This window comes from Grampus griseus (assembly GCF_964374135.1).
Source record: "Grampus griseus genome assembly, chromosome: 12".
Taxonomy (NCBI): domain Eukaryota; kingdom Metazoa; phylum Chordata; class Mammalia; order Artiodactyla; family Delphinidae; genus Grampus; species Grampus griseus.
Genome location: NC_139006.1, coordinates 66,831,765 through 66,903,853, shown reverse-complemented (window position 1 = coordinate 66,903,853; position 72,089 = coordinate 66,831,765). Strand labels below are relative to the sequence as shown.

General features: G+C 42.4%; 1 pseudogene across 1 annotated transcript; it reads right to left on the bottom strand.

Annotated features, from left to right (window-relative positions):
- Positions 1 to 46,938: 46,938 nt before the first annotated feature.
- LOC309830532 (protein NipSnap homolog 3A-like) lies at positions 46,939 to 50,624 on the bottom strand (annotated as a pseudogene). The gene is made up of 2 exons: positions 50,480 to 50,624; positions 46,939 to 47,719 (listed from the first exon to the last, which is right to left on the bottom strand). The product of its transcript is annotated as a protein NipSnap homolog 3A-like (transcript).
- Between the last annotated feature and the right edge of the window lie 21,465 nt (positions 50,625 to 72,089).

The following is a 72,089-nucleotide window of genomic DNA, read 5'->3' as shown; positions in this document are numbered from 1 at the left end:
TTCCACTTCACGTTACTGAGTATTCATATATATTCTTTCAGTATGTTATTTTTATTGAAGTATAATTAAATATAGCATTATGTTAGTTTCAGGTATACAATGTAATGATTAGATATTTGTATATATTGTGAAGTAATCACCACAATAAGTCTAGTTAACATTCGTCACCATGTATAGGTACAAAAACTTCTTTTTGTGATGAGAACTTTTAAGATCTACTCTCTTAGCAGCTTTCAAATACAAAATACAGTATTATTAACTACAGTCACCATGCTGTACCTTACATTCCCATGACTTATTTATTTTCTAACTGGAAATTTGTATCTTTTGACCCCCTTCACCCATTTTTCCCACTCTCCCACCTCTGGCAACCATCAATCTGTCCTCTATATCCATGAGTTCAAGGGGTTTTTTGTTTGTTTTTTTAGATCCCACATATAAATTATATCATACAATATTTCTCTTTGTCTGCCCTAGTTTAGAAATATTTCTAATATAGAAATATTTTATGCAAAATGGTTGATTTTTTTTTAAGTTGGTTCTTAACAGACGATCATTAATCCTCGGGACACACTGTCTCCCTTCCTGGTAGTGTGAGGTATACTTGTTGGAGTGTAGTGTGATCTTTTAAAATACAGCTTCTCTAAGTCTCTTTATAAATTCCCTGAGGGAAGCTGACTGGCCTCCTCCTCTCAGACAGCGCAGTTTGAGAACTCAGAACTTGCAGCCAGGGTTCCATGAAGTGTGGCAATGAGTCCTCAAAAGCCTGTCTTGCTCAAAGCACTGGTCCAGACTGAAAGCAGACATTCAAATGAAATGAGACCTAAAAAGAGATACCACACGATAGAGCGCCTCTAAGTACCGGAAGAAAATAGAGAGGCCATGAGGCGCTGAACGCCCCCAACTTCTTTCCTCACCTTTCCCAGCAATGTTGTCTCCTTTTGTTCCAACTTTTCTCCTCCCTCCTCTCAGAGGAGGACAAGATTCTTGGCCCAAGGAGATTCTAGGCTCTGCATTCCTTCCTGTCTTGACCCCCGCTAAAACCTTATTCCACAGGTCATTCTTTATTCTACTACTGGTCCCCAGTACTGAAAACCCCCATGGGGCAGGCACAAGCACCCCAAATTGCAATTTCATAAGGAGAGCCCCAAGAGAGGAAGAAGAAAAGGCAGTGGGCAGGAAAGCAGATTTGAGGAATTCTGGGAGAGGCCAGGACAGCTTAAGGAACTAGAAGGCAACTGGGAAGGTGAAAAGACATCACGGAACCAGGCAACAACCCAAGGCAGCCTAGCACAGGGGCAGCAGCAAATGGCCTGTGGTCTTATAGGACCTCAAGTCCAGGTTCTGCAGCTCAGTAGCTCTGATCCTGAGTAAATTACTCAAGCTCTCTAAGCTTCTGCTTCTTCTGCTGGAAGGTGGAGCTAATAAAACTTTCCTTGATGTTGTTTCAAAGATTGAATAAGTTTTGGATGCACAGAGCCTCACAGAGTGCCTGTGGAATAGTTGGGCCCTTATGCACTGATTCGTGTCCCTGCATGTACAAAGGACCAAGAATACTTATGGAAGCAGACGCCTGCTCCTCCATGTATAGTACTTGAATTGTAGTGATGGCTGCAGATATGTAAATCAGCCCAGCATCACCCAGCTCTTTACCTCTCTTTCATCTTGGAATTTTATGGGACACTGGTCCAACTCTCCAATTCCACACGGGAAAGGCAAAGGATACGCCCTTCAGTCATTTATTTCGTTTTAATTTCAGGTTGTCTGCTTTGAATCGCGTCTGAAAGGCAGAGCATCCTTGGTGATAAACCACACATTAGGAATTCTACGATGAGTGAGGGTGCAGATTTTCCATTCTGCCTCTCCCATTTGAAGCTAGATGCTTCGGGCCTCCTGCCTGCTTTCAAAGTCCACTGACATATGTTTTTTTGTGTATAGTACAGTGTAGGGAACAAAAACAGTATGATTCTTAACTAGCAGCTGCCTGAGTGAGTGTCACTATAGATGCTTGGTGCTGAAATCCAAGCACGTGTCTTTTCCAGGCGGGGAGACTGAGGTAAGAAGGCAGGAGGAGAAAAGCAGCACAGAATAAATAAAGTTGCTTCTGACTTTATTTTTGTAAGCCGGGTCACTATTTTGGTCTCATTTACATACTTGCCTGGGGGAACTCTGAGATGCTCCCGGCAGGCTGCGGGGCCTCATTTGCATAATCCCTCTGAATTTCAGGGGGCGGGACTGTGACTAAACCCCAGTCCCTACATTCAGGATAAAATTCCCCTAGGCAAGAGGTGCTGGTTCCTGGGCTGTGACTCTCTGAGCTGGTGATAGCCAGCAATCCAGTGGCTCTCAGGAGGGACGAAGAGCCTGTGATGCAGAGTCATCCTGTACGTTTTAGAGAATGGAAAGAGTTTCGGTAAAATAAAGCAGCATTTTTACTGGCAAGACTCCTAATGCACAGGGTGACTTGGAGACCTGTGAGTTCAGGGCTGGGGTAACAAGCAGGGGGGCTGGCTGATGACAGAGAGTAAGAGACAGACAACCCCCCTAGCAAAGTCAGAAGAGGAGTAGAAGCAGGATTGAACTAGAGAGGATTTTTCCAAAGTTTATCTCATGGTAGATGGCTCATCTCCACCCCACCCCACAGGGACATCTCCAGCTTGATGGCTCCCTTGCCAGTCTGGGCATCACCAGGGAGCTTATTGGAAATGCAAAATCTCTGGCTCTACCCAGACGGGTGGAATCAGAAACTCTGGGGGTGGGATGCTGTGATTTGCTGTGTAACGAGCCTTCCAGGTGATTTTGATGCTCTTGTTATCTCTCTAGGCAGAGGGGAGCTGGGGAGTTGACTTTACCGTTTCTCTGATAGGTAGTTGTCGGCAGGGAGCTCCACCTCACAGCCCAAGACTTGGTTCTTTGAAGTCATTAGACTGTGGAACCCACTGATGCCCTCACTGTTCTAGAAAATACTTCATCTGCCTCTCCCCCAGGGCACAGTTGAACCCTTTAATGAAGAAAGGTTCAGTAACTGTGCCAAATTGTTCTGACACATCCCCCTGTGTCGCTTGCGATTCTTCCCACTCCCTCTTCCTCCTGGAGTCCTCTCTCTGTCCTTACAGATTAAATATGCTGCACACTCCCTTCCCAGCTTCTCAAATTAATCAAGTCCTCCCACACCCCCTGATTCCAGGTATCTTACAGATACTTCAGCCCCAGGCAGGTGCTAAATGTCAGGGGCTTTGTTGTCCTGCCAGTGCTCTGTTTATCCCCCAGGACAAGAAGGCTGAGCTCTGGTCTCTGTGCTTGCTGGCTTCACGTGTGAGGACTGAGCCTGAGTTCTGCCCAGTGGACAGAGATGAAGACAAGCAGCTGGGTGGGGGGACGTAAGTTGGGGCTCCCCATCTGAGCTGCTACTGATGTTTTCCTAAAGTTTCTGTGACCAGTCTCATCTTGCTACCCAGAGGGTCATGGAGGACAGCATAGCTTTAGTTAGGGATTTGAGAGCGATACCATCCCAATTCCAATCCCAGCTTTCCCACTTAATTGGTGGGTGGGTTCTTCATAAAATAGCTTAAACCCCACCCCCATGCTTGAGTTTCCTCATCTAAAATGGTGATTAAAAATGTTTAACCGGGGATTCCCTGGTGGCGCACTGGTTGAGAGTCCGCCTGCCGATGCAGGGGACGCAGGTTCGTGCCCCAGTCCGGGAAGATCCCACATGCCGCAGAGCGGCTGGGCCCGTGAGCCATGGCGGCTGAGCCTGCGCGTCCGGAGCCTGTGCTCTGCAACGGGAGAGGCCACAACAGAGAGAGGCCCGCGTACCGGAAAAAAAAAAAAAAAAAAAAAGTTTAACCGTAAAGTTGTCTAGAGAATTAAATGTGATAAGTGTTTATAAGAATTCAATGTTAAAGGTGTCTGGAATGTGCGCGATGTGCCACAGAAGTTCTGCATCTAACAGTTTCCTTCTGTGGACATTTCCACTTAGTCAACATGAACATTTTACATGCTTTCTATTTCTTGTGAAATCATAAGCCTGGCCTTATTATGTAAAAGGCTAACTCGTCTGACCTTGGCAGGCTGTGGCAATGAATGTCATTGCCAAAGTGATTTCCTCTGACCCAGCGGGTCTCAGCCTTGGCCCTGCATTGGAGCCACTTGGGTGGGAAGCTTTACAAAGTACTGATGCCTGGTACCCACTCCCAGAGACGTGGATTTGATTGGTTTGGGGGCAGCTTAGGTATCTGGAGTAAAAGCTTTCCATGCAGAGCCAAGATTGAGAAAACTCCTCAGACCTCCAGTATGGGGGTAAGGTTTGAAGGTGAGATTCATTCAACACAAGTAACTGGGACTGGTGGCTGTTCCTTGAAAAAAAAAAAAAGCATTTCAATGTTAAATAGGTTTTGGGGATCCTGGGTTAAATAACAGTAAATAATAAACAGCCGCTGTTTGCTATGGGGTTTTAAGGCCTTGGCTATGTTAATGGACATTGCACATCAGTGTTTTCCAAACTAATATAAGCACAGACACTTTTTGAATGTGGACTATCTTGAAAACCTGACAATATATAAAATACGTAACTAATAAGGACCTCCTGTATAGCACAGGGAACTCTACTCAATGGGAAAAGAATCTAAAACAGAGTGGATATATGTATAACTGATTCACTTTGCTGTACAGCAGAAACTAACACAACATTGTAAATCAACTATACTCCAATAAAAATTTTGAAAAGTAAAATAAAAACTGACAATCTGAGGGATGTACTTTTTTTTTTGCGGTACGCAGGCCTCTCACTGCTGTGGCCTCTGCCGTTGCGGAGCACAGGCTCCGGACGCGCAGGCTCAGCGGCCATGGCTCACGGGCCCAGCCGCTCCGCGGCATGTGGGATCTTCCCGGACCGGGGCACGAACCCGTGTCCCCTGCATCGGCAGGCGGACTCTCAACCACTGTGCCACCAGGGAAGCCCCCAGGGATTCACTCTTAAAAACACTAAACTGATGGCAATTCCAGGAACAGCGTGGGGAGCCGGGTAAAGACAGAGCCGGGGAGGGCTTGATGCCTGTCCTGATGCTGATGTTTCCCTGGCAGAGACTCCAGCCAAAGTTACCCCCACTCACATCACTGAGAAACAAGAGAGCACCCAAAAGGGACACTCATGTCCCTGTCCAAGGGGGAAAAGACTATACGGCTCAGTGGATGGTAGTAGACTCAGTCTCAGGCTGATCTAAACAAGGTACAATTGTTCTTGAAACTTGAGTTCCTGATTTCCAGAAATGGTTATGACTTGGGAACCATTTACATGATGGTGAAGTAGACAGAGCCCTGGATTGAGCGTCCAGAAACCCGAGTGTGACATTCCGAAAACTGCCTTGACTCTCGGATTGAGTTTTCTTATTAGTAAAAATAAAACTGGGGCTAGATGTACTATACAATCTGTAATTTCCATGATTTAATAGTATATGCTTTCCACTTCAACCTTATCTTACTTTATAACAATAGTGCTTTATGATTTTCAAAACATTTTCACATACATTGTCTCACTGGATTCACAGAACAACCCTTTCTGGTGAGCTGTGCAGGTTTGGTTATGCACATTTTTCAAAGGGGGGAAACTGAGGCCGAGAGAGGTGAACAGATCTGCCTGGGATGACAGAAGGCAGTGATGGATCTAGGTTGAAAGCACATATGTGTTCTTTCCACTGCTCTGTACCTGCTTTAGAATCACAGACTCACAGACTTCTCTTGGGAGGAACCTCCTTTCCCAGGGATGCATGTTGCCATGTGAAGAGATACCACCACCACAGTAGCACCCCTGCCTCTGTCATCAGTAACTCGCTGTCCCCAACAGAAGGTGGGAAGGTGATTGAACTGATTGGAAAGTTTAGGAGCAGTGGATGCCTGCCCTGGGCTTAGTCCCTTCCGTGCTCCTTGTGGTGGGCATCTGCTGAGTCTCCAGGGAGCCCATTATTCTCTCCTCTGGCCACGTGGCAAGAGGAGGCCCATAGTTTGGGGAGGGGGTAGGGAAATTTAATTCAGAGGAGGGTTAGCAGGTCTCTTAGCTGCACACTGAGTGGTGTCCTCCAGCAGAGTTTGATCACAATAAAACCTCCATCATCTAGAATTTCAGAATGTAGCTTTGTTACAACAGGCATGGGTAGGGAAATGGTGCATTATTTATTGGTTACCCCCAAACCTTACACATTTTATAGCTGAATCAAATCTTAAGTTACTTGGTATAAGCTACTTCTATTGAAGAGAAAGCATCTGAGTAACAGGTTTTATTAGTTTCCCCGAATCACACAGAGCTGTTTAACACATAAGCCATGAGTAGCCTCACTTCCCAGGGAGGTGAAGGTGTCCACTTAAACATGATTTCTTCCAGATTTTTCACGATTACTTCAAGAGCTCATGCTTGCAGTATCCCACACAGAAGGACCATAACAAAATGAAGAAACAAATTTTGGAAATAAACTGATCTTAGATGATTCCCAATAAACCATCCAAGTAATCATGCTGGGGGAGGGAAATCACAATTTGTTGGCTCTCCCTAACCCTTTGTATAGTTCTTATTTCGAGTTACACCCGGAAGCATCAATTCAGTTTTACTGCAGTAAGAACCATAAAATTCCAATGGGTTACAATAACAAGCATTTATTTTTGGCTCACACTAATTGTTGGCAGCTATAGGTCACTTGCTCTGGTTCTACCCAGCCCTGCTCCCCATGTCTTCTCTTTCTGGGACCCAGGCTGAAGAAGTAGTCCCTACTTGGGACTTATGCCATACTTATGGAAGAAGGAAAAGATCAAGAAAACTAGTAGGATCTATAGTGCCTCTTATAGAACTTCTGTTCACCCAGGCATATGGCACCCTGCCCACACCCCATTGGCCAAAGCATGGTCACATGACCAAGCAGGGGAGGGGAGTAAACTGCTCCCACAGGAAAACTACAAGTCATGTGGCCATGGGTGGGTATGTACTTTTTTTTATAGGGAAGGAGGGAGCAAATACTTGGGGACAATAATACAATCAACCATGGAGTATGTTTTAATGTCCATGGTCTATAAAAGTTTTAATCTGGCTCTGTCCTTGAAGTGAGAGTATATCATCACGTTTGCCACACTCTGAAGAATACTCCCCTGGAGTTGGAAGGGAGTTGAGAAGTGCACAGGGAGGAGAGAGTAGGGTCAGATGGAGGAGGGCAGCCCTATAAAATGTGCTTTGCATCAGGGTCCACTAACGAGGACACCCCCGCACAGTGTTTTAGCTATCTTGCAGGTTATTCATGCAGAGGAGGGGATTGAGGTGTGCAGTACCGCAGATGATAATCCAAAATTCATTTCTATTCGGCTGCTTTATGCCTTTTATAAGTTTTGCAGCCAGCAAAGTTGCTTCCTGATTGCACTTCCCTGAGATCAATATGAAGAATTGTTAGTATTCCCTAGACACACAGCAGCTGATGGGAAGAAGGCAGTCAAAGGACCACTAGGTAGAAGCCAGCTAAATTAGTGAATTTGTGGACCAATAGACAATTGAGTAACTTCTTACTCCCAGCTGACTTCTAAGTCTTGCACAGCGACTAAGGCACAGCAAATCTCATGAGACCATCCACCTCCTTCTCCACATATGATTCTGTAGTAGCTTTATCTATGCCTCCAAGGAATCAAACTCAAGATTGACCAGGAAAGGACTCAGGCAAATTACAGCCCCACTTCATGAATTCAACTTGTTTTATTCACTCATGTATTAAGGAGTGATTGAGGACCTACTGGTTGCAAATGTGCAGATACTACCAGGGGGAGCTAAAAGTAATAAGGAGACACCATCTCTGCCCTCCACCCAAATTATCGCTAGTGATGAACATTTTACAACTTTAAAGCACTTAGAAAGTTTTAAAATGCTTCATAGAAGGTAGTCAGAACTGTAGAAGCAGAAGTCACTGTGGCCAAAAAGGTGCCCCTCCATGATCTCTGTCTGTCCTCAGGGATCTTGGTCATTCTTTTGAGCTTAGAAGGTACGGCATCCAGGCCAGAGGCAGGGCTGAGTCTGGGAGCTGGTGCTGGCTTACAAGTTTGGGAGACAGGACTTAGCTGAAATAGCTAAGCTATTAGGAATAAATCTAACAGAAAAACACTGATTCTCCTCTCCAGACATTATTTTGCATTACCCACTACCTAGAAAACACAGAAGCATATAGTTTCAGAGAGGCAGGATTGCTGGGGGTTAAGAGCTTAAATTCTTACAACAGACCATGTAGGTTTAAAACCTGGCTTCTCCACTTAGTAGCTGTGTGACACTGGAAAAGTTATCTTACCTCCTTCTGTGACTCAGTTTCCTCATTTAGAACTAGCTCATCTAGAACCTCATCTAGAATTGTTTTTACTAGAATTAAAAAGTTTTTTTTTTAAAAAAAAAAGTACAATTTATATTAGCACACACCCAAAATGTAATATTTAGATATAAATTTAAAAAAATATGTACGAGTTCAATATGATGAAAGCTACAGAACTGATGAATGAAATCAAAGAAGAACAAAATAAATGGAGAGATATTCCATGTACATGGATAGGAAGACTAGATGTTGTCAAGATGTCAGTTCTTCCCTACTTGATCTATAGATTCAATGCAATCCCAGTTAAAATCCCAACAAGTTATTTTGTGAATATTGACAAACTGATTCTAAAGTTTATGTGGAAAGGCAAAAGACCCAGAATGATAAACACAATATTGAAGGAGAAGAACAAAGTTGGTGGATTGGCACTACCCAACTTCAAGACTTACTATAAAGCTACAGTTATCAAGATACAGTAGTATTGGTGAAAGAATGGACAGATAGATTAATGGAACAGAATAGAGACCCCAGAAATAGACACACATAGAGTCAACTAATCTTTGGTAAAGATACAAAGGCAATACAGTGGAGCAAAGATAGTCTTTTGACATGTGGTGCTTGAACAACTGGACATCTACCTGCCAAAAAATTAATCTAGACACCAACTTTACACACTTCACAAAAATTAACTCAAAACACATCATAGATATAAATGTAAAATGCAAAACCTTAAAACTCCTAGTCCAAAAGGGAGAGTATATATGCATACATATAGATGATTCACTTCGTTGTACAGTAGAAACTAACACAACATTGTAAAGCAATTATACTCCAATAATAATAATAAAAAAAACTCCTAGAAGATAACAGAAAACCTAGATGGAAAAGCCTTATACAGTGTGGCCTCTTTAGATACACCAAAGGCACAATCGGTGAAAGAAATAATTGATAAGATGGACTTCATTAAAATTAAAAACTTCTGTTCTGCAAAAGACATGTCAAGGGAATGAGAGGACAAGCAGAGACTGGCAAAAAATATTTGCAAAAGACACATATGATAAAGGACCGTTACTCAAAATGTTAAAAGAATTCTTAAAACTCAACAATATGAAAACAAAGAATCCAATTAAAAAATGGTCAGAGGGCTTGCCTGGTGGCGCAGTGGTTGAGAGTCCGCCTGCCGATGCAGGGGATAGGGGTTCGTGCCCCGGTCTGGGAGGATCCCACGTGCCGCGGAGCGGCTGGCCCTGTGAGCCATGGCCGCTGAGCCTGCGCGTCCGGAGCCTGTGCTCTGCAACGGGAGAGGTCGCGGCAGTGAGAGGCCCGCGCACCGCAAAAAAAAAAAAAAAAATGGTCAGAGACCTACGGATTCCTCACCAAAGAAGAAATACAGATGGCAAATAAACATATGAAAAGATGCTTCGTATGACATGCCATCAAGGAAATTCAAATTAAAACAGCAATGAGAAACTTCTATGCACCTTTTCAAAAGGCCAAAATCCAGAAAACCGACAACATCAAATCTGACAAAGATGTGGAACAACAGGAACTTTCTTAAATTGCTTGTAGCGATAAAAATTGGTACAGCCACTTTGGAAGACAATTTGGTGATTTCTCACAAAACTAAACATCTTCTTACCATACAATCCAGCAATTATGCTCCTTGGTATTTACCCAAAGGAGTTGAAAACTTAGGTTCACAAAAAATTGCACAGACATTTATAGCAGTTTTATTCATAACTGCCAAAACTTGGAAGCAACGGAGATGTCTTTCAGTAGGTGAATGGATGAAAAACTGTGGTACATCTAGAAAGTGGAATATTATTCAGAACTAAAAAGAAATGAGCTATCAAACCACGAAAAGACATGGAGGAACTCTAAATGCATATTATTAAGTGAATGAAGCCAATCTGAACAGGCTACATACTGTATGATTCCATCTATATGACATTCTAGAAAAGGCAAAACTATGGAGATAGTAAAAAGATCAGTGGTTGCTAGGGGTTTGGGGGGGAGAGGGTAAATAGGTAGCACACAGAACATTTTTAGGGCAGTTAAAATGCTCTGTATGACGCCATAATGATAGAAACATGTCATTAAATATTTATGCAAACTCATAAAATACACAAGAGTTAACTACAATGTAAACTATAGACTTTGGGTGATTATCATGTGTCAAGGTAGGTTCATCACCTGTAACAAATGTACCACTCTGGTGGGGATGTTAATAATGGGGGAGGCTACACATGTGTGAGTCCTGGGAGTATATAGGAAATCTCTGTACCTTCCCCTCAATTTTGCTGTGAACATTAAACCATTCTAAAGAAAAAAAGGCTTAATTTTTAAAACCACATTATGTTTTATATTCTTGTTGCTTGGTTGATTGCAAAGATAATTACCCCCTTTGAACAGCACTAACAATAAGATGGCCCTAACACAATAAATACAAATCTCATATACTTGCTGGTATACTAAAGTTCAGAAAGGTGATGTAAGTTCCTCCAACCAGACCTGCCTGCAGAGCCTTTGATTTGGAAGCAAGGAAACAGGCAGGAATGGAACTTCCATCTTGCAGCCTGGAGTGGTGGCAGAAGCCACATGTTTCTGCAATTGAAAGAGGCCGCTTTCCCATCGTGGTGGGGCAGTGTGGTGCTGGGATCGGTGGCAGCAGCAGCTCATATACCAGGCCACTTCTGCAGGGTGTTTCCAAGAATTACTCTGGGAATCAGCCTAGAGTTGTCCCTCTAGCCCTTGCAATGACTAGGAGTTAGAGAAAGCAGCCTGGGCTCCAATCCCAGCTCTACCACTTACTGTGTGACTTCAAGCAAGTTGTCTAACTGCTTTATGCATCAGTTTCCTTATCTGAAAGATGAAGCAAATAGATCGTGAGGTATAAAGGAATTAAGCTTAGGGACTTCCTTCCAAAGAGTACTGTATGGAATGAAAAGAAGAGAGAGAATAACTTCATAGTGGAAAAACCTGACAGATACTATCTCAGCCACATGATCAAGGTCAACAAACAATAATAAGTCAAATTGATAGTATGAGCCTGATACGATGTGATGAGAATGTCTGTTACCTCTGTGGTCTTCCTCTGGAAAACCCATAACCCCATTCTAATCATGAGAGAAACATCACGGACAAATCCAAATTCAGGGATGTTATACAAAATATCTAACCAGTACTCCTCAAAACCGTCAAGGTCATCAAAACCAAGGAAAGCCTGAGAAGCTGTCATATAGTCTATAGGCACCTAAGGAGACATGACACTTAAATGTAACATGGTATCCTGAACAAGATCCTGGATCAGAAAAAGAACATTGGTAAAAAGCTAGGCAAATCTTAATAAAGTACAGACTTTAGTTAATTTTTTGAAAAGTGGATGAAGAAATTTTGGAAGAGGAGACAGACAATGACAAAAGCCTTATTGATATGAGCATTTTAAAGACACACACCCAGCAATTGGAGGGGACAATCCTGCCAGGCAAGAATCTTGCGGATTCTACAACAGATGCACAGAATTCTATCTGGTGGTGGACCGTGTTCTACCTCAGCTGAAAGATATGATTTGGACTGGCAGTAAGACCTGAAAAATCCATGTTGAGCAAATTCCCCAGCCAGAAAGTGGAGCTAAATCTGCTGTGAAGAAGACTCAGGAATTCGGGGGGATAAATTTCATAATAAAATTAGTAGGACCCTGAGAAAGATTAGCAGCTAAAAAAATGCATCAGAAACCAACTTGTACACCTGGTTTAAGACTATTGCACAGCCCAACCCCAGCTGAGTAAGGCAAGAGATGATGCCAAGCTGAGAAATGGAGGAGAAACTGAAAGGACCAGAATTCTTTCTAAAATCTCACAAGGGTAAATTAGAAATGGAATAAATACCAGCATTTTGAAAGGTACCACTTTGGTAAATACTAAACAGAGCTCAACTGAAAGAACAATTTAGAAGGACATTAGGAAAAAAACCCTCAAAGTTAGCAGAAGGAAAGAAATCATAAAGATCAGATCAGAAATAAATGAAAAAGAAATGAAGGAAACGATAGCAGAGATCAATAAAACTAAAAGTTGGTTCTTTGAGAAGATAAACAAATTGATAAACCATTAGCCAGATTCATCAAGAAAAAAAGGGAGAAGACTCAAATCACCAGAATTAGAAATAAAAAAGGAGAAGTAACAACTGGCATTGCAGAAATACAAAGGATCATGAGAGATTACTACAAGCAACTATATGAAAATAAAATGGACAACCTGGAAGAAATGGACACATTCTTAGAAATGCACAACCTTCCCAGACTGAACCAGGAAAAAATAGAAAATGTGAACAGACCAATCGGAAGCACTGAAATTGAAGCTGTGATTAAATATCTTCCAATAAACAAAAGCCCAGGACCAGATGGCTTCACAGGTGAATTCTACCAAACATTTAGAGAAGAGCTAACACCTATCCTTCTCAAACTCTTCCAAAATATAGCAGAGGGAGGAACACTCCCAAACTCATTCTACGAGGCCACCATCACCCTGATACCAAAACCAGACGAATAATGTCACAAAGAAAGAAAACTACAGGCGAATATCCCTGATGAACACAGATGCTAAAATCCTCAACAAAATACTAGCAAACAGAATCCAACAGAACATTAAAAGGATCATATACCATGATCAAGTGGAGATTATCCCAGGGATGCAAGGATTCTTGAATATATGCAAATCAATCAATGTAATACACCATATTAACAAATTGAAGGAGAAAAACCATATGATCATCTCAATAGATGCAGAGAAAGCTTTCGACAAAATTCAACACCAATTTATGATAAAAGCCCTCTAGGAAGCAGGCATAGAGTGAACTTACCTCAACATAATAAAGGCCATATATGACAAAACCACAGCCAATGGGTGTTCTCAATGGTGAAAAACTGAAACCATTTCTTCTAAGATCAGGAACAAGACAATGTTGTCCACTCTCACCACTATTATTCAACATAGTTTTGGAAGTTTTAGCCACAGCAATCAGAGAAGATAAAGAAATAAAAAGAATACAAATCGTAAAAGAAGAAGTAAAGCTGTCACTGTTTGCAGATGACATGACACTATACATAGAGAATCCTAAAGATGCTACCAGAAAACTACTAGAGCTAATCAATGAATCTGGTAAAGTAGCAGGATACAAAATTAATGCACAGAAATCTCTTGCATTCCTATACACTAATGATGAAAAATCTGAAAGTGAAATTAATAAAACACGCCCATTTACCATTGCAACAAAAAGAGTAAAATATCTAGGAATAAACTTACCTATGGAGACAAAATTCCTGTATGCAGAAAACTATAAGACATGATGAAAGTAATTAAAGATGATACAAACAGATGGAGAAATATACCATGTTCTTGGATTGGAAGAATTAACATTGTGAAAATGACTCTACTACCCAAAGCAATGTACAGATTCAATGCAATCCCTATCAAACTACCAATGGCATTTTTCACAGAACTAGAACAAAAAAATTCACAATTTGTATGGAAACACAAAAGACCCCGAATAGCCAAAGCAATGTTGAGAAAGAAAAAAGGAGCTAGAGTAATCAGACTCCCTGACTTCAGACTATACTTCAAAGCTACAGTAATCAAGGCAGCACAGTACTGGCACAAAAATAGAAATGTAGATCAATGGAACAGGATAGAAAGCCCAGAGATAAACCCACGCACATATAGTCAACTTATTTTTAATAAAGGAGTCAAGAATATACAATGGAGAAAAGAGAGCCTCTTCAGTAAGTGGTGCTGGGAAAACTGGACAGCTACATGTAAAAGAATGAAATTAGAACACTCCCTAACACCATACGCAAAAATAAACCCAAAATGGATTAAAGACCTAAATGTAAGGCCAGACAGTATCAAACTCTTAGAGGAAAACATAGGCAGAACGCTCTATGACATAAATCACAGCAAGATCCTTTTTGACCCACTTCCTAGAGAAATGGAAATAAAAACAAAAATAAACAAATGGGACCTAATGAAATACAAAAGCTTTTGCACAGCAAAGGAAACCACAAAGAAGACAAAAAGACAACCCTCAGAATGGGAGAAAATATTTGCAAATGAAGCAACTGACAAAGGATTCATCTACAAAATTTACAAGCAGCTCATGCAGCTCAATATCAAAGAAACAAACAACCCAATCCAAAAATGGGCAGAAGACCTAAATAGACATTTCTCCAAAGAAGATATACAGATTGCCAACAAACACATGAAAGAATGCTCAACATCATTAATCATTAGAGAAATGCAAATCAAAACTACAGTCAGGTATCACCTCACATCAGTCAGAATGGCCATCATCAAAAAATCTACAAACAATAAATGCTGGGGAGGGTTGGAGAAAAGGGATCCCTTTTGCACTGTTGATGGGAATGTAAATGGATACAGCCACTATGGAGAACAGTATGAAGGTTCCTTAAAAAACTAAAAGTAGTAATACCATAGGACCCAGCAATCTCACCACTGGGCATATACCCTGAGAAAACCATAATTCAAAGAGTCATGCACCACAATGTTCATTGCAGCTCTATTTACAGTAGCCAGGACATGGAAGCAACCTAAGTGCCCATCAACAGATGAATGGATAAAGAAGATGTGGCACATATATACAATGGAATATTACTCAGCCATAAAAAGAAACTAAATTTAGTTACTTGTAGTGAGGTGGATGGACCTAGAGTCTGCCATACAGAGTGAAGTAAGTCAGAAAGAGAAAAATAAATACTGTATGCTAACACATATATGTAATCTAAGGGGAAAAAAAATGGTTCTGAAGAACCTAGGGGCAAGATAGGAATAAAGACGCAGATGTAGAGAAAGGACTTCAGGACACAGGGAGGGGGAACGGTAAGTTGGGACGAAGTGAGATAGTGGCATGGACATATATACACTACCAAATGTAAAATAGATAGTGCGAAGCAGCCACATAGAACAGGGAGATCAACTCTGTGCTTTGTGACCACCTAGAGGGGTGGGAAAGGTAGGATGGGAGCGAGAAGCAAGAGGGAGGACACATGGGGATATATGTATATGTATAGCTGATTGACTTTGTTATAAAGCAGAAACTAACACACCACTGTAAATCAAATTTACTCCAATAAAGATGTTAAAAGAAAAAAAAATTATGAGTTGAACACTATAGTATAAATCTGGCTTTATCTTATTTAATTCTTTGTTTTTGCCTGAATTGTAGTTTCTAATATTAAGATCATGACTCTTGCTTTCTTTTTTTTAAAATAAATTTATTTATTTATTTGTTTTTATTTTTGGCTGTGTTGGGTCTTTGTTGCTATGTGCGGGCTTTCTCTAGCTGCAGCGAGTGGGGGCTACTCTTCGTTGCAGTGCACAGGCTTCTCATTGTTGTGGCTTCTCTTGTTGCAGAGCACCAGCTCTAGGTGCGCAGGCTTCTGTAGTTGTGGCTCGCAGGCTCTAGAGCGCAAGCTCAGTAGTTGTGCTGCACGGGCTTAGTTGCTCCGCAGCATGTGGTATCTTCCTGGGCCAGGGATCAAACCCATGTCCCCTGAATTGGCAGGCAGATTCTTAACCACTGTCATACAGAGTGGAGTAAGTCAGAAAGAGAAAAACAAATACCATATGCTAACACATATATATGGAATCTAAGGAAAAAAAATGGTTCTGAAGAACCTAGGGGCAGGACAGGAATAAATACTGACACCAGGGAATCCCTACTTCCTTTTTTTTGGTTTTGGATGGTTTGTTTTTTGTTATGGGGTGGGAGGGTTGCTTTTTGGGTTTTTTTGCATTTCTTTACTATACCTCTTCTCAACTCTTATTTTCAACTTTACTGAATTACTTTGTTTTTGTATGTTTCCTGTACACCATACAGTTTGTTTTTTTCTGATCCAGTCTAAAATTCTTCTGATAAGTGATTTAAGCCCACTTACATTAATATGAGAACTATGTTTTACCTTAGATCGGCCATTTTATTTTGTGTTCTCTCTCTCTCTCTCTCTCTCTCTCTCTCTCTCTCTCTCTCTGTCTCTTTAACTATGTGATATATTTTCTTTGCTTGGATTTTTGGTCTTATTTATTCTGATATATAAAAATTTTATTTATAATTGTATATAATCCCCATAGTCCTTTGTTTCTTTACAGTACATGTTAATTCCTTATTCTGAGAAATGATAAAATTAGCACATTCCCTCTTCCCTGACCATGTAATTATAGTTAATAATGTTATCTTTCTTACCTTTGTTTACCTTTGTACACTTAATTATGCCAGTTTTCTAATAGGCAGCTTTAATAATAATTGTTGACTATTATTTAGTAAAACAGTCAGCAAAACTATTCCACTGCCCACCTTCTTTCAAATTTCCTCTAAATATTTGTTAGTTGTAACACTTCTGTGTTGCCAGAACACAAGACTCACGTTATGATTCATTGTGCTAGTCTCCAAACGTGTACGAGTGTTAATTCTACAGTGAAAAATATTCGATGTGTCCTGCCTTTTGTTGTAATTTTCCTAGTTATCTCTCAACTAAGGTAAGTTTATCTCATAGAAGTTTCTTCAAAAAGGGCTCATAATTATTACGCTCCCTTAGTTTTTGCATATTTCTAATTTTGTACACAACCTTTATACTTCAAGGACAGTTTGGCTGCATAGAAAATTCTTGACTTATACTTTCTTCCTTTGAGGTTTTTTTAAGTGTTGCATCATTATACTTTGACATGGCATTTTGCTATAGTCGAATTTGAGGCCTGCCTAAATTTTATTCCCGTTTATTGCTTTGATCTTTTTGCCTGGATGCTCAGAGAATGTTTTGAAATCTTTACATCTAACAAATGTACTTGACCCTGTCTCAATATTGACCATTCTAGGTCAATGTTTCTTATTGCATGCTGTAAACTTTTGACTTAGGTGTTTGTCCTTTATTATTTAAATAAAATTTTATTAAACTATGTGCTTTAAATAATTTTTCCATTTTTTACTTTCATCTCAGAGACTCCAATTATGCAAATGTTGACTCCCTTTTGCCATTCCTCTCTACTTATAATGCTGTGCCTAAACCCGCAGCTATTTTTTCAAGTTGCATTCATTTCTGTGATTTTTCTCCTGTCTTCCTCTGTGTCCATTATCACGTTCTCCATGGGGCATGTTCTTCATCATGCTTCTTACAATGTTGTCTTTATTTCTGTGATGGCTGTTTGTCTGTTTCCTACTTCTCTCCTGGGATCTGACCCCTCATGTTTTGTCTTCTCTTACTATCTGGTCATCTCTCTCCCAAGTTCTCACACTTCTGTTGAATTTTTGTTTGTAGAGGTGATTGCTTTGCGTGGCTTCTTTTTCATTTTTTCAGTTGTAGTAAAATATTTGGTCACAATTTTCTTCTACTTTGTGGAAACATTTTTCTGGTAAATGTTTGTCATTTGTTAGTAAGTTTTGATGCTCTTTTTTTTTTTTATTCTTACAGTATCTTTGTATTGATCTAGTACTTGCTCATCTTTTCCTTAGTCATCACTGAATCCCTGGGCCAGTTATATGTAGGAAGTGCCTTTACTGGAGGGGGGAATGCCCTTTATGGTAATGGGAAGGGCTGGTGGATATTCACAATGCAATCTATGACACCACAGAGAAGACACATCCTGCAAATATGACTGTTGGTTCAGTCCTTTTTGTTTTTGTTTTTTTATGGCCGTGCCATGTGGCATGCGGGATCCCAGTTCCCCTGCAGTGGAAGCACAGAGTCCTAAGCACTGGACCGCCAGGGAATATCCGGTTCAGTTCTTTATGAAGCTCCCATCCTCTGATTCTCTCTACCAAATCCTTTTTGTGAGAGCCTCTGCTCACATCTCTGATTTACCCAGTTCCCACAGCCACTGTAGTAAACAAAGGATATAATTTCTGTGCTCAGGATGTATCCGTCCCCCTGAAGTGTTGGCGCTTTCTGACATAGCTATCATCTCACCCTTCCCCATGCCTTGTCTCTTCATTTCATGCATCATTTCTCTCTGTTCTCAGCTACTTTGGTGACCCTTAACACATATTTTGGGATCTGTAAATTATACATGTCTCCAAATTTTACCAAAAATAATCTCCAGGGCTTTGTTTCTTTAATTTTGCTTTTGTCATACTGAAAATTTCCAGAACGATAAGAGTAAATGCCAACTTATGAAGTCATATTCCTTCCATAGCTGAGAAGCCCTTCATTTCTCTCCTCTCCCCTGGCTAGTTCATCTTATATGTTGGTGTCAGGTGCTAATCTTTTGAAACGCAGGCCTTTTTAAAGATCAATTTATCCATCTGCTCAAAAATATACAGTAACTCCCTGCTGAGTTCATATTCTTTAACCTGCCATGCAAGGCTGGCTGGTGCAGCGCCCTATCCTCTATGTGTGTCTCCATTTAGTTCTTTCTTTCCAACCTCTTTATTTTGTGCATGTCATTTCCTTCAAGAAAATTACCCTTCCCCTTCTCTCATCTTTACATGAGCTTCTCCCACCACTGAACCCACAGCTGAAAATCATTTTGATTTTATTCTTAACTCCTACACCATTTTTCTATACTTACCTTTGAGACTTTGTCTTTCTGACATTATAGTTATTATATACACATTTCTTGTCTTATCTCCTAGCAGGAAGGCTCCAGAGAAAACAATCCTGCCTGTTATAACTTGGTTTCCCACAAAACATCCCGCACAATAAAAATACTCCACAAATATGTGTTGAATGAATGAGATCACCCTCAATACTTAATAAGAATAGGAATAAATGCTGCTTTAAAGACGAATAATTTTGCTACTTTGGGGACGCCATCATTCCATGTGGTAAGGAATTGGGAATTTACTGTGTTTTGGTCCTTTCACAAAATAGAATTTTTTTTTTTTTTTTTTTTTTTTTTTTTTTTGCGATACGCGGGCATCTCACTGTTGTGGTCTCTCCCGTTGCAGAGCACAGGCTCCGGACGTGCAGGCTCAGTGGCCATGGCTCACGGGCCCAGCCGCTCCGTGGCATGTGGGATCTTCCCAGACCGGGGCACGAACCTGTGTCCCCTGCATCGGCAGGCGGACTCTCAACCACTGCGCCACCAGGGAAGCCCCATAAAATAGAATTTTTAAAGGAACTATTTACCATCGAAGGCGGCAACTAATTGAGATCTAGCTCTCTGTGGCTTTACAGGTCTGCATCTGAGCATCTCTGCAAGATTCTTCGTGTTTCCCAGGTAATGCCCTCTCACGCCTCCTCTGTCACCTTAATCCTATCAAGGCCCACCTAGGCTGATCCTTCCCTGAAACTTCCCCAACCTCCCAGAACTCAGGGATGGGCTTTATGAATTCTTACAGCAAATTTGTTGACACGAAGCTCTTAGCAGAGATTATCTTACTTACTTACTTACCTTACTTACAATAATACTACTGAAATGGCTACATTTCTTATCTCCCTAGGTAGACTGGATTCTTTGAGGACAGGGACAATATCTTACATCTTTTGTCCTAAACTCTAATAACTGAATCTTGCCCAATAATATTAATAGAGGCTTCCAAGAAACTTAGTCAGCACAGTCCCAGAGACTGCTTCACCAGAGAGAATGGCCGGATGAAATCCAGTCACATCATTCAGACACATACAATTCTAATGTCCTTTCTCAAAGACAAGTCTACCATCATCTTTTTCTCTCTGGCTTTTGATCTTTAAGACTCAGGGGTGAGCATTTATTGGAGGCTTTGTATCCAAGCCTTAACCACCATGAAATGGACACGAATATTGAAAAGGTAATCTTGTGTGGCGTTCTGTAAACCAAAGAGTGCCAGCTGGTCACAGCATTCTGACCGTGGAGAGGAACACAGAGGGGCAGAGGGGCAGGAGATAAGGAAAACTGGAAAAGAAAAAAACATGGCAGGATTTATCCCTAGAGCAGTTGTGGTGTGTGTGTGTGTGTGTGTGTGTGTGTGTGTGTGTGTGATGATGATGATGATGATGATGAGATGACCCTTCCCACTCAGGTTATAATAGCTACCCCCTTACAGTGACCTTTGCCAAGGTCCCAGAGGGAAAGAATAAATTATAATTGTACAGAAAACAAAACATGACAATACATGAAATCAGTACAAGAATTGTAAAGCGTTAAGTCATGTGTCCCTCCACATTAGGGCAACGTTTTCCAGGGATAGAAACAAAAATAAAGCTAAACACTGAGTGCCACCTGGTGGAGAGATGTACCACCGCACTAGGATCCTCCAAAGTGAGAGGCCAGGTGGAATGCAGACTGGATGTGACCATCTGCTCCTGTCCCCACCCCCATCTCATGGAGATCTCATGCCACTTCCCTAGCACATGGGGAACTGGGGAAAGTCGCCCCAGGCCCCATTCTCTGAGGATTCTTGTTATGAGTAAGGCAGTGACACGAGGGAAAGGGTTCTTGAGAGGGATGGGGTGATGCCATTAGCTGGCACAGTATAAACATCCGTACACACGCACATACGATCCTGAATGACACCTTTCACCATCGCCTGCAAAGGGGGAGACTTTACACTCTCCCTTCTTATGACTTCATTGCCTTCAGGATTTCCCCTTGTCCTTGCAGTTCACTGTAAATGAACTTTGTAAATCCTGGGGTGGGTGCCTGTAATACTAAGGCAGGGGGAATCCAGTGCGCTCAGTCCTGGCAACTTCCTAAGGATCTCCCTGGAAAAGTTGTATTAGTCATGCATTTTACTTTCTACCCTAGCCTGTGACAGGGACTTAAATTTGCCGTGCGAGTTTGCCTTGTTCGGCAAGACTGCCAGAAAGGCTGGCACTGGACTCCTGGGTTCAATCTTCAAAGTGTTTCCATCTAGCAGCTGCCGTTTCGGACAAGCTCCTTGGGGAGGGAATCAGGAAGGCAGCATTGCTCCTCCTGACAGAACGGCCCCCTAAAAGGTTGTCTGTTTTGGAGCTGAGCAAGATAGGACATAGAGCCTGGCCCTGTCTCAGTGACTTTGCAAAGGGACAGTTTCCTCACCATACTGACCAAACTGAGGCCACTGATGGGTCAGGAGCATTGGGGTTCCAGGTCCCAGGGCCGGACAGAGGTCTCAGCAGAGGCCAGACTTGACAAAGCTGCTTCTGTGAGCTGCTGCCCTCAGCTGCCCTCCATCTGTACAGCTAGACGAGCAGGTGTTTACGTCAAGTGCAGCATCCAAGTCAGACAGACCCGGGTGGGATCCTGGCTCAGCCACTAACCAGCCCTATTTTCTTTGTTCACTTAACCTCTCTGGGTCTCATCGTTTTCATCTATCACATGGGGATAATACTGCTTTCCTCATGGGATTATTATAAGAACTCACGAATGTCAGTGTCTAGTACAGGTATATATATTTTGCCATTGGAATATTCCTCATTTTCTACAAAGCAGGCTTTTGTCCCCCCTTAGTAATAGAAACATTTATTAAGCAGTTAAATGTGTTTTAGTGGTCTGTTTTTCATGTATTTTCTAAATTTAGTTTCCACATATGAGCAGAATTCACTGCTTACGGATCCACCGTCACAGTCAATATGGAACAGATCCATCAACCCCCATAATTCCTTCCTGCTGTCCCTTTGTTGTAATGCCTTCCTCACTCTCACTCTTTGGCAACCACTGGTCTATTCTCCACCCCTTTAGTTGTGCCTTTTCCAGAATATCGTATTAATAGAATCATATATTATGAATCCTTTGGGGGGTGGCTTCTTTCACTTAACCGCTGTGCTCCATCCATGCTATTACATGCATTAATACTTCATTCCTCTTCACTGCCAAGTAGTCATAAGAACTATTTTAAGGGACATACCTGTCAGTTCTCCTGCACCTTCTTTCCTAGCTTCGTAGAGTAATGCAAACTAACAGAATCCTAAAGACATTTATTTACAGGCATACCATGCTGAGGGTCTTCAGGAGATAGAAACAAAAGAAAACGGTCCCCAGGGAAGTTATCATCCCATTGATTGGCTAGCATCAAACCAGCTATGTCACTCAAATGAGAATGCCAGGCTGTTTGTCATGAGTGAAGCAATGGACACAATAGTCAAAAAGTAACATTGGGGTTTGGAAAAACAGGAAGATCACTGGAGTGTCAAGGGCTTGTTCATGGAGGAAGTGAGCTTGGAGTGAGCTTTGACGTAAGGAAGGGTTGGGCAAGTGAAAAGGACTCAGGAGTGAACAGGGCAGGAACTCATGCTTGGGGCAATATGGGATTTGGAATCTAAGGAAAGAAGGTAGTTAGCGTGGCTAAAACACAATTAGTAAGGGGAGACTGGTACTAAATGAAATGAGGAAAGTGACCAGAGACCAGATTAAGAGGGACACCAGGCCACTGCAAGGACATTAGATTTACTGTGAGTGTGGTGGAAACTGCAGGAGAGGATCAGAAGAGGGACTCAGGGCTTCCCTGGTGGCTCAGTGGTTGAGAGTCCGCCTGCCAATGCAGGGGACACGGGTTCGTGCCCCGGTCCGGGAAGATCCCACATGCCGCAGAGCAACTAGGCCCGTGAGCCACGACTACTGAGCCTGCGCATCTGGAGCCTGTGCTCCGCAACAAGAGAGGCCGCGATAGTGAGAGGCCCGCACACCGCGATGAAGAGTGGTCCCCGCTTGCCACAACTAGAGAAAGCCCTCGCACAGAAACGAAGACCCAACATGGCCAAAAATAAATAAAAAAAAAGCCAAGCATTTGAAGCCCTTAAAAAAAAAAAAAAAGGAAGAGGGACTCAGTCACACTTAGATATTAATAGGATTATCCTGGCTCCTTGGCAGTGAACATTCAGTCGTGAACATTCAGTCGAGTCAGGCGTGGAAGCAGAGGACCAAGTAGGAGGCTTTTATTAACAATCCAGGTGATAAATGATAATGACTTTTGCCAGAATGGTAGGGTAGAGGTGGTGACAGGTAGTCCAGAGCTGGACATATTTTGAAGGTAGAGCTAACAGATTTGCTGAAATAGCCACCAGAAGGATGGAATTGTCATTCCTTGAGATGGGAAGGTTGCAGGAAGAGCAAGTTTGGGGTACAAAGAGCAGTAGTTTGGTTTTGGATGTGTTAGGGTGACGATGCCTCTTAGATGGCCCTTGTGGTGATGTTGATCTAATGCCAGAGCACTAAATGTATGAATCAATGGGGAGGTTGGGGGCTGGGAAGGTCAGGGTGTCTTTCATGCATAGGTGAGCAAACAGGGGTACATATAAGATGGGTCTAAGTGGACAGGGAGTGATGGGGGCAAGGCTTCGAGGAAGCTCCACCGTGATCCAGGCAAACAATGATGGAGATCTGGGAGTGGAATTGAAGGAAGAGAGACCCTTAGAGAGACTGTTTAAAGGATGACTGTCTGATCTTGGGGATGAAGACAAATATTCCCTGTTAAAATCTTGGATGACTTCAAGACTGGTATTACCTTACTAGAAATAATGCTTAATGGACCTTGTTTACGTTTTATGGCAGAAACATTTTTTACAACTAATGACGGCACGCGCTTTACATCATCAAAAAGGAACGAGTTCAATTTTTTTGGCCTCAGTAGAAAGAACTCCAAACTTTTGTTTTGTGACATCTTATCAGCAAATGGTGGTGTCCACTCAACTCCAGTGCTTAAAAAGTTCCAATTCCTCCTGCTTTCCTTGGAAACATCTATCTTGAACAGTCCAAATCTGTAAACAGTCTCAAAGTGGGCAGCATGCAGAGCTGGAATAGATTCAAATACCTGAGTTCACTCTCCTGCTTTAAGGAAAATAATTGAATCTTTCAGCTTTGATAATGACTCACAAGCTTGAAGGTCATCACCCTAAATATCACTGGTCTTTGTCTCCTGGGGAGAGAGACAATGTCTGAAACGCGCTACCCCACTGAGCCTAGAATTTGTACTCAGCGTTGTGGGCTGACTGTTCATATCTTTAAAAATTTCCTTTTCTTAATACAAGCTAATTCTGTTTTTTAATAGTTCCCTGAGGAAGGTATATTCTTTCTCCTAAAGGAAGACCCTCCTCAAGTTCCTCATCTCAGGGATGGTCCACTAACCATCCAGTCACCACATCTGAAGCCTGAGAACCATCCTCTGTCTCCCCCCAATATCTCAATCATCCCCCAGTTTTCCCTCCTCAGTGACCCTCTGGTTCATCCCTTCCTTTCCACCCCCCTTTGTCACCACTTTTGCTGAGCCTTTCCCACTTGGACGGCTGTCACCGCATCAAAAGCAGTCCCCTAACCGAGCCTCCACTACCGTCACAGTGGTCTTACAAACCCATACGGTCTTGCTTCAAATCTGCAGCAATTTCCCATCACTTTAAGGACAAGGTCACCACTCCTCAATATGGCATGCCTGGACCCTCCTGGTGTCATCCAGTTTTCTTCTCTAACCTTTTCTCCTGCCAGAATCCCTGTATGCTTCAGACCTCCCAGCCGCAGAACCCATCCCAGTTTCCCTAAGCAGGCTCATTCTCTCTTGCTTCTGTGCCTTTTTACAAATGCTTCTTCTGCTTTGACCACTCTCTTTCAACTCCCTACAGGGATCTTCATCATCCTTCAAGATCCAACTCAAGCATCAGTTCCTTTGGCTGTCTCCCCAGCCGTGCCCCTCCAGCATGGAGCTGGGTGCTTTTATTCTCCTCACCCCATAACACTCTCACCTTCCTTGCATCCTAGTCGCCCTCCCACTGAGCCATAACTGTTGGACTAATGCCCTGTTAACACGTGTGAGCATTTGTGTGTGGTGGGGGAGGAGTATACAAACACTTACACACAGTGTGCTTCATCCCTGCACCTAGAACAGTTTTGCACCGAGTAAACATTCACAATGTTTCATTCCATGAATGAATGAATGAACCAAAAGTTTTAGGTTTAGTGGGCTCTGACAATTTTGAGACGTTACCTTGAGGAGCTAAATGCATACAAAAATATATTTCGTCTTTAAATCTTTAAAGGAATCATTCATTTTCCCCCCCTACTAAAGCCCTTCAGTTAAAACTTTCCACATAAGAATAAAGCCAGAACCCATGGCAAAGGTGGTTGAACTCTGCCCATCACCAATCAATGGCATAAGCAGCTGCTTTTATGATGTCACTTTGGTCTCTAGGAATAAATCAACCTCAGTAGTCTTTAGAATCCAACCTGCTCACAAGTAAAGAAGTTTGTCTAGTATATACCTGTATGGAAGCCTCACAGAGTAAGTGTTTTCCAGAGACCCTAATTTACCCCTGGGGACTATCGATGTACATGGGCTACTAGGGCAGAGAAAATGGAACCACAGGCTCTAGTTCACTTTGGCACGGAGCCTGTTCTACCCGGAGCAGGGGTTGCCTTCTCAAAGCTTAGAAGGGATCTAAATCATATATGCAGTAGGATTTGGAGAGACTCTAGGAAAGCCATTTACCCCCCAAATGTCTTCCCATCTGAGAGCCAAAACCCTTGATCTCCATCAACAGAAATATCCCAATTGGATACATTAGCCAAGGATTCTTAGGACAGGCAGTATGGTCAACTTCTACAACCCATGGCATGGATCACTTTCTCCAAGACAAGAGGACCTTGGAGCACGAAGGGAGCTTTCAGCAGAGAGGACAGACTCAGAAAGGGAAGCAGGGCACCAAAGTTACACTTGTCTTCCCTTCGCAACCATGCCTGTCCCTTTTGCTGTTCATGGGTGTCCTCACATCGGGGACATTCTCTACAATAGCCTTTCCATGTCCTGCTAAGCAAAATGACGGAAGATTTTTTTTTGATAGCCACAACTCTCCTGTGACTTCTGAAAGGTCCTGGCCAAAGTCTGGGTCTGAATACGTTTTCAAAACCATGAGTCAAACCCGGCTGAGGACTTCACCAGCCTGGCTGAAATACATGCATCAAATGGCAAATAAAACAGCCACAAGATCTCTTTCAGAAGCATGATTGTTCTTGGCGTTTCATGAAACGTTTTCCCCCACAAGGCAGAGCAAGCCTGCTTTTCAGGAAATGATACTGTGCAATGTATAAGTAACCAGGATTCTGCTGCAGTCTCTGGGGTTCCCAATAAAGCTGATTTTCACACTGATCTCCAGTAGTGCCCATGACTAATGCATATTTCAAACATGTCCTGAATAACAATTTAAATAGAAAGAGACGGCGTTATGTCATGTCTTCCAAGGGAAGGGTTCAAAGTACACAGAAAACAAATTAAACAGATGAAGAAAGCAGGGCGGGGGGATCCCATCAAAGAAACAGGGCTTTAATAAAGGGATGTGCTCAGTGGGAACAGACTCAAGGTTGCTGAGGCAGTGGTTTTGTGAAAGGTTTTGACAAGAATAAGGTACTAAATGCATTAGTGTGAGGATTGATAAAGCCCACATTTGAAACAGGCAGTTCTAGACAAGGCAGGATCCGGGAGAGAGGGGAGACAAGGGGGAGAGTGGAAGGCATCTGCTATATCAGAAAAATAAGAGATGACCCCCAGGTGACTTTTGAATCCTATGAAAAACCTGCCAACAGCCTAGCACCATGGGATTTCTACCGACTGCTTGTAGAAGAAATGAAGCCTGCTGGGTAGCTTGGATTATCAAAATTGGTCCATTTGCTCTTTCTGGATGCACATCCCTGCTTCTGGTGCAAGAAAAGTATGTCAAATCATCAGAATCACTAATGGCAAGTACCGTTCCTTAAGTACAGGCATTTGCCCTGTCAGTCATTGCCATGGCTTCCCACAAGCCCACCTGCAGCCCCCACGAGGGTTCAGCTACCTCTGCCTCGGCACTGACTTTCTTAAATGCCCCCTAGATGCTGTGTAAGAAGAGCAAACAGAATAGGCAAAAGAAAAAAGTAATTTAAAAAATAGTAAAGCAGAGACCCAAGTAGATGACGTCACTTGCCCTTTGGTTTTCTATATTGGAGGGCCTAGCGTTAAACAGTCGCATGTGATCAGACAAAGGAGACAGGGCTGGGTGTCGAGTAGACACTAAGGGTCTACATGTAACGAGCAGCCTCAGCCAGGTGTAGGGATAGACGAGGATCTGGGGATGATGCTCACGTGATCCAGCCAGGTCTCCTTCCCAGGAATCCAGCAAAACTGAAAGGGAGGAGAACATGAGCAAGTACAAGGGTCAGGTGTTTACTTCAAGCAAGGAATAGCAGATGCTAACGTAAGCCTCCTAGGAGTCACATTCCCCCAAACCCCTAACGAAGCAGTGGGACTCCCTGCCATATACCAGAGTTTTGACACAGACCCCAAGAGAAGGCTGACGGCTCTCCTCCCTACTTGAGCTCCCTGCTTGAGGTGTTTTGGGACTCCCGGACAAAGGCAGACCCACCAGGGCTCAGAGCTGGCGCCCAGGGCCAGGCAGAGAAGCCATCCTCTGGAGAGCTCACGCTGAACCAGGTAGCAAGGGTTTCTGCCACGTGCTGTGGGCCAGCACTCTGCTCAGGGCTAGGGACGAAGCACTGTCCCCTAAGGCTTAAAAATAAGTGAAGGAGACACCAAAAAATGACCCCGAGGGCGGCACTGTCTTAGCTGGGCTACTTGTATGAGCACCTCGGTCAGCCGGTCAAGACACAAGAGTTTTATTGCACATCTACCAGCAAGAGCTGCAGTACTCACTAAACCCCCCCGAATGTGGGTCCTGAGAAAGCGTTGCCGCGATAACGGGTATCTGGACATCTCGAATGATGGCTGGCTCCCACACTGTGCCAGCCCTTATTCGCAAATGCGAGTGGGGTGGCTTCTTATGTTCTGGTCGGGAGAGAGACTGAGGAAGTGACTGATTCGTGACCAGTATTCTTCCCCTGTTCAGCTCCTTGTGATGGTGCTGACCAACTGAAAAATATTGTTTTCACTACCTCCCAATGATGTCACCCGCATTTTACGTCACTGAATTTTTACAGCTCATCTTGTTATGGCTGAGGTTTTGGTCAATTCTGCCTAAGGAGGTATTCTCGCTACTCGTAAGTAAGACAAGAATAAGAGAAATTTAATAACATTCCAATAACATATATTAAAGGTGGACACCGTTGGGCACAGCGCTAGGTATAGTCAGTCATGAGCAAGACAGGTAATCGCTGACTGCCTGGAATTCACAGTCCAGAGGGCAAGGTAAGCATGAAACAAGTCATATGAGCACAAGTGGTATGGAAGGAAAGCACAAGACGTACAGGTAGCATTTTGGATGATAAATAATATTAATCTATCTTTTGTCACCTTTTTTACCAGAAGAAAAAGAATAAAAGAAGGGAGTTGAAAGGAAGGGAAGGAGGGAAGCAGGGAGGGAGGAAGGAAGAAAGGAAGAAGGAAAGAAAGAAAAAAGAAAGGAAGGAAGAAAGGAAAGAAGGAGAAAATAGAAATAAGCATGAGGGTAAGTGGCAGCTGGGACCTGGCCTTAGGAACAGGGAGGCAATAGGGAGTGGTGAGGACTGCAGTAAACTAGAGCTCACCCAGGTCTACGGGCGATTGCCCAGATCTCCAGCTAACTGCTCCCAAGTGTAATTGCACGGCCATTGTTTCCAAAGCTTCCACTTTTTAAAGTAAAGCAACAATTCTGATTTTTTTTTAGGTGAACTGTCCTGATTTTTAAATGTTGACTCATATAAAAAGCTAATAAGTTCCAAACAGGCCAAACCAAACACTCTGGCAGTTGGGATTCAACTCTTGAGAAGCCAGTTTGCAACCTCAGCCTTAAATGGTATCATGGAAGGTTATAGATCTCAGAGCGCAGGACCAGACAGATCCCATTATACCAGACCCTGGGCTTCTTCTACAGCATGGCAGAAGCCTCACAGCGATTTCACATTCCTTATATGTTTCTGCCTTATAAACTGACATCACAGTTTTACCTCCGTTTTTTGCTAAGCTGAAGAGCTATCTTTTGAGAAGGACATTGGACTAGGTGACTTCAAAGGTCGCTTCTGAATCTAATTGACAGCCCCCATCTTGAAACTATGACACTAATAACAGTATGACAATGATGAAGGCAATGGTGCATTAAATACTTCATTTCCCGTGAGTTCATCTGTGTTATCTGGTTTAAATTACTCAAAGTATTCAATCATCTCATTTAGGTAGGAAAAGCTATCACTGAATTACACACTATGGGTAATACATAAGCCTGACCTGCTTATCTTTCCATCCATTTTTTGGGATGCTTGTGCTGGAGATTATAGACATGCCTAATAACTAGTGGCATTTTGCTTTACTGGCCATAAATGTTACCTTCAGGGCGAGCAGGTGCAGAATGAGACAGGCTGTATGAAAAGATCACCATTTCTACTCTGTTTCACCAGATTAACTCAGGATGGCTCTGAAGTGAGCATGGTTTCTCTAGAAACTGACAGTCTAGCCAGAGAGAGAAAGGATCTTTGCACATTAGCGGTAAAGAAAGAGCTAATTTAGGGACAAATTCACAGGAAAAGAGATGAGAGGTGCCAGGGAGTTTGACTCTTTTTCGAAGCAGAGATGGATGGAGTCCGGCCCCTGGGGAGGTGAGTCATATTAGAAAATGAGGGCAGGAGGACAGAGGGTGAAAGTTCAATTCCCGTCTTCGGGTTTCCAGGTTTTACCTCCATTTGGCAGCCTGGGACGTGTGTGGGGAAGACCACGAGGGGGCTGGGAGGGTAACCAGGACAACCCGGGTCTCTGCCTTGTCTTCTGTCCCCTCGTGGCTCTGGCATATCTTGCCTCCGGCCCAAACCACCGTGGACAGCGTGCCAACCGCACAGTACCAGGCTGGCACATGGCAGTGTTCGGCACACAGCACTAAGGGCCTCTGCTCTTTGTGTTGGTTTCTGCCGGATCCCATTTCTCAAGGAACAGCAGGTCGAGAGCAGGGCTTTTGAAGACTCGCGCTCAGGGCGCTGTCTGCAAGCCAGGCTGCTGGGCGCCCTTGGCCGTAGGCAGGTCCAGGCGAGGAGGGGGAGTAGGCTGGGAGGCCAGAGGAGGCCTGGAAGCCCCCTCTTCCCACGTGCCTGGAGGTCTGAAACTCTCCTTTCTAAGCCAGTTCAGGCAAAACAATTCAAGTTGCCTGCAGGCAAGGAGGCGCTGTGGGGAGCTGAGAGTCCTGATGGGGAGGCAGGCGGGGTGGGAAGGAAGGGAGAGAGGGCGGGAGGGAGACCCCATGTGGAGAGAAGGAGAAGGCTTTGAACTTGCAGATCTCTCCAGCTGAGCAAAAATCCACACTAAAGCAGCCCCAGCTGGGTGCCCAGGGGTCCATGAATAAGTGTTAGGGGGTGAGTGAGATGACAGCTCCCCGACCTTAATGCATTCACCCCAAGGTGCTGGCGGGCATCTGCTCCATAATTAACGCTAGGCTCTCCCCTCTATGCCTCCTCCTTCCCCTGTGGTTGCTGAGACATTTGCCATAATTATTCCCCACGTCTCTAGGAAGGAGTGTGCCCCTGGCTCGTTTGCTTCCTCCATCACTTCCATTCTGGGCTGGGGGACAGCTGTCCCTGGCTAGCTGGGGGTTGGGGGCACCCCATTTCCAGGGGCCACTGTAGTATCCCATTCTCCCCACTGGGGTTCATCCACACAACATCTGTTCTCCCGCCAGGAGACTCACTGCGGCATCAAGAATGGAAGAGCATCACAGGTCCCTGAAGGGACATTTTCCACCAACAGATCAACAATCTATATCATGTCTAACGGCATGATGTGATGTGCCCGTGGGTTGAAAATCACTGCAGTAATGAAAACTGATGAGGCTACGTGGCACACAGAAAAGGTTGAGAACGTCTCTCCAACGATTATACCAATATTATTAATATTAATAATAGCAATAATAATATCATTTATTCTAGATGAAAGAACAAGGGAAGGTGTCCATCTGGCTTCTTATTTATTCTCAGAATCTGTCCCCATGTGTTGCACCTACCAGGCAGACAATATATATTTTTTGAAGAGACAGATCACTGCTTTGTCACATACTTTACAAAAGTTGTCTCCAAATATCACAGCACTCATGAGATGTAAATACAATCATCTCTATTTTAAGGGGAAGAAAATTGAGGCACAGAGAGGTTGAGCAATTTGCCTAAAGCCACACAGCAAGTAAGATACAAAGTCGGGATTTGAATACAGATCTATGACACCAAGACTGTGCTCCTTCTGTTTTGCCATGTTGCCGGGTCACTCCCCTGCATGAAACGCTTTAGTAGGTCCCTGAAAGTGAGTTTCTTGTTCTTTCTGTTTATAATGTCTTATTTGACTCTCACTCATTCTTGAGCTTAAAGACTCAGTGACAATGCCCATTAATTTGTGAATCTTTTATTAGCACGAATCATATTTTCTTTAACTCTGTATCACTACTGCATTTCACAAATACCTAGCACAAGGTAGATATTCAATAAATATTTGTTGAATTTCTATTTTACAAAGAACAATCCTGAGATTCAGAGATGGAACTCTCTCACTAGAGGCTATATAGCCAGGAAATATAAGAACCGCAATTTGAATTAGAGCTCTACTGTGAGTTCAGGGACCTTTCCACTAATCCATGTACCACTGAGCTCCATGGACATCATTTCATATTATACAACAACTGATGTTCTATAATTGTGGTTATTTCCATTTTGTCTGACAGCATCTTAATATATACCACCAACTAATAATCCTAAACTTGAGTTATTTCAGTTTTTATTATAATGAGAGTAAAGCAAACTTATTATGGAAAATTAGAAGAAAACAGAGAAAAGAAATTAAATCAATAATCCCAAAACATTTAAAATGAATATTTTCTTCCAATATGCTTATGCCTTTTTACATAATTTAGATTACAGTCTTTACATAACTTGGGATTCTAATTTTTTTTAGCTTAATATTGTAATATAAACATTTCCCTGCTTACTTCAGTAATTTCAATAATTTCCCTATTTACCATTTAAGTGACTTAAAATTATCATTTAATATGCTCAATAATCATTTTTAATGACTTAAAAAATCCATTGTATGGAGTACAGACTATCAATTAAACATTCTGCCCAATCCTAGATAATTTTTCACTATTAAAAATAAGAGTACAGCGAACATCTTTTTTTTATTCTTTCTGAATTTCAGAACACTTTTTAGAGTAATTTTCTAGGAGACAAATGATCGAGTCCGTGGGTATGAGCATTTTCAAGCCTCTTGACATAGATTGCACACTGCTTTCCAAATGAGTTGTGCTAATTTTTTTTTCCCACTAACAGTGATTTGGATTTTACCATCCTTTTAAATTTGACAGTTTCTTGAAAATATGCACATACAACCATCATGTTTTGAATTGTAATAGGAAAACAATGTTAGAGATGGGAGGCCCCCTTCCCCCTCTTATACGTTAGGAAACTGAGGTCTGGCCAGTTCCAATGGCCTGCCCGAAGTCACAGCCATTTGGGGGAATGAGCTGGGCTAGAGCCAGGTCCCCTGACCTCCACTTCCCCACAATGTCTCCCAGGGATCTAAAAACAATTTTACAATCTATTTATCTGTTCAACGGCAGCGTTGCACAGTTGCCATCACTTGACATCTTAATTTTGATTATGCCTTCAAGGGAAGCAGCTTTTGAAATAAATATCTGGACCTGGCAAGTAACAAATTCCCTTCTATGATGAGAAAAGGGTATTTCCTGATAACAGTCTTCTACCTGCCAGGGTTCTGCAGGGAACCTTGTATCTACTTATCACTTCCTTCTCTTGGCTCAGGCTTCTGGAACTCCGTGAGTCCTGCTTGACACGCCGCTTGGCAACTTTCACTACATCCTTCCTGTGGGCCTCTGCTTTCCTGTCCCTGCTCAGCACAAAGGCAGCCTACCTCGTTTTCAACCTCAGGCCAAGCACAGTGTTGCTCCAGCCCATCTGCCACATTGGCCGAATTTCCCTGATTGCTAAGTGATTCCGGGCTCTTCCCAGCAGGGCTGAGTGAGCTGCAAGTTAAGCCTCCCCTCCAAGGCTCTGCCTTGTTCGCAGACGCTGTAGGATCTGCAGTGGAGTCTTCAGATGCACTCTCTCCACCAGGGCCTGGACGGCACAACACTGGGCCCATTGCTCACTCAGTGGGTGGCCTGTACTCTGCCGCAGGGCAGAAAGTACCTCCCCAACAAAGTCTCCCAGGTGACATTTCAACACCCAGCCTCTTCCCTCCAGTTCACGTTACATACCACGGCAATGCAAAGTGGTCTACAATACACCTCAACTTACCTCTCTGCTCAGAAACCTCCCTATGACCACAAGCTGAAAACAGGTTGGCTTGGCTTTCAAGCCCCTCCCTATATTATAACACCTGCCTTCCATCAGTTACTCAAGTTCATTGTATACCAGCCTAGCTAGGAGAGGCTTACAAAGGAAGGGGAGCGGGAGAAGGAGGCAAGTGAGTTAAGGGTGGAGTGAGTGATATGATTGAGATTGGGTGTAGAAAAGAAGCGTGTCTTGGATAGTAAGGGGCTTGTGCTGTCTACTCTACTAGAATGTTCTTTCCTATTTTCTCCCTGATAGACCACTCATCCTTCATAGCCCATTCATAAGCCACCGTTGAAGTTTTCCATAACCTGCCTCACCTCTAAACTTTAATCTCTTTTCTCACTACTCCTAAGACACTTGGTCCACACCCCTACAATGCCATTTTTCACACTGAACTGACATATTTTTTAAAATGTGTGACTCCCCACAACTAAATATCCATGCTATTTTTAAAAAGGGCCTGTGTCTGTTCGTCTTTTTTATCTTCATTATCTAATACTTCTCGTGTACTTAGTGCATGATCAAAATCATGCAAGATTGAATACAATGTGTAAGACAGAATTAAAGCTGGATAGGATGAGCACAGGAATGAAGGAATCATGAACACGTAAGTGGAAAAGAGTTAAGTGTCACACCCTAGATGGCACACATACACATTCGTAATACAAATTGGCACCTTTAACATAAGGATGTGGACATGAAGTCATCTGACTGATTGGGAGTTTTGCAGGACACTGAACACGGGAAATTATCAACAAATATTGATCAATAAATGAGCTTGATAGTTTTTCACAGAAGAGCCCCAGGACTAAAACTGTAAAGAGTAAGCTCCGTAGTCAGAATAATCCATGTACCCTTGGCCAGCCAGAAGCAATTCTACTCTTTTTTCCATAACGAAGCATACATCATGAGCCATAGTGGTCACCGCTAGGCACCTATGACATCCCCCTAACGGGTCTCATATCTATTAAGCAGAGGAAGGCTTGGGTGCACAGCTAATGCATTTAGCAGCCAAGAGGAAATTTGAAGCCTAAGATTCCACACATCTCTTGATCACCAAATAATACGTCAGCACTAAAACTATCCATGGAAGAATGATGTCTGGTTGGGCATTTGAAGAAGACTTTGTGCCTCTCACTTGAGGATACTGGGGGAAATGTGACCATGTCATTTACCTGCAGTTCTTAAATAGCTGGAACGTTCTTGCCAAGTAGCCTGAGAGCTGCTGGTGGAACATGTCACTTTTTCTTTACCCTCCTCTTCTTCTACATGCATGTCTATCTTTTGTAATTGAATCTCAATATGGCATTGGGGTATTTTTAAAATCTAGAGATTGGAAATACTTATTGGAAGAGGCTGGTTTAGGGGTTGGGGGCTTGGCACCGGCAGCAGCGGAGGGGCTTGGAGACAGGAGGCAGGAGGAAGGCTGCCCAGAAGCAGAGGGAGTGTGGAAAAGGCCAGGTTTGGCTTAAGAGCCTTAGCATCAGCTGCTGGAACCTGGCAAATGGAGAAGTAATTTTTTCACAGCCAGCAGTAAAATGAAACTTATGGAAACAATAATGTAAATGTTCTGCCTAGCCAGTGAGTTAAATGAGAGAAGAGGAGATGTTTCCAACCAGGTCTGAAAATCAGTGCAGTTTGGTGGTCTAAGGATAGCCAGGAAGTTAATGGTATTTCAAGTTTTGAGTCAATGATGTACATCAGAGGTCAGCAAACTATGGCCCACGGCCCAAATCCAGCCCATTGCCTGTTTTTTAGGCTCACCAGAGAAGAATGGGCTTTACATTTTTAAATGGATGGGGAGAAAAATAATCAAAAGAAGACTATATCATGACACGTGAAAATCATATGAAATGTGAATTTCAGTACCCGTAAGTAAAGTTTTATTGGAACATAGCCACAAGTATTCATTGACATAGTGTCTATGGCTGCTTTCTTGCTACAGTGACAGAACTGAGTAGTTGCAAAAGAGACCACATAGCCTGCAAAGCCCAAAATATTTATTTGCTATCTATCACTTTCCAGAAATTTGTCAACCTCTAATATACACGGTCAGAGAAGATTAGTTCAGGGTCCATCCCTTATGCAGTAAAGGCAACATGTAACACACAGTACAAGGCACAAGCTTGAAGTTCAAAGAGAATTTGGAAGACTCCTGGTCCAGCTTCCCACTCTGTAGAAAGTCCTGCAGAAGCTACCCAGGAGTGAGGACTCACAACTTCCGAAAAGCCTAACCCTTCATCAAACACTTCAACTCTACCTACTATGATTCTGATATTGACCTAAAGCCATCCTCACCCCCACCCATCTTATATAGATAAATTATAAGCTTTCTTATCTATCAACTATTTCTACATTGGGAGAGCATTAACAAAAATCCTTTTTGATCAAAGAGGGGACTCCTACCACCTTCCATGGGTTAGCACTTTGTGCGTATTAAGGGGCTTTTGCATACAATGTCCCATTTTGCCTTCATTACATCTCGCAGGGAATAGGCCCTCATGATTATTCCTGTTACAGGCGAGGAATCCAAGGGTTAAGGTTACGGACTGAATTGTGCCACCCCCCACTCCCCGCCAAAAGTATATGTTGAAGCCCTAACCCTCAGTGTGATTGTTTTTGGAGACAGGGCGTTTAGGGGGGTAATGAAGGTTAAATGAGGTCATAAGGGTGGGGTCCTAACCCAAAAGAACTGGTATCCTTATAAGAGGAGAAAAAGAGACCAGTGATCTCTCTCTATATATATTCACACAAAGAAAAGGCCATATGAGGACACAGCAAGAAGGTGGCCATCTGCATGCCAGGAAGAGAGCCCTCATCAGAAACCAACCCTGATTGCACCTTGATCTTAGACATCCAGCCTCCAGAACTGTGAGAAAATAAATGTCTGTTGTTTAAGCCCCCCAGCCAGTAGTACTTTGTTATGGCAGCCCAAGGAGACCAGTTAATATGGTTAAATGACATGGTCAAAATGAGGCAGCTCACCAGGGTCAGAGAAGGGACCCACCACTCATTGTGCAAATATTTATTTTTTAAACACCTACTAAGTGTAAGGAGTCTTACGGAGGAGACAGGTTTTAGGTCAAAAGTCACACCAAAACAAATAAAGCTATGACTATAATAAGTGCTATCACCGACAGATTATGTACTATGAGATGTAAATAAGATGAGCTAACTTACTCAAGGTGGTCAAAGGAGGCTACCTGGAGACACAATTGGACTGACAGCTAAAAGGCAAAGGAGAAGTGAAGGAGGAGAGGGAACATCCAGAGAGACGGCATGTACAAAGGCCCTGTGGTAACAGGAAGCATGTGATGATCAAGGAAATCAGAGAAGGCCAATCTGTCTGGACCAGAAAGACAGGGGGAGTAACGTGAGAGGAGGCTGCAGAGGCAAGAACTGGTCAGATTTCTCATGACCTTGTCAGCCATTTTAAGTAAGTGTGGCTTTATTAAGAGAATTTAAGAGCATTAACATGCTTTCAACATGAGAATGACTTTTAAAGATTTCTAATTAGAAAGGATTACTCTGGCTGCAGGGTGCTAAACACTGGAGGAAGTCAAGGGAGCTGCAGGAAGCCTAGCTGAGAGATTGTTGCAGAAGACAAAATGAGAGCAGCTTGTTCCTATGCCCACAGAGGTTGCTTTGAAAACGTAGAGAAGGAACTGGTTAAGAGAGCTGTTGATGAGGTAAAATCATCAGGTTTTGTGATTGATGCAGTATGAGGTTGAGAAGGGGATGTCAAGTACGTCTTCATGATTCCTGTATATTTAATAGAATGAAGGAGAGGAGGATGACATTGACTGAGATGTGAAATACTACAAGAGGATGTCGATGCTCTCCAGCCCCCAGAAACATACCTGCAATTGAACAAAGTTGGGTGTACTAACTAACAAGGGAGAATGCACGACAGGGAATTGCAGAGCACCTCAGTGAGAGGGTGTTAGAAGGGACACATTATAGAATTTGGGCTTCTCTTAGGTCATTTGGGGATTATACAAGGAAAGGGGGCTTTGCTCTGCTTTGGGTGCTGTTGGGAAGCGGGGGTGATTCTATGGTTGTGGAACTTCATCATTCTTACCTAGAAGGCCATCAGGATGGAGTGATTGATAAAGCTGTGATTGATAAAGACAGTTCAGGCTTATATTATCCGGGGTAAATGATGTTTGGTCATTTTTGTGGTAGGGACATTGTTTATCTTTTTGTCTGTGTTCAGACATGATTATGGAATGATCTTGCCTGTGTCTTGTCAGAGTAGCCTTGCCTGATGCTGGTGTTCTTTGGACTTGTTTATGTCAAGCAGGAGAACACCACAGCTTAGCTATAAAGGACAGGACGCTCCCAGCAACGCCACGGCCTCCCTGATGGTGCCAGGCGAGTTCCCGCTGTCAGAGCTGCTTTCTTTTCTCAGTCACCCCTTTTGGTCAAGGACAGATAAAGTCGGGCTGCAGGACATTCATCTAGGATATTCCCATTGTTACCACTGCTGAGCTTTTGCTGATTAGGAGGTTGAAGAGGATGTAGTCTGTAGTGGGACTAGGGTTTGTCACTGCATTTCCCTTTGTGGCAGGACAAGTCGCTTAACATCTGACAAGACAATGGCCGCACAGTAGCATTTATAACTCTGGACAGGATACATCAGCCAACTGCAACACAGACAATTACCAGAAACAGAAACAAACACGGTACTTAGTTCACACAATAGACCCCAAAGACAGGGACCTAGATTACCAAACCCAGGCAATGAAAACGTGTCCCAAGTTCCAAATAGTGTTCTCCTGAGATCCAAATGGAGCCTAATTATATATTTCTATTTAGGTGCAACAGAAAGTGTTGGCTGCAACACAAATTTGGCCAGCTAAGAAGAAATTAAGGGCGATGTGATTAGCCAACACAATGTAGCTAATGAATTTAAATTTAAACTGGTTTGTTGGGTTTCCAGAGCAGAATTTGTATTATTTATGATATCTGAGAGGGTCAGAGATAAGTTTCAGACCACCTTTCCACCTGTATTATCCCTACTCTGATTGCAGCTCGCGTAGCTATGTAAGAAGAGGCAGTCAATTCTTCCTCTTGGGAATTCTCCCAAGTAGCCTGTATTTGCCTCTTTGGGGAGGTGTCTGGGTATTCTTTTCAGGGAATCGCATAAATCCATTGCCTGGAGCCACATTTCCTCTGGCTCAGAAGAACAGAGTGAGTGCGAGAAGGCAATTATCGGTGCCAAGAAGAGCAGTGACCCTCTTGTTGAAGAAGGTCTGACTGAAGTTGTTTCAGTTTGGGGTGAATGTTGCTAAAATTATCTCCTTTGAAATTATATATTCGAGTTTAATGTTTCAAACCCCTGATTGATTACTCAAGTTAGAGCTGTGATAACAGTGGTTGGTGTGCTTCAAGAGGCTGAAAATGCCAGCTCTTGGGAAAATGACAGTTCTCTGAGAAATAATCAGGTTCACTGCACATCTGTCTTCAACGGAAAGGTTATCACTCAGCGCACAAAACTAACTATGATGGTCTTTCCACCCAGCACTGAAGGTCCTTTATTACTAACTAAAGATCCTATGAAAAAAGAGGAGACATTTCATTTTAACTTCCTGTTGATGTCCATTTTCCTTTCACTAGCTATCTCATCACACACAAAAAATATTTTGCTTGAAAATAAAGTCCTTCTGTATGGTTTGAACATTTCTTTTATGAAAAGCAGAGGATGGAGTAGATGACATCTCTGTGTCCCCTGGCGTTATTGGAATTCTATGATTCCTGGACTGGACATAGTGAAAAATATATAATGTGATACAATTTCTGCCATATAGGAAATTAATCAATATCGATGATTAATAACCATACAGCAGGACTTCCCTGGTGGTGCAGTGGTTAAGAATCCGCCTGCCAATGCAGGAGACATGGGTTTGAGCCCTGGTCCAAGAAGATCCCACATGCCACGGAGCAACTAAGCCCATGTGCCACAACTACTGAGTCTGTGCTCTAGAGCCCGCGAGCCACAACTACTGAGCCTGTGCCACAACTACTGAAGCCCACACACCTAGAGCTCATGCTCCGCAACAAGAGAAGCCACCGCAATGAGAAGCCCACGCACTGCAACGAAGAATAGCCCCCACTCGCTGCAACTAGAGAAAGCCCGCGTGCAGCAACAAAGACCCAATGCAGCCAAAAATTAATTAATTAATTTAAAAAATAACCATACAGCAGGATGGTGATGGTGATAATGAGGACTCAGTTGCTGCTAACAGTGATTGTGAAGACTTCTACTTTGATTGGGGGTGGGTAAAGGGTATAAGAATCATTTGAGTTCAATTTCCAAAGAATTTGATGAACTTTCCTCTTATTGGAAGTTGGAAATGAAACTCACAGATTCACAGAGGGAGGGAGCAGAGATGGCTTAACATAAAGGTGTTGGGTTTCAGTAGTTGTAAAATAAGGATTAGACCCAGGACCTCTAGGCCTAAGATAAGGATAATGTATTTGAAATCAATTAAAGGATTGATAATTTTCACACCCCCCCCAAAGGTTCACCTTATCCTTAAGAAAATGATTTGCAGGAGCCTAAAAGCTCAGAAACATACCATTTTCTGTAGGAGAAGGTGAGCATTCACTTCCCCCAAATACAAAGGCTACATCCACGTAACTGAGTTGACAATTACACATGGGACCATCTGGCTATATTTATAATTGGTATAATGAACAGCTCCTTGTTTCAGATATTAAAAGCAAGATGATTTAGCACATGCTAAGTGAGCATGAAGATAGACCCTATCTAGTCAAATGATGGAAATGAATTTAATAATAAAAACCCACCAGGAGAAGCAACTGCTCATGTGAATTTCAAAGAAACTCTTCCTGCCATCTGCTGTTGCTAGCATTTTATATCACCATATTTACCTGCTCTCTTCCAGAGCCCAGTGCTGCTAAGCTCTTTGTACAGAATAAGTTACTAGGCAGGAGAACAGAGTGACTGAAGGGATGGGAGTGAATACAAAAGGCCCTTCACCATCTCCAGTCTCAGCGTGCTATTTTTACCAGGAATCAATGCTGGACTTCTCCAGGAAAGTTTTCACAATGAAGGACAAAAAGGGACTAAAGAAGTGGTGACTTGGGTGGGCTCAGAGATCACCAGGGCTGCACCATCAGGTAGAGCTGCTTGGCCACACCAGTATCCCATTGCCCCCCTCCATGTCCCTCCTCCCCAGTACCCTGCAACATGAAATCCAGATGTAATCAGGTCTAAAGACTGCAACAAAGAAGATCTGTCCAGAGGAAGAACACATGCCTGCAGGCATTGTCAGCAAACTCCCTGACAGGAGCCATTTATAGATGTCCCAAAGCCTGGGACAGTGTAGAAGGTCAGTAGAAGGGAAACAGCACTCTCATAAATGGAGAATCAGGCATTGGTAGTGGTGGTGGTGGTGGTGGTGGAGGGGTGATTTTGATATTTCTCTCTCAAGAGAAGAGCTTAGGAGAACAAGGTATTTAAATAATCATGGGTCCAGGTTGGTCCCACCTCACAAGCTTACAGCAGAGAAAGGAGAATTTAGGGGACTGTGAGTACAAGCAGCAAGCAAGCTCTCCAACCATCCCCCAGGGATCTGATTTGTTTGCACTGTGTTCCCTGGTAAAGAGAAAGGGAAACCTTACCTTGATTTAAGCCCAGTGCCCGAGGGAGCTGCAGTGTGGCCAGATTCCCCAGAGAGAGAATAACCATGCCAACAGAGGGGCTCAGCCCTTCCCCAGGGTAGATGGTTTAGACTCTTTTGGAGATACTTTATGCACTTCTTGTGAAAAAGAGAACTCCTGACAGTGGACCTTGGCAACTTTCTATCCAGAGAAGACCTGATAGACCGCCATCTTTGGGCACCTTGTAGGGCCCATACAGAAACCATAGCAGGGTTTCTCCGAGACCTGAGCTCAGCAGGGACACAAACTGATTGGAGAACAGCTGAAGAGAAGCCAGATAAGCCACACCTGCATGCTCTGCTCCTATCCATGGCATGCAGCTGTGCCTGAAGAGGAAGGACCACCTGTTGGCAATAAAAACCAATTAGATTCTGGGGGTGAGATCAGTCCCTGAGGGGATAACCAGTTGTTGACACAGCTCTATCAGGTTGGTTATTGGAGAAAGACCCTGAAGACTGGAGTGGAAAATAGCCCGGAGCCTGGAGATATAGTTCTTAAGTTTTCTGTTTTGTTTTGTTTTGGTTTGGTTTGGTTTTGGTGAGAGGGGTCAGTGGGAGAAAGGGTTCAAGAACACATGTAAAATGAAAGCTATAGGTCAAACTTCTCCCCCAAAGAAATGCATATGCACATGACTTGCCTTCAAATTCAGGGAGCCCACAGGGTCACTGAAGCCCAAGTATGCACCCAAGGTTAAGAACCCCTGCTTAGGAGGTGTTTTTGAACAGAACAGGTGAGGAGATTATTTATAAGATGTAATAACCTCACTGGCAATTTCTCAGAGTATGTTTCCTGCAGCACTTACATCACAGTCACCTGGCACCATCACCCAGTTCTTGCTGAAAATGCAGACTCCTGAGCCCTTTCTCAGAATTAAATCATCAGGATTGTTCACAATAGGGCTTTGGAGTTTGCATTTTTTTAAGCACTCAGGTGTTATTTATACATTATATAGATTAAGAACTCCTGAGAGTTAAGAATGACCCTAAAAAAGGTCTTCGGGGTCCAACCAAAACCCAAGGCTGATACAGTAAGATATCAGAAACTGATCACTAACTGACTGTCAATTGATTAAGGACCAAGAGGGTGGGTGGAGCTCAGGTCGTCTGACTGATAGAGGAGGGGGTCCACCGATACTGATTATGAGCCAACATCTGTCTAGCATCTGCTTTAGTCCAGGCACTTGAGCATGTGGTTTATGCCATTTAATTCCTCTCAATCATTCTCATATTATAGATGAAATCAAGGTTCAGAGAGTTGAAAAAAATTACACTGTGTCATGGAGCAGAATAAAGAGAGGAGCCAGGCCTTAACATAGGCAACCTGACTCAATGCTCGTGCATTTTAAAAAATTACACCAAACAGTCTGCCTTTTATATGCCAAATTTGGAGGACACAAGAGAAAAATACTGAGCATACAGTGTCTCCAGTGATCAGGCAATACACTTCAGAACAAAAGATTTATTCAGATAAAACAGGAGAGAGAAATACAAAATCTGATGTCAATCCATTGGCAGCAGATGAAGTTTGAGCCACACATGCAGTGGGCAACAAGAAATGGGACTCACCCTACAATTCAGAGTCACTGGAGGGGCTGCTAGAGAAATAGTGTTTTGAATCAGCTCTAAAGAGTCCATATAATTTTGAATTCATTCCACCTTATGTAGAGTCTGAGTTTAAACAGACCAGAATCTCCCAAAAATCCACCTCATATATTACTTTAGATAAACAAGAATACTTATGGGAGACAGAGAGAGGAATTCCTGAACAAAGATAAGTTTCTCGGTTCGTAATCCCCAATTCCTCGATAGACCTCAAAGGATAAAGTGAACTTTGCTGAGTGCTTACTGTGTGCCCGTCATGGTATTAACTCATTTAATCCTTATCCAAATATTTTAGGCGAGGTATTATTATTACTGTGCCCAGTTTTAAAATGACATAAGCTGGGCCAAGATGTAACAAGTAGGAAATAGTAGAGACAGGACTTAGACCCTGACAGTCCAGTGACAGCAAGCTCTCTCTAACCATCAGCTACACCGACCAGCTAGCCTAGGTAGAGATTTAGGGAATTTGTTGAGTCCATTACAGTAGAAGAGAAAAGTTAGAAAGACCATATGTGACAAAAGACTTGGTATTCATTTAGGTGCATACATGACCATGTTTTGAAAGTAAAGGGCATTAGGTTATCAGTTTTTGAGTCAACCTCCTGAGTAACTATGAGATTGAGGGAAGACGGACAACGGTTTATCTGTCTCCCTCTGTCTGGCAAACAACCCCATTCCCTGAGGAGAGTTTCTCAAACTTGAAAACATGTTTATTCCAACTCTGAGCAATGTTTTGTTCCCTTAGAGTCTAGGGAATAGTCCTGAAGGTCACTGACATTGTTTTAAGTGCCTCTCCTCTTTGCAACTCTCCCTGATTTTAATCTCACAATATGAGGACCCATAATTTAAAAGCTGGATGGACTGACTGCCAAAAAACAAAAAGAGAAGGGTTTATAGAGATGTAAAACTGCCCACCCTTGTGTCCACTGACAGTCCATCATGGAGAATGACGCACACCTCCAGTTTCCTAAGAGGGCAGGGGGCACCTGTAGAGCCCACTAAGATGAGGGCTCCAGTGATTCAGCAAGATACACCCCAAAATTAATGGTCAAGGTTCAGCTGCCCTCACAAGCTAATCTCTTACAGCCTCATGACTCAGAAAACATTTCCTGCAAAAGTGTCCATATGTTTGCCAATGGAATGACATCAATCTCAGCTTTTTGTCCACATTTTTCAGTAACTTCCTTGTGTTCGTTTCTGTAAACTTGTTGATCTCTAAGGGTTTCTCAGTTTTGCTTCAGATACTCTGGTTGACACAGGAATGCTGGTGCTTCTGGCTCTGTGTTCATCCAATGCCATCCTCAGCATGATAATAATGAGAGCTAACGTTATTAAGTGCTGGCTATGTGCCAGGTGGTGTTCTAAGCAATTACATCTATTTACTCATTTAAATCTTTTTTAGTAAGTTCATGAATTAGAGCTGTTTTGTAGATAAAGAAATGAGAACACAGAATGTTCCAGCCATTTGCTCAAGATCACAAAGCTAATATGTGGCACAGCAGGACTCTGAGTCAGTTTGGCTTCAGAACCTGAGTGCTCAACCAGTATGCTATTTGTCACCAATATGTCCATACCTCAACCCTAATGTTACCTATTATAATTTTAACTTATTCACACCACACTACGAACTCACACGCATATATTAGCACATATGCTGGAGCAAGAAAGATTACCAGAAGATCAAAAACATTATTCAGGCAGTAATAACAATGGCAAATGGCATTGTACATTCTTTATGATTTTAAAAGCATCCTTGCAAAGCTGTATAATTGACCCAGTTTTTTAACCCTCTGAATCAGACAAGTCAGGTAGATTGTTCAAGATCACCAGCAGGTCTCTGGACTTCTGAACTCAGATCTACCAAATGCAGAGGCCCCTGCCCTTTCAACTATGACATACAACCTTCTTACTAACTGCTAGGCACAACCAGCCTAGTATAGTGAAATGAACACTTGGATAAAGTGTCTGTCATCATGGTAGAACTATTAACAGCCAAAGAAGGAAGGAAGCATTGTCCATAATTAGACATAAATTCTAGGCTTTAGGGAAAAAATCGTTTGTAAAAGTTCAGAGAAAAGGTAGGTATGACTCCTTGGTGACACTATAAAAGTTAAAATGGCTAAAAGAGGAAAGGTTCACATAAAAGAATTCTATCAGAACAATCACTAACGTCTTAGTTTGAGCCGCTATAACAAAGTACCATAGACTGGGTGGCTTATAAATGACAGAAACTTATTTCTCACAGTTCTGGAAGTCATGGTCGGGTTCTGGTGAGAACCCTCATCTGAGTTGCTGACTGCCAACTTCTCATTGTATCCTCAAATAGCACAAAAAAGGTCATCTAGCTCCCTGACCTCTTCCTATAAGGGCACGAATCCCATTCATGAGGGCTTCACCCTCGGGACTTAGTCACCCCTTAAGGGCTCCATCTCCTAATACCATCACATTAAGAATTAGATTTCAGTATATGAGTTTTAGGGGACATAAATATTCAGTCCATAACAAAAAATGACATTGATCAAGAAGAAAAAGGAAAAGTGTCTTTAAAAAAAGCAAACAAACAAAAACTATACAGAGAGCTCTTGATCTCAGATTTTAAAAGAAATGCCTGAAATATGAAAAGAAGCACTTATAACCAAGGAATACTAGCCAGTCTTAGTGATAACCAGGATAAACAGAGTTGAAATTGCCCTGAGTCTTAAAAAGACAGTGTCAGGGCACTGAAAGGGGGCTTTGAGCTGAGTTCAGAGCAGGAAGAAGAATGAGGAATGGAAGGGCCCCATGCTCAGGGGCAGATGGTGTCACGTTGAAAGCTAACAGAGAAAAACAGGACAATTCGGCTTCTTTCTTGCTTTCTCTGTCGAGGAAAGTGATCTTCAAACTGGGAAGGCTTGAACAAATATGGTTTGTAGGAAACTGAAACCTAAGGTAGGCAAGGAGACAATAAGAAAACACCAAGCCCCTCAAATGAGTTCGAGTTCACAGGCCCCGCTGCAGTGAGTGCTGGAGAGTTTGGGAGAATTTAGAGAACAGATACATGCTCCAATTTTTAAAAACAAGCAACAGATGGATTACAGGAAGATGAAAAGTATCAAGACCTGGAAATATTTTTCACGGATATATAGACTTTTATTAGGGCAAGCATTTCCACAAGCATAAAGATCTCTTTAAGACAAATAGATGGCCCAAGTATCTTTGTTAAGTAGTGATCAAAAATGAAGTAAAATTTAGCAAAATTAATTCTAAATAAAGACATTCAGCATATAAACCAAGTCTTTTGAAGTTTTTTAACACCGAGACCTAATCACATTGTTTTCCAAGTTAGAGTGTCTAACAATTAATGTTGAAACCATAATTAATACTATGACACATATGATACTGTGCTTTTCCAAAGTAAAGAAATATATTTGACGTAATATTTTTATGAATCACATTTGATATCACAAAATAAACTTTACTGGACAAAAAAAGATATTGTTAAAAAATCTCAGAAAAAAAAAAGACATAATGAAAAGATAGACATAGTGTACAGATAATGTTAAAATATTGTCACACAGGGCGAGAGAGAGTCATGGACATATACACACTAAAAAACGTAAGGTAGATAGCTAGTGGGAAGCAGCCGCATGGCACAGGGATATTGGCTCGGTGCTTTGTGACCGCCTGGAGGGGTGGGATAGGGAGGGTGGGAGGGAGGGAGACGCAAGAGGGAAGAGATATGGGAACATATGTATATGTATAACTGATTCACTTTGTTATAAAGCAGAAACTAACACACCACTGTAAAGCAATTATACCCCAATAAAGATGTTAAAAAAAAAAGATACAAAAAAAATAAATAAAATAAAATAAAATATTGTCACAGGTATGGGAATGTATCATTTGAATATAAAAAATGTTATAAAGCAAAAGGTTGTCAAAATATAGGAGAGTTGTTTCGAAACACATGCAAAACCAAGATCATGAAGTAGTGGCAACTATTTCTAATGTATAACAGATACTGAAATGCCGTGGGGGAAATGAACAGAAGTATCTCCTGAAGTGGTAGTGACCAAGGACAGAGGTGGTTTTCAGAAGTTCAAGGGACATAGCTAATTAACCTACCACCTCCTTCAAATAAAAGTGAGACTCTCTTGGGAGAATCGAAGCCCATTAGCAGACACATCTTAGAGCAGTTAATGAAATGCTTCGTATTTCAGCAGAAAGAGATTTCAACGGTAAAAATGACACAGGAATCAGAAGCACACTTTGCTGTGACACTTGGTAGTTGACGTTTTCCCAGTGACCACAAGTGTGAGATCCTCATGAGTCTGATGTCCCCCAGCTGCATGAATATCTGCACTCTCATTTCACCAAAGAACATGAACCCTGCTGGGTGCTCTGTATTCTGGGTGGAAAACTCCAACCAATTCTGTGTAGCCTAAATCAACATGGGCATCCACCACCGTTTTAAACTCATCACCCCACAGAGCTGGCCCAGCAGGCTTCATCTGGAAAATAACTGGCTCATAGACTCCTTTGGGATTTTTTTTTTCTAGTTTGCACTATGGTACCCCATAAATAATCTCAAACTCTTGCTTGTCAATGAGAGCCAAATTTGGAATAAGAAATTGTTCTTGGCATTCTTTATTCTTGGCCGAGCCTTTCTGAACTTCAGCTCAAGGAGCAAAACTATCATACTTCCAAACATGAAACGCTTTATCCATCACGCCTCCAAATTCTGCACTCCAGAATCCAACCAGATCAGAGTGAGCTGTCTAAAGATGAATGGTTTTACTAATATTTTCCAGAAAGTCATTTATCTTTGAGGGTTTAAGGCAATAACTATGAAATTCATAGAATGTTCCATCAGATTGTCAGGGGGCCCCCATAGCAAAAGATGAATGGATCTGAGGGGCAGGTGACCACGTGGTCAGAGCCCTAGTCAGGCCGCCTTGGAGGACAAGCGTGGCAGGGCTTTGGGTGCTGAGAAGGGCAGCCAGTCAGTGGTCCTCCTTTTACGGCTTTCCTAATGGAAATCAAGACCAGGCCAATTTTTAAAAGAGTAAATATCGTTTAATACTTAAAAGATCATAATTAAACATAATTGCGTGTGCCAATATCATTCTTATAAGGCAAGCTTTACCAAAGGAATCTTGTTTCTGTGTTGAGAGGCTATGAAGGTAAGTCAACACTTTACTGGGTCAAGATTTCAAGACGCCATTGTCAAACTATCCCTATGGACAATATAAATAAACTTGGACTGAATGCCGGTTAAGTAAGGAAGTTTCCTAACTAGCTGAATGACTGAATGTATACGCTGTTGATGAACTCAATTCTGTCTGAAGAAACATACTGTGTGGTAAGGGGGGCTAGGGTATGCTTTTCTTGCATAAACCATATATTTGGCACATTTTTAATGACTCATATAGATATACAGCAATCAGCTGCATATTTTGATGCAACTGTTTTGAAGATATTTTGACAGCCCAGTGAAACAATTTAAAGAATTTTCCTCAAGTGCCAACTAACATAATTACATACACACTCACTTCCTGATCTTCATCCCACTTCTGAGTGAATTTTAGAGGGGCAATAAGGTCAGATTCAGGGGTGAGATGAGGCTTTGCGACACTCATTATTCACGCTGCTAGGGCATGACAAAAGATGTGTTTATATTTTGATGCACCCATTTCGATATGACCAAATCAAAGTAGTCACATCAAAATCCTTTTCCAGATCAGATTTCCATACATTTATCTGCATCACAGATTTTGGAACTCTACAGCACTAAGGATCTATCTCTTCAATACCCCGTAAGACATTTCCTTCCAGGTTGGCAATAACTCATTGTGCTTCTAATATATCTGAGGACAGAAAGATGGAGGCTGGTTTTAGAGTCAATATTTGCTAGATCTCCACCAAGTCAGATGTCATCTTCTTGCCTTTGGGAATACAGGTGAAGATGGCATATCATTCCAGGTTCTTTGTAAGTAATAGAAATAGACCCTGGCTGACAAAGCCAGAAAGGACTTTATAGGAAGGCTACTGGGTAGGGCTTTCATAGCAGAAAAGTCAAACAACCAGGTCTTGGGGAGGCCCATGGTCAGAGTAGCTCCAGGGAGCTCAGTAGAGAACCCAGACACAGCTCCTGCAGGAAGTACCATCAACAGCTTCAGTTCCACTGGCCAACTGTCCCTCTGTGTCTCTGCCCAAGTTTCAAATCTTGTCTCCTTGCCCCCTGTCCTGTGACCAGGACTATTGGGGTCATGTGGATGGAGGAGAGCAATCTCCCCAAGGGAAAAGGAAGGGCACAGTTATCAGAAGAAAGGGGCAGTGTGCAGGAAAAGAAAGAAAAAAAATAGACCCACTAAAGACCTGAACTTCAGTCAAACACTCATTTTCAACTACAGGTTTGGCCTCACCTGCTTTATGTAAATAAGGGATTTAGTTGGCTGCAAGCACAGTAAGAGTGCTGACACAGCCTTGGTGGTCCCAGCATCAGTAAGATGGCACCCCTTCAGAGGTTCCAGCACAGCCATGGGACCTTCACCATGGCCCCCCAGGTAGCCCTCCTCTGTGATTCTGGTCTCTGGGACACATCCTCTCATTCATTCTCCACCTCTAGGAATGGTAGCTGCTTCCTGTAATTACGAATGTCTGGGTTATCTCACATTTGCCTTTTTGCCCACTTTGTCCTTCTGTAGCTATGTTAAAAAGCTCCTATGTTAATTTCCCTCTACTGGAAATGTTGAGAGTATTTCTATCTTCCTTTCCGGAGTCAGCAAATGCTGAAAACCCAGGTGATGTCCACAGTAGGATGTTTGGTGAGGGAGGCTGATACCATGCGGTACTTGGAATGCATGTCTTGTTCAAAGGAAGACTTAGGGATAGACTTCAACTATCTGAAGAGCTTTCATCTGAAAAAGGGATTATATTTATCCCCTGTAGTTCCGGAGGGCAGAACTAGGATTAGTGAGCAGAAATTTCTAGGAAGCAGGTTTCAGCTCAAAATAAGGAACTATCCTCTAAGCCCTTGAACTGCCCCCAATGGAATGCACTGGGCAACTTTTACTGGAGGTTAGTCAAGCAGAGGATTGGTTTTCATCCCTCTGAGACACCGGAGAGGTGCCCACCAGAGTGACATGCTGGGCCAGATCAACTCTTGAGGCCCCAAAATCCTGCAGAATCTGTAGGCTTTAATTAAAGATTCAGTCATTTTCTATTGGAACTCGAGAACAAAGCTGGGGTGCTTGGTGACCTGCAGAAAACAGTATCAATTATCCTCTAAGATTTATCTTGGCTCCAGCGTACTTTAAAACAATCACTCTTATTCTAAGACTGAAAAATTCAACTTCCCACCATTGTACACCCAGCTGAAAGCGGACACCCATTAGTAGGAAGATTCCCTTCATTTGCTCCCCTCTCTGCTTCTAGCTGGGTTCACTCTGTGTCCCTGTGATTTATGCCCAGAGGTCCTTTGGAGGAGACAAAGGTGACTACAGCCCACAACTAATGGAATCAAAGGATTCGAGTGTTCTGGAAAGACCTGCTCACCCTTGTGAATCTCCTCTGATGGATCCAAATCCCTGAGGCTGAGGCTTCCCGTATCAGTCCTGGATTCACAAGGATGGGCAGACAGTTAGGAGGGAACCAGACAAGTCTTCAAAACCTTTATGAGATTATCTTCCTGCCAGCTTGACAATCCCACCACCTTTCCAATTCTTGCTACAGCTGTCAATAACTTGTGCACATCTGTACAGCCCGCCCTTCTGCTGTTCGGGGCACACGAGTCTCAAAACAGCTCTTCTCCATACACCAGTTTTCCTTTCCTGGAGCAAAACACCCTTCATTCGCATTGTGGCAATTTGGGGGGTAGGTGGGGGGGAAGCTATTCCCCTTTGAGCCCTGCTAAACCAAATGTAGAAACGTAACATTCTAACCTCTAATACGCTCAGAAAATGGTAACTTCTAAGCACACTAAAAGAAGTGTTCTCTTACATTTTCCAATGGGAACACTGGAGGAGAGAGGAAACACAATGAGTCAAAACCCCAGATATAACAGGACCAGAAATTAAACTTCATTTTGCCCTAGTCCAGGGATGCTCCCCTCACTCACACAGTCTTATTGCTTCAAACGATCCTACATTATGAGAGAGAAATCCGTAGAATTAAGAGTTTTGGTGGCTCAGCCCAGCTTTCTAGCGAGCACGGGTTCAACTGACAGCAGGCCATCTGTGACCAGGAGGTTGCCCCTTTTGCCAACACAACCCTTCATGGATCATTTTACTTTCCATCTGCTTCCCCTAAATTTGTCCCAATATTTTTGTCATTTTAACATTTGTCATACGTCCTACTCTAAGGGTGTGATTGCCCAGGAAACAAAGGGAAAATGCCTAAGAAGTGATCAGCAGAGCCTGGCTTGCATGTCAGCAACTGCCCAACTCTCTGGACTCCTGCCATGGTTTACGGAGCCCAGGATGCAAAATATCTTAAAACGCAGACACCCCTGCATGCCTAAAAGTCCAACACGAGCAAAGAATAATTTTGAGTTTAACAATATCCTCTTCCCACAGCCTGTCCACAAAAGTAGGGCTGTAAAGCCATGTTCTCCTAGTGAAAAACTGTTGGTTAGAGCCTGGTGCGGAGGGCAGTAGAGGGCAGGAAGAGAGAATATCATGGTGTGGTGGGAGGTGGGATGGAGAATGGGGGGACAGGGGCTTCTCTCATGGATGGGCCCCCCTATGGGACCAGCTCTCTTGCTGCAAGTCAGGTCAGCTTGTCTTCTATCTCAAGAGATCTGAATTGCGATGCTCATCTAATGCTCTCTGTTTCTTCTCCCTCCGACCCCTCTCTGACCACTCCTCATATTGTCCCCCTCCCTGTCCCTTTATGTTCCTTGGCCCTCTCTCTGCCCATCCCCTCCAGTCTGAGGCAGCCACCTGGGGACCCTGCTATCCAGTCATTAGCCAGGGCAGCTGCTCTACCAAGCAAGCTCCAGAGACCTGCAGCTGGGAGAATGGAGTCCTGCGTGCAGGAGGGGAGCCGGGGAAGGCCCACCGAACCTTCTCAGGTGGCCAGATGATGCCTAATTAGGCCCCCTGCTCTGGAGGCCTCACCAGATGGGCAAATGCCTGGCAGCCTCAGGGAGCCAGCAAGACGCTGTGGGAAGTCCCAGCGCACAGTTTCCTTTCCAGCTGCCTCTGGGGCTGTGCGGAAGGATGGTTAAAATAGTAATTGGCGCCTGGGGTCAAGGGGCCTCGCGTTTCCCTGCCAGGAGGGGAGATGCTCTGCTTCTCAGTGATGCAAGCCCTGCCACTCCCCCGCCCCAAGGATCCCCTCCACCAGCCTGAGTTGCTCTTGCTGTTGATTGAAACTGATTTTTTTTTTTTTTTGGATTCACACCAGAAGAGTTGGCGCTGGGAACATTTTTCTAAACCTAAACAATGCACACTATGAATTCATGAAAGGTAGAAATAAACTAGAAGGGAAACATGAAGAAAATGCATGGGTTTCATTCTTTCTGTCTCCCCAGCCTACAAATGTGAGCTCAAAGGGCGTGGCAGAGGGAGGGTGAGGCAGCTGAGGACTTAATTTTGACAAATTGCTGTTTCTGGGCAAGGGAGAAGTCGGGAGCCAGTGAGGGAGGCGGGGTGTAGGGGTCCGCTCTGGAGGTGCAGATATTTTATATTTCAAGGCATGTCCCTGGCCTGCAAAAGAGAACTGCCCTGTGGTTCTCCTAACCTACCCGGCCACTGCGCCTCTCACTGGCCCTCAGCATGGCCATTGCTACAAGAAAAACATGTCATGGGGGACAGGCAGGGAAGCAGAACCTTTGACACCCTCCTCACCCCAAATTCTGCTATTCAGGTGGAGTTCGCCTTTCGGTGGAAAGGCATCAATGGAAATAATGAAGTTTACAAACATTAAAGGGAAAAAATGCAGGAAACGGAGCTAAAACTGGGCCAAACAACTTCTTTGCCCTTCTCTCTTCCTGCCTTCCCTAGCTCCTTGTGTGACGAAGAACATCTTTGCCTCTGATGAAGAAGCGATAGCAGCAGAGCTTAAGTCCTTGACTCAGATGGCCTTTTTATAGAAAAGGAAAAGTCAGGAAAATACAAGAAATCTTTTCTGCCTGCCATCACAGCCCTCGCACCCCCATTTGGGATACCCTGTAAGCGTCCATATGGATTCAGAGGAAAAACCCATGTATCTCATTTGGTGGTTTTCTTTTTTAAGCTGCTGGAAAGTGAATTCTCCTGCCCAGTGGCAACTGTTTTCTAGCTATTATATGCAGGGAAAATTTCCAAAATAAAATGTAATAAGGCTAAGAAGACAAGCATACAAATCATTTATTATAATATTCCTTATTTACCCTTGTTATTAATGTCCCTTGTTTGTGGGACAAATTTGTGGATGGGACAGGCTGTGTATGATTACATTCTTGGCCAGCAGAGAACCAGGTTGGCAGCAGCACGTCTCTGAGCAATCTCAGCTCTCTGCAGTTTCTGGAGTATAACATATTTTCTGCGGGCTCAGGCTGACACAGTGGACATTAATTGTTAATTCACCAACAGCCATCTGCTAAAGCATAGACTCCCTGGAAATCTGGGGAAACAGCGCCACCTAGCAGCCCTAGCGCTAAGTGCGTCAAAGCTGTGTTTGTTGTTGACTGGGCCGGTGGAAAAGGCTGACCGTTCTTTTGAGGTTGACCAAATTGGAAAGATGGTCTCTTCAAATCCACCTCCACTACCAATTAGCACAATGAGCTGGCGACAGCTTGGAGTCCATTTTGCTTCGGAAAAGCAGCTCAGCTTAACATTCTGGTTTGATAAGCAAGGTTTCGTAAAATTTCATCACCATAGGTCATTTCACCTGTAAGACACTTTGGAGGTACACATTTAAAAGATGGACGCCCAAGGAGAACAAGGTGCTTCTTCAAGGTCACACGGCTATTTTATGGTTGAGCCTGGCTCAAAAACTAGAACCAATCCTGCTATTCATAGAATGGGAGCCCTTTTTATAGGCTGTGCAGAGATGAAGGTAGAAACAAGACACAGAAGTGAGAGTATCCATCAGTAAGCCAAGGTCTGGGTCTCTCTCTGAATCTAGATATTGATAACAGGGATAAGGCAAGGTGCACAGTAAACACAAGGACAGATTTTGGCCCGTGTCTAGGACACAGGCAAACACCATGGACAAATCTTTGAGCCGCCCTGCAAAATGTCATTGAAATGGCTGAAACAAACATTTGGGCTATTCTCCAGCCCAACCTCTCTGTGGTCTGGTCAGTCACATGTCTCCCTAAGAGGAAAAATATTGCAGATTTTAATTTGGGAAATAGGGGTTTTCAGACTCTCCTCCTCTAAAGGCCCTTTGGATCTTTGACTCCAAATGTGTCAGATGCTCTTTCTCTCTCAGGGAGGAACATTGTGGAGACTCAACCTCTCAGAGCAGGAAGGGACCTTGGGGGTGACTCATCCCATGGGGCTCATCCTGAGTGCACAATGGAATTGCCAGAAAAGATGTTAAAAACGTCAGTGCTAGGGTCCCACCCCAGACCAATTAAATAAAATTCTCTAGTGTGGGACCTAGGTATGGTAGTCCCCCCTTATCTGCGATTTTGCTTTCTGTGGTTTCAGTTACCCACAGTTAACTACAGTTCAAAAATATTAAATGGAAAATTCCAGAAACAAACTACTCATGGGCTTTAAATTGTATGCTCTTCTCAGTAGTGTGATGAAATCTCGTACCATACAGCACAGGGCCCCCAACCATCGACATCATCCTGGCTCAATCCAGGATCACCTGCTCCAGGTGACCTGCTTCTGACATGTGGTCTGAAGGTCCACAGCCTAATGTCATGTCACAATGCCTATGTCATTCACCTCACTTCATCTCATCACGGAGATATTTTATCATCTCACATCATCACAAGAAGAAGGTTGAGTTCAGTAGTACAATAAGATATTTTGAGAGACAGATAGAAAGACTACACTCCCAAACTTGCATTATAGTATATTATTATAATTGATCTATTTTATTGTTAGTTATTGTGAATCTCTGACTGTGCCTAATTTATAAATTAAACTTTATCATAGGTATGTATGGGTGGGCCCAAAAGTGCCTTCGGTTTTTTAAGCAAAAATAAAATACATTTTTCATTTTGACCAAGAACTTTATTGAACATATTCAGCCTTTTGTTCCACTACCTTCCACCAGTTTTCAGGCAACTTCATAATTCCATCTTCCCAAAACTTTTTACCTTTTTGAGCAAAGAACAGTTCCAGGTGCCTTTTACAGTCTTCCAGGGAATTGAAATTTTTTCCATTAAGAGAATGTTGTAAAGACCAAAATAAACGGAAATCCGAAGGTACAATGTCTGGTGACAGCGGATGAATCAGAACTTCCCAGTCAAGCTGTAACAGTTTTTGCCTGGTCATCAAAGAAACATACAGTCTCGCATTATCCTGATGGAAGATTATGCATTTTCTGTTGACTCATTCTGGATGCTTTTCATCGAGTGCCACTTTCAGTTGCTCTAATTGGGAGCAGTAGTTGTTGGAACTAATCGTTTGGTTTTCCGGAAGGAGCTCATAATAGAGGACTCCCTTCCAATCCCACCATATACACAACATCACCTTCTTTACTGGCCTTTGGTGTGGTTGGCGGTGGTTCATTTCGCTTGCCCCACGATCTCTTCCATTCTGCATTGTTGTACAGTGTCCACTTTTCATCACCCATCACAATTTGTTTTAAAAAAGGAACATTTTCACTATGTTTCAGTAGAGAATAACATGTGGAAACATGGTCAAGAAGGTTTTTTTCGCTTAACTTAAGGGGAACCCAAACATCAAAGCGATTCACATAACCAAGGCGGTGCAAGTGATTTTCAATGCTTGATTTGGATATTTTGAGTATGTCGGCTATCTCCCGCGTGGTATAACGTTGATTGTTCTCAATTAATGTCTCGATTTGATCGCTATCAGCTTCAACTGGTCTACCCGACCGTGGAGCAACATCCAGCGAGAAATCTCCAGCACAAAACTTCGCAAACCACTTTTGACACGTTTGATCAGTCACAGCACCTTCTCCATACACTGCACAAATCTTTTTTTTTTTTTGCATTTCAGCTGTGTTTTTACCTTTCTTGAAATAATAAAGCATAATGGGCCAAAAACGTTGTTTGTTTTTCTTCCATCTTCAATATTAAAATGGCCACAAAAAAATTCACCGATTTCGACAACTCTTCTTTTAAATGCACGCTGGTATGACAGCTGTCACATACAATCTAACAAAATTGTTTCGAATGAAGTTAAAGACAACTAAGTGCTATTAGAGCCATCTTACAGAAAAAAACAAACGAAACTTTTGGCCCACCTAATATGTATAGGAAAAAACATAGTATATTTAGGATTCAGGACTAGCCCTGGTTTTAGGCACCCACTGAGGGTCTTGCACAGATAATGAGGCACTATTGTATTAGTATGTATGAGGGATTCCAATATGCTACCAAGGTTAAGAATCGCTGGCTTGTAGCCCAAACTTTCCTCTTAAAGATGAGAATACTGAGGTGCAGAAAGGCAGAGTGGTCTGTCCAGCAACACACAGGGAGCTAATGGCAGAACTGGGACCAGTTTTTTCTTCCTTGTCCTTAGCAGCTTGCTACAGTCCGTTACATCATGCTTGGCTTCAACCAGCCAGATAGCCAGTGGTCACAGCCTGTAGACACAGCCCCGAGACAGCCGTCTGTGAGTGGTCGTCTGTGCGAAGTGCTCTGAGCACTAGGCAAACTCAGCATTTAGGAACCTTGAAAGAAGAGATGTTGAAGGATTCTAACCAATGTGAGGGCACTTGGTCACATTTCTTTCCAACTATGATTTTTGGAACTGGAGAAATAACCACAGAATGGGTCTAGGGCCCCCCCTGGGCCCATGGTGAGATGGACCAGAGACAGACTCCATTGATCACCTGATTGGTGGTACTTTGGGTCTCCAGCGTACACTCGTCCTCGACAGTCTGATTACACCCCTTGCCCCCATGCACAATCACCCTAGTACGCAGCCACAGGTCCCTTTAGTGAAGGTCAGAGGAAGATTCACAGTGTAAACTGTCGGCTGTGCAGCAGGATTTCCAAGACTTGTTCTCGTCTTCATTCAAGAGGCTCTGTGTCTATGAAATGACTCAAGTCTGAGAATTAGTTGAGGGATTTTTTACTTTTTTTTTTTTTTTCCCGGTATGCGGGCCTCTCACCGTTGTGGTCTCTCCCGTTGTGGAGCACAGGCTCCGGACGCGCAGGCTCAGCGGCCATGGCTCATGGGCCCAGCCACTCTGTGGCATGTGGGATCTTCCTGGACCGGGGCACGAACCCGTGTCCCCTGCATTGGCAGGCAGACTCTCAACCACTGCGCCACCAGGGAAGCGAGACTTTTTTACTTTCTATTGTGATTCTATTCACCAGGTCTAGAGCTTTCCCATTATGCAAATCAAGTAAGGCTTTAATAGCCAATTCAATGTCTCTACAGGCCATTCTATTCTGATTACTACTTGGGTTCTGCAAACCCTTACAGTAAACACACCCATCTTGTCTTTAGCAATTAAATACCACCTCTTGGTGCTGGGTTTCATCATCTCCACTGAAGTCAGGGGTCCTGTTCGATGGCAGCTGTCCACACCATCACTTCTGGCCCACAGAGAAGAGCCAGCACAGAGAACACGGGGGCTCCCTCACAAATGCATCTCCCCCAGCCTTGGTAAAGGGAGTGCCCTCTGGATCCTCTGAGGGGACGCAGTTAGGAGGTAGGTGAGCTGATCTCATATAATACATCTGCTCCAGCTTCCCCATCCCCCAAAGCTCTGTTTACATTCCTCTGTCTCACTGCCCCATCCTGCCCCATATCTCTTGTCAGGAAGGTCTGGCCCAGGACCCATTACCTTACTGTCTTCATGACAATTCAAAACCCCAGAGATTCTAACTTCGGCATTATGCAACCAAACCACATCTCCCAGGCTGCTTCCCAAACTTCAAAAGAGCTCCAAAATCCCATTAAACAGAGTGCCCCAGGTTTTAAAGAAATCGCTGATCACGAGCTATGAAATGAAGAATTGCATCAATACCAAAAGTTTAGAAGAGAAGAATGATTCAGGCAATGTTAGCCTAAGATTCTCCAGGATGAGGCTGGCTGTGACCAGGAATCTGCGAGCAGGCCATCAGCATGAATGTTCCAGGCTGGGCTTCCCTGTCCCACTCCCAGCTCCACCTTTCAATCAGGGACGCAGAAAGGAGGGTGGAGGGGAGACAAATCTTGACCTTGTGAGGCCAAGATGGCTCGAGGGCTCATACCCTTTCGCCCTTGGCTTTGGCCTTTAGCATTGCTGAGAGGAAACACAGAAGCTTTATAGGATGGTAGGTATTGGCCACATGGATAGGGTTTTGCATGGGGCTCCCCACTACACCCAGGGATGATGCCCGCCTGCAAGCCCTCTATTTGCATTTGGATGTTTTAAACAAAATAACACAGGCTGTCAAAGAATTCATTTCAGGAGTCCTTTTACACTGTCAGCTTACCATGTGGCTCCAGCGTGGAACCCTGGGTTGGCCTGGTGTTTCACTCAGAATAGAGCCCCAGGATCCTTCCACGGGGCCCAGGCGCTAAGTGATCGGCCCTCCTTCCTCTCCGGCTCATCCCCTATTCCACTCCCTTGCTCACTGTGGTCCAGATGCGCTGGCTTTCTTGCTTCTCTTCAAACATGCATAGAACTTCCCCCGGCCATTCCCCCTGCTTAGCGCACCCCTCCACCAGCTCTGCCCCTGACCATCTTTGATCTTTCCAAATGTCACCCGCAGCTTCCCTGACAACCTCCTTTCACACTGCATCCTCCACCCCGCTCCTCTGCCTTTTTTCCATTACGGGTCACCTTCTGACTTACTGTATACTTCATTTATTTTGACATTGTCTGTCTCCTGCACTAGAATGGCAGCTCCCTATGGGCAGACATGCTTGTCACTTTTGTCACTGCTGAATCCCCAACCCCTAGAAAAATGCTCGGCATGTGGAAGGGGATCAGTGAATATTTTGTGAGTAAATGCATTAAACTACTATGTGATTGGCTCTGTGGTTGAGCCAATCACAGCTTAATAAATGGGATCCGCTAAGAGCCAGAGGCAGCCAGTTTGCCTGCCTTTCCTCTCTACCAAAGTGGAACAATCTCACAGCAATCAATCCAATCAGTAAGGAATTGCCCAAGTCTGATAGGACACACAGACACCGCAGTTAACATTTCTACGGCATTTCTTTTTTAAGTTCTTTAATTAAAACTATACATGGATGGTTAAAGCAAAATGTTTTCACTCTACCTAAGCTTGCCATATGTCTGTGGTTTAAAAAGTGAATCTTGTCCCACTAATAATGTCCTTCATCATTTTGCTTAGAGGAGGAGGTTTCAAGGAAAAGGACAGTTATGATTGTGACTCCTTTTACACTAGACTAATAATAACTTTAGAAAAACAGCCCATGTTTAGCTCCACAGATGCGCCTTGAGGGGGACCCTAAAACACCTGAGGATAAAGAGCGTCCACTCACAAGAGGAGGCCAGCCACACTTGCTGGGCCCATCTGAGTATTATTCCTTTCGGCCAATGAAAGCTTCAGCCAATGAGTTGCGTAGTTATTATAGGTTATTCTGAATTCAGACAGCTGTCTTTTGTCTGGAAATTGATTACAAAGTAGATGCATCCATCAACTGGGGAATTTCTGATATAAAATTCATTCTTTTATTTGTCAAACATTGACTTAGAACCTCATAGGTGTGTTGAATATACCAAGCAAAACACTTGCAGACACTATGTGGACAGTAAGGAGAAAGGGGCCTTACTTGACACTGGGAGAGAGGGGTGCCAGGAAGGCCTCAGGCATTATATATCCTTTGGACAAGCCCCGAATGAGGTGAGGAAGAAGCCATGCAGATTTAGGAGGGAGAGCATTCCAGGGAGATCAGGTGTAAAGGCCCTGAGGTGGAAATGAGCTCGACATGTCAGGACACAAGAGGCTCCTTTGACTTATCGCCTTTCTCTCCTTGGCTGGAATCCCAAATCCTCATCCCATCCCAGAAGCCAGCTTCCTCCTCTCTGGTAGGTCCAGGGCCTTCCCAGCCCTCAGTCTGAACTAGACACCGCAGAGTAGCCCTGCCCCCAAAACTTTCGTTGCCGGGGCTCTAAGACTAGTTCTTCCAGGCAAACAAACTCCCTTTGTCCTGCAGACTCCTGGCCTTTTAACATGGGCTTTCCATTGCTGACAAACTCCATAATCGAGGGGAGGTGCTAGCAAAACTTCTCCCGTTCCTTAGCAGAACCCCTCCCACCCCACACCCCACCCTCCCACAAAGGAGCTCGAAATGTGAAGGGTAAGGGAGAGCTGAGCTGCGGGGAGGACAGGCTGGTGGGGTGCTCATTGGGCCCCCTTCTCATAGGCCTGACGAGCGAGCTGGACTCCCCACCCCTGCCGTCACCCTCCAGGGAGGGGGTGGGGCGTGCATGGGTGGGGTGAGCAGTGAGGAAGAGGAGGGAAACCACCTCCCCCTGAGGCAGGCTGGGATTGCAGATTAGGGACCGCAGTCCAGGCCAGACCCGGCTCCTGCGGGCTCACTCACCCTGGAGGGAAGTCACCGTGGGAAGCAGGGAGAGAGGAACCTCGCCCTGGGGTTCTGCAGCCTCTCCAGCCTCAGAGTGCTGGTCCTGTGAACAGTGTCCAGACCACAGTTTCTGCTGAAATGGGTCCCAGTTTATGAATGTATTCATGTTTTCACTACTGTTTTTCATTTGTCTCAGCTTCATTTCCCACAGCTCCCAATTCCATGCTCATCAACAAGACTGGCCACTTATTTGAACAGAAATGACATCAAGAGTGAATTTAAAGGCTGCTAGAAAGGCAAAGGGGGCCAAAATACTGCTGAGTCATCCATCACCTGCTCACTACAGTCTTTTCTACTCTGATGTTAAGTACCTTCTAGACATTATTTAACTGTCGTGGAAACAACATGAGGTGGGTCTCAGTGTTCCTGTGCCGTGGACAAAATAACTGAGGCTCAGAAAGGTAGAGACACCTGCCCAAGCTCACACAGCTAGAAAAGAGCCAGAATTGGACACAAGTGGGCATGGTTCTAGAATCTTCTTGCCTCTCAGTGCAAAGACACATAGACGAGGAATGTGAACACCTGCAGACTGAACTATATGCTGAACACCTGCAGACTGGTTAAGTTTTCTACCTCACTCTCTTGGAATGAGAAACTGGTCATCAGGACCCCATTCAGTTACTGATAGGAGGAGTGGAAATGGGGGAGGAAGGTGCAGAAAAGATGCCAACCCAGAAGAGAGCACTGCTGACTTCCTATGTCTCTTTGCCTGGGGCGGCTTTTCTTCTTTGTAGGATAAGGAGAGAGACGCCTACATTAGTCAGCACCTTCGCACAGCCCAGCTTCCTACTCTGCCTAGCAACAGGCTAGGCTGATGCATAAACAAAGGAAGGAGCTGCCCCAGCAGTGCGGGAAGGGAGCCATCAGCCCAGCCCTTGAAATTCTCCCACTCGCTTCCAGCCTGAAATTTCCCCTCATTTCACAAATGCAAACACAGAGAAACAGAGAGTGGGCAAACCTGGCCCAGAAGGCATTGCCAGTCAGGTCAGAATCAGGACCGGAAAGAAATGAGCTATTCACCCACAGTTCATTCATTCGTTCATTCATTTGGATTCATTAAAACGGCCAAGTCTCTGTCCTCATGGAGCTGATGTTCAAGTGAGGAAGACGGATGATAAATGGATAGATACACAATACAGCGTAAAGAACAATATAAAGGAGTGTAGGGGAAGTCCTCCCTGGGGTGACTCGGAACAGAGACCGATTTCTCACCCGATTGAAGTGAGAAAATAAGGGCAAGTTTACTGAGAAGGGAATAACTTGCTGTGTGGGACAACAGCAAGGAGACCAGAATATTCTGATCGGATTGAATGAGGGTAGAACTTACATTGAGAGGTAACTGGTGTTAGATCATAAAGCTGTATGCGAGGAACAGGACTTTGGATTATTTTTTTAATAGTGATGCAAAGCCATGGAAGAGCTGAAAACAGGAGAACATCATGATCTCCTTCAGGTTTTTAAAAATCACTCTTGCTACCATGTAGAAAAGAACACGCAGAGAAGGAAAAGTGGAGATGATGATGGCTTTCCTTCGAGATGAGCTTGAAGGAAAGAAATAAGGGGCATAAGAAGGGGTTGGACCCAGGGGGTGAAGCAAAAGTGATTTGCTGATGTGTTACATATAGTATGTGTGATGGCTTTCAAGGAATACTACTTGGTTTTCATCCTGAGCATGTGATCGAACTGTGGCACCATTGTACAAACTGGAATCCTGCAGATGTCAGAATCTGGATGAAATTAAGTTTTGTATCTCTAGCCCCCAGAACAGTGGATCCCACATTGGAGCTTAATAAACTTAAATGATCAGATAAATGCAATGGTTACTACATGTCCATACACACAAACACAAATATTTAACTACCCTGCTTCCCTTTGTCTTTTACTATAGTTTTTCAATTATTTTAGTTTTTTCCAAAAGAAATCTTAATTGAAATACCAATATATAAAACAAACACATTGCAAACGTTCATTCATGAACATTTATATTTGAGTTCAATTATGACATTTGCTTATGATAAAGTCAATCAATGAGGCCAGACAGTTCTGATGCATACAGATACTTGAAATCAGATGATATGGATGTTAACTGCAATCTTCTACATGTTCTAACTTCCATTTGTTTCTGTTTTGTCTGGTTGCACCTTATGAAGAGGTAGTTGCAAACAGCATAAGTTTGAAATGTGTTGTGTGCCAGTTAGTAACGCCTTTGGCTACATGTAAGAAAAGAGTTAAATGTCAGACGCTTAACCATAAGGAAGTTTACTTTTGATTAACAAAAGTCAGTAATATAAAGAAGAGTACAGTTAGAAATAGCGGCTTAAAAGACCTGAACAAGTAATCCAAAGGTAGGCGCTACAGAACTAATTCAATAGTTTAACAGTGTCATAAGGGCCCTGGTCTTTCCATCCTTCCATCCATCCTGCCATTCCTAGGCTGTCATTTCAGCCCTGGGAAGTCACTTTATGGTCATGGGCCATCAAAAAACCATCAGAAAACTAGATCAAAGAATGGTCAGGACAGAAAGAGACCTTTCTTCGTGACTACCCTCTCCCTATACCAGGGAAACATCTTTTCCAGAATCCTCCAACAGAGTTCTTTTGTGTCTAATTTGCCAGACCACATGCTCACTCGTGGACCTTCACTAAGCTACAGAACTTTTCTGCCTAACAGCTGAGCAAGACCAAGGAATAATTTCAAGAAACTTCAATAATTAACTTGGAAGCTTGAAAGACTAGTGGCAGAAACAGTTTGTATAATGACATAAGTGATGGTACATATACAGAACTGGGCCACTTCCTGCTGTTCTCAGTGGCCAAAGATAACTTCGATTGGATCTTTTCTGAAGATTTCAGGTGGAAATAAATTGACACACAGAAAAAAAAATGCTAAAAATTATGCTTTCCTATTTATCTCTTCGGAGTTCCATTCAGCTGCTGCTTTCCCAGAATCTTTCTCTTTCCCGCAAACCCTCTTTAAGAATTTCATCCTCTCTAAACTCCTCCCTTCCCATCTTTCTTCATCCCCTCTCCCTGTAATCACTGGCCCAATCTCCTGATTTCCACATTTGCACTACCCTGACATTACCCTAATGAGTGCAAAAAGTCATTCAGACAAACTTACCTCCCTGAAAGTAAAGAAGGGAAAAGGCCAGAGTACCCCTGCTTCAGTATGTTTACCTTTGTCACATGATCATATTGAACAACAGTCCCCATCTCCTTTCACAGATATTGAAGTCAGATCAGAAGTGCCCCAAATTTACAATAAGGGCCAAAAAGCTACTTATCATTCAACATTATCAATATGCAGCGTAAGATAATTTATCATTCTATTAATGACTCAGCAACATGATATGAACAGGCTCTGAGCATCTACTTCAGTATGACCTTCATAAAATTTAGGGCGGAACACTTTTGTACAATATTCTGTGATTCATTAGATGCAGGCCTGAATTTTTTGTAAAGATGATAGTAATTTTTTTCAAGGTAAAAGACATGCACATAGATGGTAGAGAAAGCTTTATCCTGAGGGCCATACTCTATACACACACACACACACACACACACACACACACACACACACACAGAGTAAGCCTGATGACACAAAGATAGTAATCTCCAGTGTTAAATTTAAAATGGAAAATATTTGGTGTGAGGTTTTTTTCTTTAGTCTATAGTTTTTAGATGAACTAAAGATACATTATTAAAAAAAAAAAAAAACTCAATTCATCCCATAGTAGGGTAAACATGAGTTGTAAACAAATAGTTTTTCACATTATTTTTGCAGAGACCCCTGCAAATATATAAATGTATTAACCAAGAAAAGTATCATATTAACGTGTTAACAAGAAAGACAGGTCTCCCAATAAGCTCCCAACCCTGCCTGTGTACAGTGGTTAGAAGGAACCCAGGTAATTCAGTCTGTGGACTTTATGCTGCCATCTCCTCTGTAACAGGGATGTTAACCCCTTCTCATTGGAAGAATTTTTAAAATGTAGAAATTCAGCAAAAAAAAAAAAAAGACACTGCTTGAAATGGAAGGAACCACAACTCGAGCCAGTGGAAGACCCCATTCCCCACCATGCACAGGCTATTTTGTAAAAGGTGTTTCCTGGGATTGTGGTTGTATACCTTGAGGGCACGGAGTGAGTCTCTCATTCTCCTCCAACATGTAAGAGTTAACTTACTAATAATAATCACGCCAATAAGGTAGCAGTGGTTGAAATACATAAGAGTCTCCTTTTCAGTTCAATTTTCAGCATCAGAAATTCAAATTATGGAGCATCCCCTCCAATGAAATTGAAAACTGAAAGGCTGATTTCACACCAACCAGAATTGAAATTCTCTGCCTTGAAAACTCTTCAGGAATTCTTTATGCACTTTTGACTTGAAATAATGAGTTTATTTCAAAATAAAGCAGCTATAGATCTTGAGGTTGGCTTGCTTTTTTAATAACTGTGGGTTTTCTCAACCCAAGGCTGGAAAACTAGTCTGGCATTAATCATTGAATCAAAGGAGGTAACCAAGGTCATAGCCACGATCCCACCCAATTCGTTATATGGATAACTAATAGGAAAAGTTCTTTGCAATGGCAACTCCGTGTCCCAACCTGCTGCAGCCCTCAAGCCCCTCCTACACAAAAACTCAGGAGCTCTATGTCTGGTCTTGCCTTGCTCTCAGGCTTCTTAGCTGAACTAGAGGCCTTACTCAAGTCTCTGCAGTCCAGTGGTTCTTTAGGCAGGGGACATATGTGACTGTGAACTTCATCTCAGAATCTACAGTTGGTTTTGCTTCTCCTGCTCCCAACATTCTACTCAACTCATCTACAGTTACCTGAGTCATGAGTAGCCATATCCCAAAACATAGCAATATCAAGTTCATCCAATTATTTTCATACTTTATAAAGGTAAGTGTTCCCCCTTTTAGAATCATACATTCTGATGACTAAAATTCATTAATAAATTATGTCTTTGCTCATACTTTGGTTCTTAATCTAATGCCTCATTCATTTAATTTTCCCAGTAGATTTTAGCACATCAAAGAGCTGCTAAAGTCCAATGTGGTTTTAACAGATAGCATGCTTTAGGGAGCAAATGAAAGAAAACCTAACTCAAATGATTTGGACAATGAACAAAAAAATTTAAATCCCATAACTATAAGAACGGGGATAGATTAAGACATTATTTTTAGCTCCCTCATTTCTTTGGGGACTCAGGTTTCTTCCTTCTTTCCACTCTGCTTAATTCAGCAAGTCAGCTTGTAGCTCTCCTCATGGTAACAAGATGGCTGCAACAGTTCCAGGTATCACCACCTGACATCACAACATCCAGCAACAACAGCAGCAGGAGAGAAACTGTTACCTTGTTCACAGTCCCCAGTTCATTTTTAACAGCCAGAAAATCTTTCACAGGAGCTTCAGGGCTCATCCCCAAACCCCTTTCATTGCCTAGAATTGTACCACCTTCCCACATCTCAATCAATCACTAACAAAAGAGAAATGAGACCTCCTAGTTATTTTAAGATCAACCTTTATTTTTACTGGGCTGAGATTATAGCATACTCTCCTTTAAAAAGAAAAGCAAAAACAAAAAACAGAAGAAAGTGAAGCATTAAACAACAACAGCAAAGAAGAAAAGAGAAAAGGGGAACATTGGGGGCAACTAAGTCTTTTAAAATTGATTTTGGGGTCCAAAATGTAAATAAAAGTACATTTATCAATTAATATATCCCCAAAGCCACTATTTAATATGGTCAGATATACTAAGAGCCAACCTCACAGTAAGGGCAGAAATATCAACAGAGCCATAAGAAATTCACTTACTACCCTTGATAAACAGGGTAAAGAGTAGTATAATTTTTATTGAGCAGCATAGACACCTCTATGTTTTAAGGTACACTGCCTGAAAGGTTTTTGAAATCAGAGTGATTATTTGTCATCTGACATAAAATCAAGTTACCATATAGGACACTGGATGCAGCCTATCTCCATTGTAAAGAGGTCCATAAATGCACTGGTATTACCTAATGATAAAAATCAATATATAAATACTCATTCTATGATTTCAATACTTATTCTACAGCTACAGTAATTAAAACTGTGTGTTATGAGCATTAGGGTAAGTAGAGAGATCAATGGAACTGAACAGAAAGTCCTGAATAGATCTATACATAAATGGCTCGTTGATTTTCAGCAGACAATGCAAAGTAATCAAAAGGAGAAAGAAAAGGTTTCTTTTCAACAAAAGGGGCTTGAACAACTGGTTAAAAATGAGCCTTGATCCTCACCTCACACTATACATAAAAATTAATTTGAGACAGATCATAGACACAAACATCAAGGAAAAAAAAATAAAGCATCTAAAAGAAAACCTAGGAAACTACTTTATGACCTGGGAAGAAGAAAAGATTTCTTAGGACACACATTTCAAGAAAAACTTGAACAAAAATGTTGATAGCAGTTTTATTCATCAGTGACTCCAAACTGGAAATAAGACAAATATCCAACAACAGGGAAATGAAAACATAATTTATAGTATATTAATAAAATAAAAAATTATCCACCAGTGCACTCAACAATTTGGATGAATATCAAAAACATAATGCTAAGTGAAGAAGCCAGACACAAGAGTATATTTGCTGCATTATTCTACTATTCTATTCTATAATAATTCTATTATTGAAGGACAAGCATAGCTAACCCAATGTGCTACAATTAAGAACAGTTTGTACACACTACTACTGCATATAAAACAGAAAAACAACAAGGACATGCTGTAATAACCTATAATGAAAGAGAATCTGAAAAAGAATATATATATGTGTGTATAACTGAATCAGTTTGCTGTACAACTGAAACACTATAAATCAACTGTATTTCAATAATTAAGAAAAAAAGACTAGTTGGTTTTCTCTGGGGAGAGGAGGTGGGCTATTGACTGGGAAGAAGCACAAGTGTTGATGGAGATGTTCTATATCTTCACTAGGGTTGTAATTACTTGAATATATACATGTATCAAAACTCACTGAATTGTACACTTAATATCTGTGCGTGTTTTTTTCTTTTTTTGGTAAAGTATTCCTCAATAAAAAAAAACAATGTACAAATGCATGAATACATGAGTACTGAATTATAAGTTGCATTTTTAGTTTGTCTCTATTTTAGGATCTCTAAAATTGTGATATGTCTTTTAATTATGGCCTAAAGAAACTTTCCAGCCATCTGGCAGTGGATTTTTAAAAACTAATATCGATATCTATTTATTTAGCAAACTTTTTACTGAAGTATGAAATATATGCAGAGATTTTAAGTGTACAGCTTGATAATTTTTTATAAACTAAATACCCCTGTATTTAATAAATAAATAATTTAATAAATACCTCTGAAATCAAAGTATTTAATAAATAAATAATTTAATAAATACCTCTAAAATCAAAGTATCAAACATCACCAGCACCATGGAAGCTTCCCACCTCCCCCTCATTGCTGTATAGTGTTCCAATGTATGAATACACCACAGTTGATTCTGATACCAGCTTCTGGTGGTTTTAAATAAAGCTGCCAGGAACATCCTTGTACATTTTTGGTGCACATATGCATTTATTTATGGGTCATATAGGAATATATTCAGCTTTCCTAGGTACTATCTAATAGTTTTCCAAAATGGTGGTGCCAATTTGCATTTCACCAGCCGTGTATAAGAATGCCTGTCGTTCTACATCCTTGCCAAAGTTTGATATTGTCAGATTTGTGTTTGGTTTTTTGTTGGTTGGTTGTTTGGTTTTCATTGAGTGTGTGTTGAAGGGCAGGGTAAGGGCGTGGGGAGGGGAAGCAGTGCTGGTTGTTTGGCTGGTGGGTTTTTTTTTTAAACATTCTGTTGGTATCTTATTATGGTTTTAACCTGCAGTTCAATGTTAACTTAAACTTGGATCATTAATTATTGCTTTAATGTCTTCAAAAATATTACACGATAAAGTAATTTTATATGTTAGAAAGCAAAGAAACAGAGTAGCAGGAAATGTGGAAATGTCACAATTCAGTGTTCTTCTTATAAAGCAACAACCCAACAACTGAGTGCCATAAATGACCTATGAAAGAGTCCATGAAGCTGCATTTGGCATTGAAACACACAAGGGGGAAAGATATTAGGGAAAGATTGCTAGGCACAACTCCAGATGATGCAACTAAAAACAGCAGGATTTGCCAAGTCTTCATGGTAACCACATGAAATAGATATCACTATCCCTATCTTATAGATGAGGAAACTGAGTAATTAGCAAAACGAGAATTCATACTCAGGTAGGTCACTCTTTCCATATAAGTAAAGTAGATATAAAAGAAGCAAAGAAAAAAGCCATGACCCTTGCCCATATTAGTCGTCATAATCTGTAATTTTCAAACCCATTATCTTAGTAGAACGCCCCCCAGCCCAACATTCTGTGTATCCAAGCAAGGCAGAGATAAATCCCCACTTTACTGTGAGAAAACTGAGAGGCTGATGGGTCCCTGTGGTTACAGAACTGGTTTGAGAAGCAGAGCCAGGGACAAGATCAGAAGCCCCTGCTTCCCAGGACAGATCACTATGCTTCACTGTCATAGGAGAAATTAGCCAAGCACGCCTATCTTCCATCATCTGTCTCCCCTCATGCTTGAGCTACAAAGTGTGGGTGGGAGATGCAAGGATTTCTTGGTCTCATCTCCACCCCCTACTACATACTGCATTTTCTTTTTCTCAAACAGCTAGCATCAAATGACTTGGAAGAGAACATTCACTCTCAGGATTTGGTGTTTTAATTGGTTCCTTCTCCCCTAAAGAGTCACCAAGGATATCAAATTCTACTGAATGAGGGGCTGAAGAAATATTTTAGAAGTGATAGTCTTCTAGGGGTACATAAACCAACATGTTGGTTAAGTCTAGAGATTAAAATATCTAGCAACCCGGTAGGAACTACCTTGCACTGAAAGGGCATCTCCATTTAGAGCTGAGAGTCTCTTTGAACTACATCACTCATGATAAGTATAAAGACTTCCCAGTGCATTGACTAACAAAGATAAGTGTTTAAGTAGCCTAATTATGCCTGAAGTGGCAAATCACCTTTACAAAAAAGCTAATGCTTTTTGCCAATGTATCAACGATCCAACTGTTCCTTTGTCTTCATAAAGATTGGGATGAGAAGGCAGGAAACACCTTTAAAATGAAGTTTGTGTACATCTTGATTCATAGTAGCTGTCTGAAGTTGAAAACATTTTTTCAACCAAGGGGGGAAAGTCCCAGCAACTTGGACAGCTGGCAAAATAGAGTATATATTTCAGATTCATGATTTTAAAATGATATCCAAAGATTTGTTTCCAATGGGTGATGGTAATCTCTACAAATAAATAAATGAGTCTCTAAGCCACAAGCAACACTGGGAAAATAAATGAGGTTCTGGCTGGAGCCTGCCTGCCATTAAACAGTGGTCCCCAGTTGGTGGGAAAGCCCTCCTTGACCAGCAGGGCATCTTGGGGGTAGGCCACTGCCCTGTGAGAGAGGAATGTGCCATTTCTAAGGCTAGATAGGCTAAATCAACCCTATTGGTGGGGTAAACAGAGGCATCTAAGAAAGTATTTTTAAAGGTTAAGAATACTTACAGGTAATAGATGGTGAACTTAGAGACAATTGTGAGAGAAATTGTGAGACCACTGAATTTCCTTCAGTGTCTCCAACTTTCTTTTTTTAAAAAAAGACTCTGGGAGGAATCATTTTGTAAAGAATTCTCCTGTTATATGAATAGCTCTCTCCTCTCATCTGTGATGCTCTTTATGTTTGGATTTTCATATATTGATTATTTTTATATATTGACTTTTTACATTATGTGGAGGTGGGAGAGTCAATAAAAGTCAAGGAAACGCGCATCAAATTATTCAGAAGCACTCTCTTTGATAATTCCCTTTTTGATGGTTGATCAGAGACAATATTCTCTCCATTGAGAGGAGTAGAAGGTTCCTATTGGAAAACAGTGAAATACAGAATGGTTTCCTAGAGAACGTGGATCTTCATTGGGTTTAACGGACATTCAACCCTTCTTCTAAAATGCTTAGTGCAATCTTCTACGATGGGATTTATAAAACTGAAAGAACTTTTGTGAACACTAATATCACAGGATGCTCCTCAAAAAATTATTTTCAAAATAAATTTGGTGAAAGCTTAATTGTAACTCCCTGTTAGAGAGTCAAAACATATCTGCATAGTAGAGACTAGGAGAAATTCTGTAGTAAAGAAACCTGTTAACATATTTCATGCACCATTTCCCAAACATTTATCCATGGAACTCACTTTTCTTACAATACCTAACAACTCCTCAAGGGTAACACTCTTTAGAAAATGTGGTTCTAGTTAGGAAAATGTTGAAATAGTCCAACTTCCTCATTTAGTGGTTGTCGGTGGGTGGGAAAAAAAACAACCACAGTGGAGAAAAGACACTCTTTTCAGTAAGTGGTGCTGGGAAAACTCAACAGCTACATGTAAAAGAATGAAATTAAAACATTCTCTAACACCATATACAAAAATAAACTCAAAATTGACTAAAGACCAAAATGTAAGACCTGAAACCATAAAGCTCCTAGAAGAAAACATAAGCAGAACACTCTTTGACATAAGTCATAACAATATTTTTGAATCTGTCTCCTAAAGCAAGGGAAATATAAGCAAAAATAAACAAATGTGACCTGATTAAACTTAAAAGGTTCTGCATAGCAAAGAAAATCATCGACAAAATGAAAAGACAACCAACAGAACGGGAGAAAATATTTGCAAATCATATGATAAATAAGGGGTTAATATCCAAAATATATAAGCAGGTCATACAACTCAATATCAAAAAACAAACAATCCAGTGAAAAAATGGCAGAAAACTTGAATAGACATTTTTCCAAAGAAGACATACAGATGGTCAACAGGCACACGAAAAGATGCTCAACATCGTTAATCATCAGAGAAATGCAAATTAAACCACAACGAAGTATCACCTCACACCTGTCAGAATGGCTATCATTAAAAAGAACACAAATAACAAATGTTGGCGAGGATGTGGAAAAAAGGGAACACTTGTATACTGTTCGTGGGAATGTAAATCAGTGTAGTCACTGTGGAAAACAGTATGGAGGTTTCTCAAAAAACTTAAAATAAAACTACCATATGACCTAGCAATTCCACTCCTGGGGATATATCTGAAACAAAATTAAAACACTAATTTGAAAAGATACATGCACCCAATGTTCATAGCAGCATTATTTACAATTACAAAGATATGGAAGCAACCTAAGTATCTGTCGACAGATGAATGGATAAAGAAGATATGGAATATTATTCAGCCATAAAAGAAATAAATTTTGCCATTTGAAACAACATGGATGGAACTGGAGGATATTATGCAAAGTGAAATAATTCAGACAGATAAAGACAAATACCATATGATATCACTTAGATGTGGAATCCAAAAAATAAAACAAAGTAGTGAATAATAAAAAAAGAAAGAAACAGACTCACATATATAGAGAACAAACTAGTGGTTACCAGTGGAAGGAAGGGGGGAGGGGCAAGATAGAGGTAGGGGATTAAGAGGTACAAACTACCATCTATAAAATAAATCAGCTACAAGG